Source organism: Miniopterus schreibersii, assembly GCF_964146895.1.
Source record: "Miniopterus schreibersii genome assembly, chromosome: 2".
NCBI lineage: Eukaryota > Metazoa > Chordata > Mammalia > Chiroptera > Miniopteridae > Miniopterus > Miniopterus schreibersii.
The window spans coordinates 67,100,984-67,173,072 of record NC_138102.1 but is presented as its reverse complement, the minus strand read 5'-3'; positions in this window follow the sequence as shown (position 1 = coordinate 67,173,072).

Sequence of the window (72,089 nt, the reverse complement as noted above, 5' to 3'; positions counted from 1 at the left end):
TGAATGTGACCAAAAATTTATTTTCTTTATCCTGTTGATCTGAAGGATCACACTGATCATTTTTTTTAATGTGTAACCAGACTTGCATGCCTGAAATAAATCCCACTTTGTCATAGTATATAATTCAGTTTAAACACTGTTGAAATCAGTTCCTAATATTTTGTTGAGGTATGTTTTTGTTTGTTCTTGCATCTGTGGTCATAAGAGATACTGGTTTGTAGATTTGTTTCTTGTGATGTCTTTATCTTGTTTTGATCTTAGGGTAGCTAATGCTGGGCTCATAGAATTTTTAGGAATTATTTTCTCTATTTCTATTTTCTGGAAAAGATTATACAAAACGGGTATCATTTGTATGCCTTTTGAACAAAACAAGAATTTATGTTTCTCTCTGAATATATTGTTTTCTATGGCAATGCTCACCACCTAGAGTCCTTGCCAGATGATCTAGATTGCATTAAAGAAATATCTTGGAATTATTTTATTCATCATTTACATTTTAAGTACATTTATCGACTCCTTAAAAATGTAAACATCTACATATTTTTAAATTCCATTACCAGACGCTTTTCTTAAACATTAGTATATCCTCAATGAGTAGCTCAGTACAGAGTCAACACTCAGTACCTAGTCATTGCCTCATGAGGGAACACACACACAAAAATAGACATCTGGTAAAATGTCTCAAGAACTGAAAGTAGAGTAGATCACTTAGTATAAAAGGAATAACTGTATGACTCTTCAATGCTTAATGAAAGCAGTGGGAGATCACCACTTGCAGACAGATGAGGCTTGGTGAAACATTTTATACCAATTTGCCTGCTGCAAATGAACAGGCTGAAAGAATTGTGGAACTGAATTTTCACCATATGCTGTGGCAACTAAACAGCTATACACATTTTTTTAAATGTCCCATTATCTGAACTAGGTCATTGAGAATGATAGGTGGACATTGGCATATTAACACTATAAGAAGAACACAATTCTCAAATTGTTGAAATCCTCACTGTCATACAAATAGATAATGAGCATGTGTCAACGTCACATTTAACTTAATGAGAGAACCAGCAGAATGGCAGGGCTCATTAAAATTAGATATGAAGAGCTAGGAGTTATACAGTCAGTGTGGAAAGAAATGTTGAAATATGATTGCTCGTTTCAAGAACTGTGAATAGGCTAAGAATTTTTTCCGACGTGCAAGCTAACATCTTAGCTTTGCTACAGTTTCATGGATGCTTGTGGAACACATGACAGTCCTTGGTCAAAAACAGAGGACAGTTAATTACTCACAGAAATATCAGTAATCAGAATATAGTGTTTTTTTGTACCAGTTGCATGAGCTCTAATACCAACTGATAAAATTTGGATATGTCAAGAAAAACTTGGCATTAGGCAGGTTTAACAGGCAGGGACAACTTTGTTTAAAACTAATGCAAAAGGATGGAAAAAGTCATTTCTAAGCACCATCCCCCTCTGGAAACCAGAGGATTATTTTTCTCTGCAATTTTCCTTGAGGAGCCAAAAGAAACTCTCTGCTCAATCCCCAGACAAAAAGTCAGGAAAGACAGCAAGCTATTGCATGGGGGAGAAAGACTGAACTCAACTGCACTGAAAGAAAAGAGGGCTGGCTGGTGAGTACATGGTGAGTTAGTGGAAAAGTGCTATAAGGTGTTAGCTGGAAGGTGATCAATGTGATCTAACCACCTGTTTGTTAATTGGTGCTTATCTAAATCAGGCTCTTACTCTCTCACAGAGCCTTTCTTAATCATTTCATTTAGAAGGGGTAGCTCTCAGGTCCTTGGGAAAGAAATTCCTAAGTTGTGAAATTGTCAAGAGGCTAGGAGAAAACACAGGTTTCAAAGGAGCAGAGAAAGAATTTATAATGACAAGTTTTCTAAAGTAAATGCTCCTAGACAGGGACCTATAGGCAGGGAGAATCCTGTCTATATGTATATACTCAAGCTGAGGGGCACCTTAAAGCAGCCTTAGTGAGATGACACCTTCACACAGCAAGTTCCATGACAGGAGAAGAATTCTGAGCTTAGAGATTCCCATTCTTCTGATAATGGGCAGTCATGTGTGCTCTTTGCTCTAAGAGAGGGAGATACTATCACTATCTTTCAAAGCTGTTAGTATACTTTCCCTTTCACTGTAGTCCAGAGGGGGAATGTCTCTTCCATCTCTGTTTACTCTACAAATCCTCAGAAAAGGTGATCTGGTATAAAGGGTGTGTTCCTCTCAGACTGTGTAGAAATGGGAAAGACCAGATACATAATTTTTCTCCAAAGTTAATTTAGTTATAAACCTAAAAAACGTGTTATGGGTAACAAAGCTTAATATCTTCGTTATCTTCTACATTAAACAGAAAAAAAAAATTAAGAAAACTTTTAAAGCCTCCTTAAATTAACCTCTGTCTCTCAGTAGTTTAAAACACATGTCCTATAAAAAATAAGTATTGAAAAAAAAGTTTCCTGAGAATCACATGACCCCTTGCTGGGCTTAGTAGAAAATATGGCAGTGTGACAAAAGGTCACACACTCATACATTTGTGGTTTTTTTCCCCATATTTGGTTCATTCTCAACAACAAAACCTGTGATCTTAAGTAGTAACTAAAGATTATTTCTAATCACAAATAAAGTTAGTTTGTTGTGTTTTTGTGCTAAGATTGTTTAAAATATTTCTGCCTTATTTATGGTTTTTTTACCCCATTTTTTTAATTTATTTTTTTAATTTTTCAATTACTTTTACATTCAATATTATTTTGTATTATTTTAAGATATACAGCACAGTGGTTAGAAAGTGATGTACTTAACAGAGTGGTTCCCCCATTGCTTCAAGTACCCATTTGACCCCACACTTAGTTATCTCGATAGTATTGACTATATTTGTGGAGGTTTCTCAGAAAATTTAAAATAAAATTGCCTTATGACCCAGGGATTCCACTTCTGGGAATAGATCCAAAGAAACCTGAAACACTAATTAAAAAAATGTATATGCATCTCCATGTTCATTACCACGTTATTTATAATAGCCAAGATATGGAAGCAACCCAAGTGCCCATCCATAGATCGAACAGATAAAATAGCTGTGGTACATTTACAGAATGGAACATTACTCAGCTGTAAAAAAAGAAGGAAATCTTACCTTTTGCAACAAAATGGATGGAACTAAAGGTTATTTTGCTAAGTGAAAAAAGTGAGAGAAAGATAAAAAGCTCATTTTTATAGGTAATGAAATTTAGATACATGTTTAATTAATAACATGCATATAAAATAAAAATTACAAACAATATTGTGCAACAACTGATACTAATTCAGCAGTGGCTACTTAAGGTAGTCTGGGAATTTATGACAATATTGTTTATATTCTATTTGAACTAATCCACTTACATAGATGCAACAAGCTGTGTTCATTAACATGCCTTGCTGTATATTTGATAAGTATAAAGTCATAGAATATTAAGATTACAAATTTAACTTCTGTCTTGTGGGGCTTTACAAAGCAGAGATTAATGTATTTTTTACCTGCTCTAAGGCTGGTTCTCCACAAGCAACAGAGCATGATCATGGAAATGAGAATATATTTTTTTAAACATATGTAAATAACTATATTATCATGCACATAATGGGACTGAGTAAAAGCTCTGTGTATATTATTGGCCATTGTTCTGAGGAGTTGGCAGATAAAGCCAGTAAATTAACAATAGATTCTAAAGAGTCATTTCTTTATGTTCCCTAAATGTTTTCTTATCTTATAATCTATATTATGATTTTCTGCAGACATATTTCATGCATTCTAAGAGATTTGTTAAAACTGATGTCATCCAAAGAGGGTTTCATTACAGTTTTCACATTGTCTGATACAGCTGAATGATAGATAAGAAATATATATACCTTTTCCCAAATGCCCATGAGAAAATATAGTATTAAAAACAATGTCTCACCTTTTTTGGGGTCTTTGCTTCCAAGATGAGAAGAAAGGAAAGAACAATAGTCATGCCGAAAAAGGGCCTCGGCCTCCCTAAGGAAAGGCCATTACAAAGTTTGTTATTTGAAACGTAATAAAGGTCACAGCCATTAGTGACACTCCAAACTGAGTGTCATTGATACCTTCCCAGTAGAAATGAGGCCCTTTTATGGAGTCACATGGAAAGCATTCCAGGGACCCAGGTATGGGAGGTGGTGATGTAGTGGTAAGGTTTACTGAAGCTGGAGCAAACACAAAAGACTGTCCCAGATTCAGCAGCACGGTCTCCTTTCTGTTCAGCCATGGAAAAAGTCCTACCTTGTTTTCATCAAGCCCTGTACAAAGTACAAAGTCCCAAGTTCAGTCCAGTTTAGTCCATGTCTGTCCCCATTCTGCTAGTCTGATCCTGGCTGGGCCATATGGTGCTGATAGGGCCACATGGGGGTTATGGGGAGAGAGCATGTGAATGAATGGGGAGAGCATATGCTACTGAGAGAGAGACAAAGAGAGAAAAAAACAAACGGACCCAGAGAAACCCAGAGAGAGAGCCAGCGAGTAAGAGAAGGAGAGCTTTTTGTTAAGCTTGGATGGTATTATGCAGGGCTTGGCAAAGACTAGGAGCTCTTTCAAAATAACCAATCAACTTCTCAATTTTTCACAGGCTGACTGTTGGGCCCTTCTCCTAACCAATCCATTTCATTTCCTAGATCTTTTAGGGTTTTATGTCCCTTATCCAATCCGATATTTTTCCCAGGCTAGACACCCCCCCTTATGATTGCCATCTCAGTTCCTACTGTGCCCAGAGTGGATGCACCTCCCACTGAACCGTCTTTGCTTCTACTGAGCATGTGCATAGTGAAGATGCAGCTTCCCAGTGAAGCAGGCCCAATATTGCATTCAGCTTCCCAGTTGATTATGATCCATGTCTGACTTATTTTGCTCCCTTTATTAATATCTAACACCACCAGGTGTGTTATTAATAAGCTAACACCACCAGCTGTGTGTGAACCTACATTAATATATGAGTTGTGTCAGTCACAACAAGGTATTTAGGAAATAACTCTCCTCACCCCTGTTTAGATCTTCTGGTGCTACCCCATAACTTCTGCTAAACCCCTTGTAAGGAGTTGAGTCCTTAAAGACAAGAAAAACTAGTCTCTGAGAAAAAATAAAAGGGAAATATACTTTATACTAAATACATACATCAAATTTCAAAATACATGATCACAAATAAGTTTCCCTAATCAATTCCATTTATTCCTATGTAATTAATTCAAATCCACTGGATTTTGTATCTGATTCTGATTCTGGTTTCCCAAAGTTATCTGTTTTTAGAAAGGAGCCCTGTAGGTCTTGACTCACTCCCTGCTACATAGTATGGTTATTTTTTTTAATGGCAATATTAGATCATACCAGATATCTATTTTTTCACGATATTAATAATCAAACGTACTTGCTGAAGTTCTTTTTCAATAAAATGGTCTTTTGATATTCCACCCTTACCTGAAACTCTAAGACTAAAGGTGAGGTGACACAGGTGAGAGGGCAGCAGAAACAAACTATTTATGAAAAAATATAAAGAAATGACTGATTTTGTTTAATTTTTTTCAGATAAACCATTAATGTCGACTTAGAGAAGAATATACTCCATGTTGACATATAAATAACTTTCTAAAAATTACTTGGTAAAATGATACAGTGTGGTCCTTACCAAATCCCCTGGGCCTGTTTGAAATATCTGAAATATATTCTTATTAATATCATTTTTTGTATAAAATAGATTCATCTTATTATATATAATGAGTTCTGGGGTAATTTTTGATAAAATTTATCCCATTATGGATTAAATAGACAGTGTGGTTAAGTACGAGTTAGGGAGTATACACAATCCTTGCTAATTTTCCTCTTGCTTCTGAGTGCCAAGCCAGGGTTTACAAGTTGAAGCAACACGTCTTTTGTTTTATAGAAATGTGGGAGAACAAAATACCATGTTTGGTGTTAAAACCACCTCCACAGTTTTATTTTTCTGAATGTTGGGTAAAGCAAAGGAAAAATAGAAAAAGGTTGAGGTGGACCGCAGGTGAATGAATGGTTTGGCGGGGAAGTCTCATTAAAGGTAACATCAGCTCCTACAGATATGAGAAACATGCATTCCTAACTTTAAAAAAATAATTTAAAAACATGATAAATATCAACTTAAAGTCAATAGGGTTATGAAATAAAATATAATGAAAAAAGAAACTTCTACTCTTTGGGCAAATTATACAAAAGTTAAATAATAACTTTTTAAAAATTTTGGTAAAATATACATATCATAAAATTTACCATCTTAACTATTTTGAAGTGCATAGTTCAGTAATGTTAAATATATTCATATAATTGTGAAACAGATCTCCAGAACTTTTTCATCTTGCAAATCTGAAACTCTATACCAAATAACAGCTTCTCATTCCCAGCTACCCATAATCCTTGACAACTGGCATTCTACTTTCTGTGTTAATTTTACTAGTCTAGGTACCTCATGTTAGTGGAATTATACAGTATTTATCTTTTGGTGAATGACTTATTTCACTTTGCCTAATGTCTGTGAGGTCATCCAAGTTGCATTGTGCACCATAGTTTCCTTCCTTTTAAGAATGAACAATATTGCACTGTATGAAGTATACTGTGTTTATTCATTCATCTGTTAAGACACTTGGGTTGATTTCAACTTTAGGCAATAGTAAATAATGCTACTATGGCCATGAGTGTACAAATATTTCTTCACGACCCTGCTTTCAACCTTTTTGGGTGTACATCTAGATGTGAAATTGCAAGATCATATAGTAGTTTTATTTTTAATGTCTTTGAGTAACCACCATATTGTTTTCCATAGCAGCCACACCTTTACATCCCCAACAAAGTGCATAAGGGTTCCATTCTCTTCACATCCCCACAAACACTTTTGTCATTTTCTACATTCCAAAGGTATCTTATCCTAGGTGAAAAAAGACAACAGACAGGCTCAGTTAAGGTAAAGATTGACCTTTGTCAGGGAAGATACCTGGCTAGGACATGACTACCCACCATGACTCACTTTTAATTAGGAACTTTTAATTTCAGACCATTCTGTGTAGTTACTTTCAGTCTCTAAGCCCACCATGGAGGCCTCCCCAGGGGTTTAGTACGTGACCTCTTTTTTGTCCACAAGAGTAGTGATAGACCAAAATAGAGGTTATGAAAAGGAGGATTAACATATAAATGTAATAAAACAGTAAGAAATTTGCAAAGGAAAAAACACACACAACATTATATGTTGAAGGAGCATAGTTTATTTTTTTTTATTTACCTTTTTAAATATATCTTTATTGATTTCAGAGAGAGGAAAGGAGAGGGAGAGAGAGATAGAAACATCAATGATGAGAGAGTCATTAATCAGCTGCCTCCTGCACACACCAACTGGGGATCGAGCCCACAACCCGGGCATTTGCCCTGAACGGGAATCGAACCCCGATCACCTGAATCCTGGGTTGACGCTCAACTGCTGAGCCACGCCCAGCCAGGTGAAGGAGCATAGTTTAAATTTCCAGGTTTAATTGTGGATAACGATAAACTTAAGTTTAGATGAGTTTGTTTTGGAAATTGGTCATGGCAAAAAACTGGCCCATTATTTTTGTTAGATTTCTGAATTTTTATCCTGAAAAATTGCCCATGCTGATAAAAATTATATGCTAAGCTATATATCATGTAAACATAACATCTGTCCATATTTTTAAACAAAAGTTATAATTATTTATGATTGGTCTTTTGGCACTTTTAGCATTGTGTCCCATTATTTATAATACAAATGGTCCATGACTATAAAAAAATAATACTTATAATATGTTAAAATATTCATCGTTATATTTTTCATGTAGAGAAAGTTCAAAGTGTTAATCTGTTTCTGTCTTTAAGAACAAGAATTAGTATGCTAACTATATGGTAAATTTAGTGGACACAGGAGTAAATAAACTTATTCAAGAAATAATGATTCATGAAATAACTTGGTAAAAATTTGCAAATCATAATAAAGCATCTCTTATGCTAAAGTGATGCAAACAAGAGTGAAGTGAAATATTTTTCTTAGATTCACAAAAAGATTTGCTCACAATGGTATGCAATATAGTTCAAATAAACGCATATTTTATAGTCAAAGATGCACATTGTGTTACCATTAAAAATCTTTTAGTTAATCTGGACTCCTCCTAATCAGAATACATGAAATAATATCTCATTTTCTACTCAGCGAAGCAGATCTTGAATATAGAAATTAAATTTTAAAGTGTGACTAATGCACTAGAGTCCCAACTCTGCCTGTGTCTCAGACACAATTTTCATCCATGTGCTTGAAATTTTTATAGCTTGAAATTTTAAATGGATTATTGTTATTTGCAGAAACATTTGTTTTTGTTTACTGGAAAGTATTTTAAAATAAGAATAATTAATGATCCTTTTCTGATTATTTCTTACTTAGAAATCATTTCTTGGTGGGCAGTGTTGTAAGGAATTCTTACATGATATGCAGTTAATATGAATTCTTTGAGCAGAGAAAAAATTCTGCATCATTTTTCAAATGCAAAAGACAAAGACAATCTTAGGGGAAAATTTGTTGTTGTTTTTGTTGGCCACATGTTTTTTCTCTAGTTCTTAGAAATGTCACTTAACTTTTAGTGTTCAGTGGCACCCCTTCTCTGGAACTCACTGAGCCTGGCAGCCTTGGCAGGAATCCTTGACAGCTTGTCAGGCCCAAGGCAAATGCACGTAATCATTCCTCAAGCAATTAATAATTAATTATTACTCATTAATCTTAAATGAATGGTAACTGGGAATAATCCAGTCTTTAAAATAAAAGAAAAAACACAAAGACATTGTTATTTCAAAAAGAACTTTTTTAGTTCAAGATTTTTACAAGTCAAACTAATCCTGGGGCTAATTGTGAAAATCAGTGAGGTAAAGAAGCACACAGGCATGCTTGAAGCCAGCCACACACGGTCCCAGCACCTCTCAACTCTTCCTCTTCCTCCTGAGGTTTAAATCACAAGACAACCTATCCTCCTTGGTACAACACACACACACACACACACGCACGCACGCACGCACACGCACACATGACCACCACCACCACCACCACCACAGCAGTTTTATTTCCTAGAAAGGCAAGTTTTCTCTTAAGAGGCTGAAAGAAGTGGCTTTCTGGAACACTGACACCTGAATGCTATTATCTACCTATCCTGTCAGAGATGGTTTTTTGTTGTTATTGTTTTCTGAACAGTAGACAGAGTTTCTAGTAAAATGAAGAAGAAAAGTCTGATGAAATAATTTTAATAAATGTGAATCATTAGATGTTATTTGTATTCAGTTTTGTTCCTTAGGTATTCACAGTGTCACCAGTTGTAATGACAATGTGTTGAATACTTACTTGATAGGGAAAAGCAAAAACACTTTTTTTTTTTTTTTTTTTACATTTGTAGAAATGTTGAAAAGAAGGGGGGAGGGAGGTCCTTCAAAACTATTGAAACTAATCATAGTCCCCAGTGCTGGGGGAGATAATGCTTCTTCTGCTCATGTAGAAATCATTTCAGAATTCTAAATGCAGGAGGAAAATAAACCCTTTACAATCAGTTTCTGTATATAACAAAAGAGGCTTGCAAATATAAATATTCATCGTTACCCATATCTTCTCTATCATAATATATGTTATTTTGTAAGGCATGGTTCTCTCCAGTGATGTTGCACCGAATGAAAGGGTTAAATCTTGTAAGTTCCACTTTATCTTCCCCCTATTACCTACTTCTCCAATCTTAGCCCATTAGGTTTTGCATTGCAATGTTGATTCTTCCATTTTTGCCCAAATTCTGTTTTGTTAATTTCCATCTTCCAAAACCCACTCTTTTCAATTCTCTCTAAAATCTTATTATCTCTTTAAAATATGAGTTGAAATGATTTTTTTGTTTGTTTTGTTTTGTTTCTGCTCAGGGGAATTTAAACATGGAAATGCCTTTTTATGGCTTTAATATATAATAAAATAAATATAAAATATATTATTTTACCCTATATGACATATTACCTTTAACTTTTCCTCAAGAAGGTCATTTTATTTTAATGCATATGTGTGTGTTTTTCCTTTGGGAAACCCTGTGTGGTATAGAGGAAAATAATCGATTTAGAGGCCAGTGAGTTTGTTGCTGGTGGCTTTTCTATTGTGATCCCAGAACATACTTTCTATATTAGTGAATGAAAACCATGTAACTTAAACATCAAATCAATAGTGGGATGGCAATACTTCTTATTAAGCATGATTAATAAAACTGCAAATATATATTAAAACACTTTGAAGACTGAGAAGCACAACAGAAATTATCATTGTACCTTTATCACAGCCTTTATCACACATCATTTCCCAATACATTGTTCTCACACTCACCTTCTAAATTTCCATCAAGTTAGATAAATAAAATAAATAAAAAGTATCTCTAAAGTCCAAGCAAAAAAATCAAGGATCTAAACAAGGGAGACACTTGACTCACTTTAAAAAAGTGCCTATTTTTCTCAAAAACAGCAGAAGCATACAGACAACATTTCAAATACTGATTGTACTTTTTATTACTATTGAGCCTAAGTAAGTTTTTCAAATGTTTATTAACACTAAGTTTATTATTTGGTTAATTTGGTGTTTAATCAAATTAGATATGGCACATTCATACTATAGACTAGTATGTGGCCATTCTAATCTTATTCTAAGTTTATATATATATTGGTTAAGGAAAATACTAACAAATAATTTTGTGATTAAAAGTAGACTGAGAAACAATATTTTCAATATAAATATGTTGTAAATTTTATCTATATATTTATGCATTAAAAATTCACTCAGCATAGTAAGAATAAGTAATTTCATGTCTTAATTTTGCATCTGTACTTATATATTTTGCACAATGCATGGTTATTATAATCACAAATATTATTAATATTATTAAGTATCGATATTATTCTTATTTTTTATATCTTTATTGATTTCAGAGAGAGGAAAAGAGAGGGAGAAAGGGAGATAGAAACATCAATGATGAGAGAGTCATCGATTGAGCCCACAACCCAGGCATGTGCCCTGACTGGGAATTGAACCCCAATTGCCTGGATCCCAGGTCGACGCTCAACCACTGAGCCACGCCCAGCCGGGCAAGTATCAATATTATTAATATTTAAATTGGCATTAATATTTTAAATAGGCATACATATAAAAATGTACATGAAAGTATTTAGAGCAAACTATCAATAGAAATTACAAATTTATGTCTGATTTCATTTTTTATAAAGACAAATTTTTCAGTTTTAGCTCTGATATATAATATTTAATTTTTTTTAAAAATTAGTAAGATTTAAAATAGACTTTATTGGTTAATAAATGTAAATAACTAGGAGACTATGTAAATCTCTTGTTAAGAACTGAAAGCTTTGAAATGAGACTGAGAATTGAAATGCAGAGTTCTAATTCAGCATTTTTCAAACTTTTTCATCTCATGGCACACTAAATTACTAAGATTCTGCAACACAACAAAAATATATTTTTTGCCAATGTGACAAAAAATAGGTATACTTTTGATTCATTTACATGGGACAGCTATTGTGTTGGCTGTTATTTTATTATTTGGCAACCTAAGGGAAAAGAGGTCATTGCCCCTGATTAAATAGTTAGGTATTGCATATTTTAAAAATTCTTGCAGCACACTAGTTGAAAATCCCTATTCTAATCTATCTATATTTGCATATACAGTGTACATATAAAAATCAATGAAGTATGAAAATAGCAAGCAAGTCACTTGAGAACAATTAAAGAAATTTTGTAAATGAAGGCATTTAAGGAAACGGTTCTAATTTTATTGGAGGTTTATTTTTTTACATGTGCATTATTCTTAATTCTAAACATTGTTGATTGATTAAATTATCTTTACCCCCATTATATGTTCTTGCCTCCTTTGTCAAATATTAATTGATCATAGAGGCATGGGTTTATTTCTGGGCCCTCTGTTCAGTTCCATTGATCTCTGTGTCTGTTTTTATGCCAGGACCATGCTACTTTGATTACTATGGCCTTGTAGCATAGTTTGACATCAGTTAGTGTGATTCTTCCAACACAGTTCTTCTTTCTCAAGATTGCTGTGGCTATTAGTGGTCTTTTGTGGCTTCATATAATATTTGTTCTAGTTCTGTAAAATAATCCATTGGTACCTGGATAGAAATTTGTTGAATCTATAGATTGCTTTGGGTAGTATGGACATTTCAATGATGTTAATTCTTCCAACCCATGAACAGGGTTTATGCTCCCACTTATTTGTATCTTCTTCAATTTCTTTCATCAGTGTCATAATTTTCTGAGTACAGCTGCTTTACATCCTCAGTTAAATTTATTACTAGATATTTTTTATGTAATTGCAAATGGTATAGTTTCCCTTTCTGCTAGTTCATTATTGGATATTTATTTTGTACCCTGCTACTTGATTGGATTTGTTTGTCATTTCTAGTAGTTTTTTGATGGAATATTTAGGATTCTCAATATACAGTCTCATGTCATCTGCAAATAATGACAGTTTTATTTCCTCCTTTCCAATTTGGATGACTTTTATGTTTTCTTCTTGTCTGATGGAGGTGGCTAGGATTTCCAGTACTATGTTGAATAAGAGTGGTGAAAGTGGGCACCGTCTTGTTCCTGTTCTTAGGGGAAATGGTTTTAGTTTTTGCCCATTGACTATGATGTTGGCAGTGGGTTTGTCACATATAGTCTTTACTATGTTGAGTATGTTCCCTCTATTCCCATTTTGCTCACATTCTCAGACTCTATCACATGAATATAATGAAAATAGATTGCTTTGTGTGTTTTTTTTAATTGTCTCTGAGGTCATCATATTAAATCCTTATATAATCTTTGTGATCTAGGCAGGACAGGTGCGTTAGCTCACTTCTTTTGATGAGAAAATGTATAGGGATTATTTGGTTGAGGTATGAAAGCTTAACCCATATCATTCATAGTAAATTACAAATTATTACAAGTTTACATTATTATTCTTTAACATCCTGTAACTTGTGTATATTACTTGTGCCACTGTCCACAAAGATTTGCATTTTATTATTCACTTAATTAACATGAAAATTAAGCATGGAGATCACATTATAAAATAAATTAAATACTATTACAACATTAAACCTTAAATGAATACTGAAATTTAGAGGTTTGCTATTAATATTAGAAATAAAGCACACTAGTCACATTGTTAGATAAAGTATATACTAAAAGCACATTAAATCTCTTAATGCAAATTGGACTGGACTGAAATTGACATTGTAAATACTATAAACAAAATAATATTTTACTTTCTTATTCATGTGTTTCATTACACGTACTTGTAAATCATAATTACAAATCTACTTTTTTATGGAATTGACCCACTGAAAAAATTAATAATAATGGTATTCAGAGAATCAAAATCATTGCATCTTTGGAGATTAGAAAATAATAAAGTTGATTTCTTTCTCAGCTGACATATCACTTTTTAGAAAATGGTGAATATGTTTAAGAAAATTATATTATAAAATATTTCATAATATTATATCTTCTATTTACAACTTTGTTAAACAAAATGTTTTTTTTTATTTTATTAAAAAATAAAATCAAGATAGTAGAATGCTTTAAAACAATACTGTAAAATACATAAAGACAGAAAAATTAAAGAAATGTGATATATTACAAAATAATTTAATTCTTAAATGCACTGGGAAAATGTAAACATAATTTTACTGATTTTATTATATACATGTATTTTTCTTCAATTTATATGGGCAAAGCTGTTAAAATTATTTCTATGAAACATAATTCTGTTAAATTTTCATTTTTTCTTTTAATTTGATAATATTTTTTGTGTAAATTTATTAAAATGTGAGATAAACTATGTATTTCCATTTTCACTGGAAAACTTTTTTTAAAAAAATGAAAGGGAGGCCCTGTGCGGATTGGTACTGGGGACATGGGGAGAGCTCAGGGAGCCTAGCTGCCCCGCGTTTGTGCACCAGGCCTGCAGGATGCAAACCCACGCCAGGGGCAGGGCCGACTAGACCCCCGCAGCCCTGGCCGTGGGACCCTCCCCACCTCCCCTGCGTGCAGCCCTGCGCAAGGCGCCGGCCCAACCTCGCCTCCTATTATTCTTAGCAACGTAGGTGTGACGGTTCCCTGCCGAAGGTGCTGCACCTACAGAGGCGCACATCTGCTCAGGGCTTGACACTGGGTGGCGCCCGAAGGGGCTGCGCGCACAAGCACTTCTTACAGTCACTTCACTGAAGAAAGTTTCCCCGGGCCTGAACTCATGGTTTCGGATCACTCAAGCTGAACAAGACCAGCTGGCTCCTCATTCCCTGACACTTAGAATGAAGACAAACAGGGGCAGGGGAGGAAGCAGGCGTGTCTTCCCGGAGGTGGCTTCCATTCTTCTCCCCAGCCTCTCCTGCGGCTCGTGGGGGCGGGTGGGAAAGGCTCTGGGTCGGCGTCCTGCTGCGGGAGAGCTTCAAACTGCTGGGCTGGGTGGAGCAAAGATTAATAAATTGAAAGTGGCTGCTCTTGAATGAAAAAACTGCTTCATTTAAAAAAAATGTATACTTCCCCCATGTTTAGAAAGGTATTAAACAAAATTGATGGACACTTTAAAAATGAGTGAATCATACCTGGCCGGTGTGGCTGAGTTGCTTGGGCTTCGTCCTGCGCAAGGAAATGTTGGGGTTAGGCGCCTGGTCAGGCCGCACACTGGGGCTGCGGCTGGATGTGGGCAGGGGACCTGCAGGAGGCAGCTGACTGATGTCTGGATCTCAGCTCTCACATGATGTTTCTCTCTCCCTCTCCCTCTTCCTTCCTCATTCTCTCTAAAAAATCAATGAAAAATCTAAATAAAAATAAAATAAAATAAAACATAAAATAAAATAAAATAAAAAGTGAATCAATATGTCCTTCAAAGGGGAACATTGAATTGTTTAAAACATTTTTCCGTTGTGAATCATATCACTAAAATAATTGCAGTAATTTTACTTTACATTTTAACTTTTAATTTAGAAATAATTGTAGTCCCACAAGAACTTGCAAAAATAGTGAGAGAGGCCATATACCCTTCACATACATTCCACCAAAGCTAGCAACTTCCCTAATTAGAGTACAATACCAAAACCAGGACATTCATATTGATACAGTGCAATTAACTGGAGCATAGACATTTCTCAGATCTCACCAGTTTTTATACGCACTCACTCTGTTTGTGTGTTTGTCAGTATTTGTGTGCTGTGTAGGATCTATGAAACTAAAGTATGCAGGTGATTACATTTCATGGAACAATAGCTTAAGATAATAAAATAATCTAAGAATCATTATTGTAAACTACAATTTGAAATTCATTTTTTTTCATCTTTATTGTTGATAATATTACAGATGTCCCCCCTTTCAAACCTCAGAGAAATATTTTAATGAAGAATAATAATTATGTTAAAAATACTTTTTGTTTATTTGGTGTGATAAAGAAGTATTATTTATTGTTTGAATAATCTGCAAATAATTACCTTTAATAAGATTGCTACTCTATTATATCAAGAAGTAAAGCACTCACTGATCAGTGTGTCTAAGTGGTTAGAATGCACCCTGGTACCACAGGGTCATAGGTACCTCGGTTGCAAGTTCAATCCCAGGCCCCGGTTGGGGTGCGTGTGGGAGGCAACCAATTGGTGTGTCTCTCTCACATCGATGTTTCTCTCTCACTTTCTCTCTTTCTCTCTCTCCCTCCTTTCCACTCTCTCTAAAACTCAAAGGAAAAAATAACTTCCAGTGAGGATTAAAAAAAAAAAAAAAAAGTAAATAAAAATAAGTAAGGTGCTAATTTTTGTTGCCATAAACAGTATGGTTGATGATTAAAGTTGAAACAACCTATAAACAATATAAAAGAGAATTTTCTAACAAAAATATGTTTTTAAAATTCTGTATATTTTGTCACCCTTCCCCAAATCTGTTGGCCAGAAAGAGAATATCAAATTATAGATTTCATTTGGTAATATTTTGTTTGAGGGAAATCTATTAAGACTTGCTGTATAAATTTGGTAGTATAAAAATTTATGGATGCGAAAAATTTAAAGTAGGGTAGCTGAATGGAGAATGAGCATAAAGTACCAGAGATTTTAAATTATCCTAAAGTACCAGAAATTTTTAAACTTGAAACCTATATAATCTTATTAAACAATGTTACCCCAATAAATTTAAATAAATAAATAAATAAACAAACAAATAAATAAATATAAATAAATTACTAAACTAACCAAAGTTGTATCCTTTTGAATGAAATATTTGTACTTTTCTAACTATGATATTTGATTGTTTTGTTTTTAGAGCAAAAAACAGGAAGGTTAAATATCTTTGTGTTTGTATAATTTATTTATATACCCAATGCTATCTCTAGAGTCAATTCAATTTGAAAAACCAAGCAATAACTTTTTGGTATTTCTGTAAGTAAAAATGTATTTGATTTTCACCTTCAGGTTTATGTTGAGATCTTTCCAGTCTTAAATCTGCTATTTAAAGCAAATTCCTCTGAAAGCTTCTTAAAAGAATGCATTATTCCCTGACATCTTGAATCTTTATATGATTCAAGTTTCTTCATTAAAGTTTGTCTGCAGCTTTTATATTGTGGATAAATATAATATTATTGGCTTACATTTCTCTTCTTTAAATGTCTATAAAATGATTCTAATATCTCCTGGCATAAAATAATGTCAAAAATTATGAAAATGATTTGATTTTCTTATTGTTATATTTAACTTGATATGTTTGCCTGCAGGCCAAAGAAAAATAATTTTTTTTTGGTAAACAATAATTTTATCATCACATTTCTCATTGTTGGCCTTCTGTGTCACTTTTCTACAGTAAAGGGATACTTTTTCAATATGTAGTATTCAGTAAGCTTTTTGTTTGGTTTTTATTTTTAAATTTTATTTATTATTTATTTATTTATTTATTTTTATTTTAGAGAGAGGACTGGAAAGAGAGAGAAGAACATTGATACGAGAAACATTGGTTTGTTCTCTCCCACACGCAACCCAACCGGGGATCAAACCCACAACCTGGGTGTGTGCCCCGACAAAAGTTGAACCCACCATGATTTGGTGTACAGAATGATGCCCCAACCAACTGAGCCCCTAGGGCTTATTTATTTTTAAATTAAATTTATTGAAGTGATATTGGTTGATAAAATTATATAGGTTTCAAGTGTATAATTCTGATACAACATCTGTATCATTGTGCCTGCCACTCAAAGTCAAATCTTCAGTCGACATATATTTGACCCCCTTTACTCATTGCTACCCCCACCTTCCTCTGATAGCGTCATGCTGTTGTCTGTGTTTATGAGTTTTTGTTTAACTTTCTTATTTGTTCCCTTATTGCTCTCAGTTTTATATCCCACATGAGTGAAATCATATGTTTCTTAACTTTTTCTGTCTGACTTATTTCACTTAGTGTGATAGTCTCAAGATCCATCCATGTTGTCCCAAATGGCAGTATTTTGTCTTTTTTATGGCTGAGTAGTATTCCATTGTGTACATGTCCCACATCTTCTTTATTCAGTTCTTTATCAAAGAACACCTTAGTTGTCTACATGTCTTAGCCGCTGTGAATAATGCTGCAATGAACATAAGGGTGCATATATCTTTGCAAATAAATAGTTTCAAATTTTTATGTAGATACCCAGAAGAGGATTTGCTGGGTCATAGGGTAACTTGATTCTTAATTTTTTGAGGAACCTTTATACTGTTTTCCATAGTGGCTCTACCAGTTTATGTTCCCACAGCACTGAATCAGTGTTTCTTTTTCTCCACAACCACTCCAACACTTGATATTACTTGTCTTGTTGATAATAGCCTTTCTAGCAAGTGTCAGGTAGTATCTCATTGTAGTTTTGATTTGCGTTTCCCTAACAGCTAGTGTAGATGAGCATATTTTCATTTATCTGTTGGCCATTTGTATGTCTTCTTTGGAAAAGTGTTTAAGTCCTCTGCCCATTTTTTTATTGAATTGTTTTATTGGGTGTTTACTTGTATGAATTATTTAAATATTTTGGATATTAACCCCTTCTCAGAGGTATAATTTGCAAATACTTTCTCCCATTTTATTGGTTCCCTTTTTGTTTTGTTGATGGTTTCTTTGCCGTGCAAAAGCTTTTTAGTTTGATATAGTTTCAAAGTATTTTCTCTTTTTATATATTTTTTGCAATAGATAAGGATAGTTGGAGCAGCAATGAGAGAGGGTAGGGTAAATGAGGACCAGACTGTGGGGAAAATATGAGGATTGAAAGACATTTTATTGTATGTTTGTAAGATAATATAAAAGAGTTACCAGGAAAGGCAAAGTTGAAGACACAGGAGACAGACATAATAATTATCCATTTATAGATAAATTTGTAGAAAGGGTCAATTCTTGGAAATAGTTGAAACTTAGTGGCCAGGATATACTGTCTTCTAATGGAATGATAATGAAGAAGAATGGATGGATAACTTGAGAATGGTGAAGATTATGAATAACTAATTAATCAATTGAGAGAACAATCAGGTGAAGGCAATGTAGAATCATTTTCTGGCGGCAATAAGAACTCTGTTTTAGTTGAAGATACTTTGTCTTAGAAGTAGCCTGCATGATCAAAGATTAGCTAAAGTATCACTCAAAGGCTTAGGTGTAATATCAGAGAAAACATCACAGGTCTGATACATATATAGGATGAAATATATGGTCATAAGAGTCAGGAGTATAATAAGTAACTTCATTTAAAATTTATTTTAAGATACTTTTTTTTTCATAGGTGCCATTGCTCAAAATTTTTGAAAAAGTATACTCATTATCTATTTGACTTAGGTTTACTTTATCAGCAGATTTCTCTATTGGAAAATGACTTAAATAGACACATACATATTAATACTACATTTTATTTCCTGAAGAAGAAAGGAAATTGTCTAAGTCATTTTTCATATGCCTTTATATAGCCCTGTAGGCTAATTATCAAATGAATCTATCACAATGACTTCATCACATCTTTAATTTTGTATTATTTTATAGGTTAGACACAAATACAGATTATATTATATAGTTATAATTCCAGTATATTTATCTGTAGATATACTAATGTACTATTTTATGGAATTAGCACAATAAACCTCCCTTAATAAGTATAGAAATGCTTTAAGATAGTAATTTCTCATTTAATACATAATTAACCAATAAATATGACAGAAGAACATTTTATTTGAGTCCCAATAATTAGTGATTTTATATTTATATGACTTGATAAATGAGATAGATTCTTTTACTGCTGGTGATAATTTCATTCTACAGTTTGGGCAAGTTCAGAATTTTATAGCTCCTTCAGAGTCACTAAATCCTAGTTTATCACTTTAAACATTAATCTGGACACGAGGGTCGGATAATCTATTGGGGGAGGTGAGCTACTTTCAAGAGAAATGAATGATATTTGGTTAATAAATCTAGGAAAAAGATGAATTTACTAGGGTTTCCTTCACTCTATGTCTTCATTCCCCATTGGGAAAAGAAAATCTGTGCTCAACTGAAGATAGATGATTTTCTATATATCACAGCAGTATTTTTCATTTCAGCCCATTTTCTAAGCAGAGAGTCTGACATAGATAGGAATGGTCTTGACTTCTTATGTAAAAATGCCCTCTGAGTAGCACAGGTTACTTTCCACATTGAAAATTTTTGCAAATTTAAACATGTTATATTAAGCCAGGGTATAATACTGTTCAGTTGTTCAGCTAAAAATAGGGCAATGATTCATATGTATAGAATGTTATGTCTCTTCCTCTAGGTTACCTGTGTTTTTTCCTTGTGAAGTAGTTCACCATGTATGTCTATAATATAGTTTAGTGTTCAGAATAATTTTATTTGGGCTTATATTTTGCACCATCTCTTGGACTTTAACATCTTTAAGCCTCAATTTCTTCATTTATAATAAAGATATAATGACTATATCCACCATGTAGGCTCACAGTGAGTTTTAAATCTCATTCATAGTTACTACTCAGAAAACGTTAATAGTATTCTTAGAGATGCCAGTAAATAAATGACATTTTCTGTTTTAAAATTGTTTTCTTCTTCAATTCTATTCAATTTTGTTTCATTTTCATATACAGACTGAATCAAATGTGAACAGGTAACATCTTGAAGGGCAGTGATAAATGGCCATTTCTCTTTTTTATAAACTTGAATCAACACACATGTACTTTTTGCATACACTTCTATAGTTTACATAGTGCAGACTGTGAAATGGTTAAAAAGACTTCTTTCACAGCAGCTGTTTCCATCAGAAGGGGTCTATAATCAGATGGATCAGTCAATAGAAGTATTGTGAGAATGAGGGATTTAATGTGGAAATATGAACTTAAAGAAATGCAGGACAAAAATGGGAGACTTCTGTAATACTGTCAACAATAAAAAAAAGGGTGGGGGAAATAAAATGTAACTACAAAAAAAAAAAGTCATGGACATAGTCATAGCAACCATCAGGTGAATCTGGAGACTCAGAAAGACACTGCACACAGACCATCACGTTCTCTGTGCTGTTCCCTTTGAAACTCCGCCAGTCGGTCTGGTTAGAGCTGTAAGCCACATGGAACTCAGTGTAATAGGACTTCAGGTAGTGTTTGGCCCCTGTGAACAAGACATCCCTTTGCATGTCCACCTGCAATATATCAAAGCCATTGGACAGAACTGTCCTTGTCAACAAGTCACATACTACCTTAATTCATTGAGCAACCAGTTTTCATCAGAACTAAAGAGCCCCACACCTGAGGTCTTTGCAAACTAGTACAATGCAATCCATATTTGAGTACAAAGGACTCGAACTTGAGTCCCAGCATAGCCACTAACTGTGTGTGATGTTGCGAAGTTAGTTAACCCCTCTGTGTCTTAGTTTTAGTTTTTTCAACTGTCAAATGGGATATTACTAGAAACAACCTCACAGGGTTTATTTTAAGTATGGTATGTACTTAGAATAATGCCTAGCACCTAGTAATTGTTATTTCCCCTAACACCATTGCAAGAATAAGAACAATAAGAATAAATGATTAAATCAGTGTCACTTATTATTTTTAAAAATGTAGGAGGGGCTGAGAAGTGAAACCCTGGAAAGGAGAAGTCAGAGGTTCAGAGTAACAGTCACTATATCTGCCTGGAATATCACTAGTGGTGGATAAGCTGGAAATTTTAGGAAAAAAACAGAAAAAACCTGCATATATAGAAGCTGAATGGGAATCATGAAAAGGGAACTGGTGAATATCTGGAGCCTTTTAAAAAGCTTTAAGAACATAGCTTCCTCTGTGAAAACCATGGCCTCTAGGGGAACTGTCACTTTTATAACTCTAGGAAGCAGGAAAAATTATGTTATAGTTGTCCCTATTTATCATCACAACTATGTACCACAGCGTACCAAAAATAATGATTTCTGCTTCCGTTCTGCCTTACAAATATTGCTGGGCTCATTTCTTGGCCAAGTCTAAAAATCTGAAACAAATGGGGAGGGTATTAAGTAAAAGGATTTACCAGCCTCTGATAGAGATGGTAGTGCCAAGTTGGCAACTTGCTATCCATCACTTTTGTATAAGAGGAGGAATTATCTTTCTGACCATGTCAATCTGAAAAATTATTTAAAAAAAGGAAGATAATCTTTCCTAAAAACATGGTAAGTAAACATCTTTTCTTAAAAGTATAAAAACTAAAATACTCAAAAAGAGTGTTTTTTTCTAAAGCAATAGGTACCTATTAAAAAGAAAGAAATAAGCCTGGCCAGGTGTGGCTCAGCGGTTGAGCATTGACCTAGGATCCAGGCGCTCGGGGTTCGATTCCTGGTCAGGGCACATGCCCGGGTTGCAGGCTGCAGCTGATCAATGACTCTCTCATCATTGACGTTTCTATCTCTCTCTCCCCCTCTCCTTTCCTCTCTCTGAAATCAATAAAGACATATTAAAAATAAATGAAAGAAGAAGAAAGAAAGGAAGGAAGGAAGGAAGGAAGGAAGGAAGGAAGGAAGGAAGGAAGGAAGGAAGGAAGGAAGGAAGGAAGGAAGAAAGGAAGAAAGGAAGAAAGGAAGAAAGAAAGAAAGAAAGGAAGAAAGAAAGAAAGAAGAAAGAAAGAAAAGTAATTTGGTATACTGAGGATATTGATACAGGCAAACCTAATGTATGAGTAAAATGGCTGAAAAAAATATTTATTTTCTAATAATTACATAAGCAGAAACCGAATTATATGGATCATGGGTAAAACTACACAAACACATTTTCCTTCATCTTAAAATTTTAATTAAAAATAAGAATTTATTTAATAATTACTGCCCACTAGTATGAGATAATAAAGGCCTAGAAGCAGAACAAAACTAGCAGTAATTTGAAAGATATAACCATGCCATGAGTGCTGTGACTTGGTTGGTTGGAGTGTCTTCCCATATACACAAAGGTCATGGGTTCCATTCCCAGTCAAGGCACATACTCAGGTTGTGGGTTTGATCCCCTGTGGGAGTGAGTTTAGGAGACAAATGATCAATACTTCTCTCTCATATCGATGTTTTTCTCTATCTCTCTTTCTCTTTCCCTTCCTCTTTCTCAAAAGTCAATAAAGTTAAAAAAAAAAAAAAATATAACCATGACCAGATAAAGAGACACTATTCTTATGTCAAAAGATTTATTCATTCAAAAACTAAAAATTGCAAGTAATAGGTCCATGTGTTATTTTAGTTTTTAACATATGTGCATATATTAGTATAAAATATATTATGTATATAGATTTCCTTCTATGATATTACTTAACACATTCTCATATATATATATGAGATGTATATATATGTATGTATATATATATTTATCCACTGATCATACTCATACTATGCTAGGCTGAGCCCCCATCATCTATTTCCAGGATTATTGAAATATCCTCCTAACCTTTTTTTTTTTTTTTTTTTTTTTTACTTTTACCCTTGCCTTCCCACTACACCCTTAATTTCAGCCCATCAAGCAATCTGAATTACTTAGATCATGTTTTTACTCTACTCAAAATCCTGCCATGGGCCTGTCCCACCTCACTCACAGTAAAATAAACTATTTACAATGACCCTCTTTATCTTCTTCCACCCAACCAGTTGTCTCCCAGATGTAGCTTCTTAATAATCTCTCTCTCTCTCTCTCTCTCTCTCTCTCTCACACACACACACAAAACACCTTTTTAATTTTTTCTCCAACACTGCAGGCATGCTCATGCTTCAGGGCTTCTCACACGGAACCTTGTTTCTTCTCACAAGAAACTTATCCCTGATATTCACAGCCTGTTCACCCTTCTGTTCAGATCCTTGCTCATATGATCTAATCTGGGCCCCTAACAAAAATGACCAACAATCACCAAACACCTAAATTACACATAACTACCTGTTACTTCCCTGAATAATCTATGTCCTTCACACATTTCATCACCTAACATGCTGTTTCTTTGTGCTAATTTCATAGACCTCACTCTAGAAGAAACTCTTTGAATTCCTTAGCTTGCCTTCTTTTCTTTCTTTCCCTTTCTTTCTTTCTTTCTTTCTTTCTTTCTTTCTTTCTTTCTTTCTTTCTTTCTTTCTTTCTTTCTTCTTCTTTCTTCTTTCCTCCCTTCCTCCCTTCCTCCCTCCCTCCCTCCCTCCCTCCCTTCCTTCCTTCCTTCCTTCCTTCCTTCCTTCCTTCCTTCCTTCCTTCCTTCCTTCCTTCTTTCCTTCTTTCTTTCTTTCTCTTTCTTTCTTTCTTTCTTTCTTTCTTTCTTTCTTTCTTTCTTTCTTTCTTTCTTTCTTTCTTTCTTTCTTTCTTTCTTTCTTTCTTCTTTCTCCTTCCTTCCTTCCTTCCTTCCTTCCTTCCTTCCTTCCTTCCTTCCTTCCTTCCTTCCTTCCTTCCTTCCTTCCTTCCTTCCTTTTGTCATTGCTATATCCCCAATAGTTAGAAAAGTACTGGGAAAATAGGAGGCACTTAATGAGTATTTATTAAATAGACTAATGAATATCAACAAAAATATATAGTATTTGGAAATCTTGGTAAAATTTAGTATTATCATAACAAACTTTTAAATACTTCCACAATAAAACCTTTAAGTATGATTTTGATAACAGAATTGTCATCAAATTATGGACAGGATAAAATTTATAATGATGACTTCTACACCATCATATTAGTATTGAAACTCAGTGATTTCTAAAAAAAAATAACTGCCCAAACGAGCCATCTCAACACAAATCTGAAGTCAATCAGGTTGTGATAGTCACATATTACTACTGAATACTGACAGAGATAGACATTTCTTCCATATGAACATTTACCTAAAAATATTGTGTTTGTTTTAATAAAATGTTCAAATATATTTCTGTTAACATTATCCCAAGGTAAATGTGAATAAGCTTTTGAGTCAAAGTAAAATGAAAGAATTGAGCAGGAATGACTTTCTGACAGAAACAAGTGTTAAGTGTTAAAAGCAATGGAACTTTCTATCTGAAACACTTAGGTTTTATGTGAAAATTATAATAACCCTGTCTGCTAAATTAAAGAATAGAGAGTAGATAAAAGCCTTTAGATTACCTTAATATTAAACTATGAAATTGCTGCAGTATATGGTAGTGTTATGCTTTTTTAAGAGAGAGAGGAAGGGAAAGGGAGAAAGAGGTGGAAACATCAATGACAGGGAAACAACAATAGGCTGCTTTCTGCACACCCTTACTGGGGACTGACCCAAGCATGTGCCCTGACAGGGAATCAAACCGGTGACCTCTTGGTTCATGGATTGATGTTCAACCACTGAGCCACACCACTCAGGCTGGTAGTGTGTGTTTTTTTTAAGTTTTTGAGAAACATTTATACTGTCTTCCATAGGAGCTGTACCAATTTACATTCCCACCAACAGTGACAAGTGTTCCCATTTTTCCACTCCTCAACACTTGTTATTTCTTGTCTTTTATAATAGCCATTCTATCAGGTATGAGGTGATATCTCATTGTGATTTTGATTTGCATTTCCCTCAAGAATAGTGACATTGAGTATCTTTTCATGTATGTGTTGACCATCTATACATATTCTTTGGGGAAAAAAAACCACAAATGTCTATTCAGATTCTTTACCCACTCTTTAAAAATTTATATTGTTTGTGTTTTTTATTTGTTTCTTTGTTTTTTACTTTTGAGTTGTATGAGTTATCTATTTTTTATATTCACCCCTTATTAGATATATGATTTGCAAATATCTTCTCCCATTCGATATGTTGCCTTTTCATTTTGTTGAGGTTTCTTTATATAGATGCTTTAATTTGACATGGTTCCACTTGTTTACTTTTACTTTTGTTCACTTTGATTCTGGTGTCTATATATATACATATATACATATATATCACTAAGACCAATGTCAAGATGCTTGCTGCCTGTTTGTTTTAGGAAATTTATGGTTTCAGGTTTTATAATCAAGTATTTAATCCTTTTTGAGTTTACTTTTTTTTTTTGTAGAATAACATAGTGGTCTAGTTTCATTTTTTTGCATGTGGCTCTCCAGTTTTTCCAATACCATATATTCAAGAGATTATTGTTTCCTTGTTTTATATTCTTGGGTTTTTTGTGTAATAGATTAATTGACCATATACATGTGCATTTATTTCAGAGCTCTCTATTTTGTTCCATTGAATCAGGTAGAGCTGCTATGTCTCCTGGAATTGGTAGAGTGGCTTTGTGTAGTAGGTGTACTGTAGGGTCCAGTGGCTCAGGCTCCCCAGTCACCTGAGCTGGGCCTTCTAAGTGCTCTCCTGTGTGTGCTGTGTGTGCACTGTCCTGTTGTAGTTGAGTCTTGGTTGCTGTTGGCATCCCCGGGAGGAACTGGCCCCCAGGCCAATCAGCTGTGAGGACCAGCTGCAACTACAGCCAGAGGGCTGCTATGCTGGAGACATCCCTATGGAGCAGGATTTACTTCAGTGGGTCTTTGGTGTTCACTGAGTGAGTGTCACTCGTGGATGTGGTAGGGTTGTAATCCAGCATGGTAGAGTCTGACCACCAGGTGCACTGTCTCTGGGGCCTCCCGGGAGGTGCAAAGTCAGCCTGTGCCAGTGCCTTGCCCAGGGCCACCCAGCATGAGCTACACAGCAAACCGTAGTTGGCTGCTACTTGTGCTGGGCTTAGAGGTGTCCAGGGGAGGCCAAGCTATGAGCCAGTGCAGCTGCCACTAGTGCCAGGCCTGGGGCCGCTTATCAAGCTGTATGGGTTCCGCTGCTGCTTGTTTGAGAGATTTTAGGAAAGTCCTAAGCATGAGGCTGGAGAGGCCACTTGCACAGAAAAGCCCCTGGAAATGGCCTGGATGAGCTGCAGGTGGGGAGGGCGGGGCCTCCGGGAATCACGGGGCGGGGCCAAAGGTGTGAGTCAGGTGCTGGCGATTCGAATATGGCGCCTGCCTGCCGGCTGTGTGCGGGGAGAACTCGCCAAAGGAGCAATGGCCTCCGCCAGCCCTTCTGCCTGGGAGGAAGCCGCCTCTCCATCTCTCGCCCGGATCTCAGGCAGGTTAGTTCCTCCCCAAATGTCCCAGGTCCTTTCAGGCTGCTGCCCGGCGCTGGGCTCAGAGGGAGCGTCCGAGTGAGTCCGTGCCGGGCCCTTTGAGAGGAGCTGCTGGGGCTCCCGCAGCCTCCGCGACCCTCAGGGACAGTCCCCGCTGGTTTCACAGCCCAGAGTTGTGGGGACGTCTCTTCCCCGCCCTGGAGCCCTGGGCTGGGGGCCTGCTGTGGTGCTGGGACCCCTCACTCCTCCGGGAAACCTCTGCCACTGAGATTCCCTCCTGGGTTTCAAGCGCGGCATCGGGTGTGGGCCCGAGAAACGTCTCCAATTCAGCCCCGATCTGCCCGCGTCTCCGCCCCTCCTCCCGGTCTCGATGCTCCTTCAGCTCCCTGGCTGTGGGGCTTCTGTTAAGTTGGATTTCAGGAGGCTCTGAGTGACGGTTGTTCTGTATTTTAGTTGTAATGTTGATGTGGTTGCTGGAGGCGGCGGGTGCAGCTCTTACGTAGGACACCATCTTGTTTCTCCTAATCCATTTTGAATTTACTTTTGCGTATGGTGTAAGTTGGTGGTCTAGTTTCATTTTTTTGCATGTATCTGTCCAATTTTTCCAACACCATTTATTGAAAAAACTATCTTTACTCCATTGTATGTTCTTGCCTCCTTTGCCAAATATTAACTGACCATAATGAAGGGGGTCAATTCCTGGGTTCTCTGTTCTGTTGCACTGATCTATATGCCTGTTCTTCTGCCAGTACTAGGCTGTTTTGATTGCAGTGGCTTTGTGGTATTGTGATCCCTCCAACTTTGTTCTTTCTCAAGATTGCCGTGGCTATTCAGGGTGTTTTTTGGTTCCATGTAAATTTTTGAAGTGTTTTTTCTAGATCTGTGAAATAGGTTGTTGGTACTTTAATAGGGATTGCATTGAATTTATAGATTTCTTTGGGTAATATGAACATTTTAATGATGTTAATTCTTCCAATCCATGAATATGGTATATTTTTCCATTCGTTTATATCTTCCTCTATTTCTTTTTTCAGTGTCCTGTAGTTTTCTGAGTAAAGGTCTTTTACACCTTTGGTAAAGTTTATTCCTAGGTATCTTATTTTTTTAGTTGCAATGGTAAATGAGATTATTTTTTTAGTTTCTGTTTCTGACAGTTCATTATTGGTGTATATAAACACCATCGATTTCTGGGTGTTAATTTTGTATCCTGCTACCTTGCTGAATTCAGTTATTAAATCTAGTAGTTTTCTGGTGGAGTCTTTAGGATTCTCTATGTACAATATCATGTCATCTGCAAATAATGACAGTTTTGTTTCCTCCTTTCTAATTTGGATGGCTTTTATGTTTTCTTCTTGTCTGATTATTATGGTTAGGACTTCCAGTATTATGTTGAATAAGAGTGGTAAAAGTGGACATCCCTGTTTTGTTCCTGTTCTTAGGGGAAACTTCTAAGTGTTTTAGTTTTTTCCCATTGAGTATGATGTTGGCTGTAGGTTTGTCATATATGGCCTTTATTATGTTGAGGTATGATCCTTCTAGTCCCACTTTGTTGAGAGTTTTTATCCAAAATGGGTGTTGGATTTTATCGAATGCTTTTTCTGCATCTACTGATATGATCTTGTGATTTTTGTCTTTCAATTTGTTTATGTGATGTATCACCAGAAGGTTAGCAGGTGCTAAGGAGGAGGTAGTTATGTGTAGTATTTACTTCAAGGCTGTGAGGTTTTTTTTCAAGTGACAAAAGCGTTTTTGAAGTTGATATGGGTAATAGTTGTAAAACATTGTGAATGCCACTGAATTTTAAATATTTTAAATGGCTAATTTAATGTTCTGAAAATTTTATCTCAAAATTTAAAATGAATTTGTTGTATTTATATTGTAAAGTAATATTTAATTGGGGTTGGAAATTTAAAAAATATTGTAGATTTTATTTCTGGCTCTCCCACTCACAGATCTTATGACCTAGTAATGACCAAAGATTTTCAACATTTTATCAATTAAAACAGTTGTTATTTTATTTGGCAAACCATTTACTTTTGAAGGTCTGAATGTATAAAGAACTGGCACTATTCCATACCAGTCACACTATCATTATGGTCCTCTCAGGATCCCTGGTGCTCAGTTGCCATCACAAAGCCACAGACCACTGCAATGGGACAAGAGTTGGTACATCTTAGTTCTTTGGGACTTAGTTAATTGGTCTTTCTTTAGATAGCCTCTCTGAGGTTTATTGCATTAAAAGTTCATCCTATACCATATTACTTTACTTACTTGTAGAATCAAAAATAATAATAATAATAATAATAAATAAAATAAAGAAACAAATAATACAAAACAAAAACAGATTCATAGAAATAGAGATCAAACTGATGTTATTCCAGAGGAGAGGGTGTAGGGGGATGGTTGAAATGGGTGAAGGGGACTATAGTTAATAATATAGTTAATAATAATTTCACATAGTGATAGTTAATTTCTAGACTTAGTGTAACAATTACATTGTAAGATATAGACATGTTGAATCACTATATTGTACAACTGAAACTAATATAATATTGTATACCAACCTTACTTAAATAAAATAAAAGTTTAAAAAAGTTTACCCTGCCATACATCCCTACTACACACAGCGACTAATCCCATTACTCATTTTAATTAGCAGCTCTCTATGGGTTCAAGATACCCAGTGATTACTTCAAAGCTAATCTACATCAATAATTTATTAACAGACATAATTTAAGATGACATCTGGTGAACGGGGTTCTATTTGTGAAATTTGTCATCCACTAATTTCTCACTAAATTTAGATACTGATTATTTAAATATGACAAAGATGCTAAAATAGTAAATAGTATTGAGCATAACATTTTAAAGCATAAAAAGCATCTCAGTTTTTTGAAATTTAGAGCCAAAACTAACAATTAAAAAAAGTATAGTTTATATAATCTGTTTTATTTTGTATTTTGAGTAGGACTATAAAAACTAACTTGGTAGGATCTCAAGTGTTAAACAAACAAAAACTAGAAATTTAAATTTACCAAAGTATATTTGGAATATTGACAATAATAATGATATCAGGAAGAGTAGGTAAGGTTTCTGATTGATTTTTAACTGCATAAAGTAATTTCTCTGTTCAAATTAAGGGAAGCAACTATTCTAATATAGACTGATAATCTGTTGGACATTGGCTATATTACCTGTGTTAGGTGAACAGAGAAAAACAAAGTAATATGGCTAAAAAAGAAATTAAATATAATATAATTTAATTTGGGGAAATGTTGCTATCATCATTATAGTCAGAGGATTTTCATGAGTGGTGAGATTTGCTCTAGGCTGCTATCTAAAATTGATGTATCCAAATCCATAGTTGATCTTTTTAATTGGGACAGAGGTGGGAATGCAAACATAGGAACATTGGCTTTGGGTGGATATAATGTATTCCTAGGATCAAATGATCTGGGTGATCAAATTATCTAAATATTTGTTGTTTCAAAGATTTTAACTTAATACAACATTATGAGAGTTTTAAATCAGAGTGAATTAATAATTATGAAAAGATATATGTAACAGAGTATATAACTTTTATTACCTTTCAAAACAGTTTTCACAACCTGATATTACCTTATATATTTGTTTACCTGTTTATTGCCTGTCTCATATTCATGAAAGCAGAGAATTTGCATGTCTTATTCATTCCTTATTCATTCATAGTGCAGAAAGGTATTCATTAAATATTAGTAAAATAAATGAATATAAGAGTATATGAGGTTAGATGGTAAAGCATTTAGAGAAGGTAGTTATAAAAAGAAGTCCATTTTTCTTTGCTTCTTCCTTATAAAACAAATAAAGCATGCCCAGAAACCTCACCTTGTTTTTGCCCCAATCATTAACTCAAGGGCTGAGACTGTAGCTCATGATGGCCTAATTCTCTACTATTAGATACTGGCCAACTTCCAGCAAAAGGTGAAAAATCAGAGTTACCTCTGGTGGTGGTAATGAAGTCAAAATCAGAAAAAGTAGTTTGGATCTATGTTTTTAATCAAAAGGGTTAGCTTGAAATTCAAAATGAAAGAGGAGGATTGTGAGAGTTTGGAATGTTACCCAAATCAGTGAAGACTAAGATTTTTGGCTAGGACTACTTTTGCCCCTATATGGTAGACAGGATGCTAGGATATAGAGACTGATTAATGGATATTTCTCCTGACATTTTATTCTCTGCTCAGAACAATATTAAGTATTAATAAAATATTAACGATAATATTTAAACTGGTGAGATTAATTTTTACTTTTAAATATTCACAATTCTTCCTCTAACCTATTCTGGAAGATATTAGCATATTTTAGATTCACTAAGGGCAACTATGTTTAATAGAACAAATGTTAGAAGTAACTTTATTACATTCTTTTGGGAGACAGGTAATAAACCTTGATCACAGCCAGTCATAATACTTTTATTCTACTTGAAGCAGGTTCAAAGGACAGGCTTCTCCCTGCTCTCTAACAACATTTTGAAAGTAAGCAAGCAAGGAAGCAATGCATATTCTATTGGCTACAGTATCTGTAAGTTATGTTCTTGAGAAATGCACATATACCTGCTATTACTAATTGGCCGCAGTTCAGTATTTCAATTTTATCTTTTTTTAAATAAAAACATTTTTAGTAGGAGGTTCATATTGACAAATTTTAACACAGAATACCCAAGAAGAGGTGGGAAGGAACTAGAATAGGCAATAGAAAGAGAAAACACAGAGGGATGTAAAAAGGCTGAAAGTAAAGAAAATGGAATAACAATGTACTTTATGTGTCCAGAGAATACGCCAGAAAAAAAGAAAAGTAAAAGTGGAATGTCAGATCCATAATTGACTCATTGCTGCTTGCTATTCACTTTTCTATTTCTCCTTATTAATTATGATAGATCTCCATCTATTGTATTAAACACTCTATCAAATTAACTTCTGCTTCTGTAGGTGCACTAGACTTTCATTAACAGAGTAGAAGCCATTAAGTGAGAATTTCTTGGTTTTTCTTTCTCTCTACACCCTTATTTACAAACAAAATAACATACAGATGTCCTCTACTTCCAGTCATAAGAATGGTAAGCCTACTTTATTCAAAACACCACACTACTAAATAAATAAGCTCAGACTATAAACACATTAAAAAACCTCCCAATATCTTAAAATATATTTGTGATAGCTTTATTGGGTTTTATTTCTCTCATTCTTTTTCTCTACTTTCTTATTATGTGTTTATCTTTGATTTTACCCTAATTTTTAAAATCTCCTATATTTTTATTAATTCAAAGATAGAAAATCCAAAATGTACAGAAATATGTTATTTAAAAGTAAGAATTTATTAAAATTATATTAATAGTTATTATAATAAACCATTTGATATGTATTTCCTCTTTATGTGCATATGCAAACAAGAAATACATAATTGTTGCAATGTATTTTTGTACTTAATATATACTGGGCATTTTTTTTATATCAGTGAAAGTAGATGTAATTCATTTTTTTCTGTTATTACTCTTTTGAATATGTACAATTTTTAAAAATAATTAAAAAAACACCACATTACTAAATAAATAAGCTCTTACTTATCAAAAGCCCATAATTCTCTTTTGCAATCATATTTATCTAGCAGATATAGCCATTGTCATAAATGTATGCCATTAATATAAGACTTTTGCAGTAGAAATACATTTTTCCTTGATTGAAAACAATTATAAATAATAAAACAAGTGGGAAACAGGAAAGTAAGTAAATGACATTTTGTGATTTTTCACGCTATGTGAAATAAAATAATGTTAATTATTCTCAAGTTAGATTGAGATATGTTAAGGATACACATTGTGCTCTTGAGAGAAACCACTATTATATACAAATAGATATAATTATAAAGCTAATAGAAGAGATATAATGGATTCCTGAAAAAGTAGATCATCTCAATAGAAGTCAGGGGACAAGTGAAAAACAAATAACAAAATGAAAGCCTTAAAACCAACTTCAACAATAATCACATTACATGTAACTAGACTAAACACTACTTACGAAGAAGAGGTTGTCAGCCTGGAATTTTTTTAAAGACCCAATGGTATCCTGCTAATAATAAATGTGCTATTAATATAAAAGAGAGGCTGGTTGAAAGTAAGAAATTGGCCCAACACATACCATGGCTGAATTATGCACAAAAAGTCAGATGTCGCCCTGGCCAGCTTGGTTCAGTGGTTAGAGCACCAGCCTGTGGACTGAAGGGTCTGGGGTTCAATTCTGGTCAAGAGCACGTACCTTGGTTGCAAGCTCGATCCTTGCAGTCGGGGTGCATGTGGGAGGCAACCAATCCATGTGTCTCTCCCACATCAATGTTTCTCTCTCTGTCTCTCCTCCTTCCATTCTCTCTAAAAAATCAGTGGAACAAATATCCTTGTATGAGGAATAACAACCAAAACAAAACAAAAACAAACAAATAAAAAGGTCAGGTGTGGTTTTGTTAATGTTCCACCAAGTAGACATCAAGGCAAAGAGTATTACCAGTGATATAAAATGTGAATTAAAATTGGTAAAATTACTGATTCTTCAAAAACACACTGCAATCATAAATATGTATGTACCTAACAAAAGGGGTAGGCAAATTCAAAAATATGTAAAAGTTTATCACCCCTTTCTCAGAAAAATGTGAAACAATTTTAAAAAATAACAGGAGAGAAACAGCAAATCTAAACAACCTCATCTGAATTTACCTAATACTAATTATAGACTAAAACCTTCAATAAATGAAATGCATGCATTCTTTTCAAGTGTACTTGGACATTTTCTAAGGTAAGTCTTGACCAGAACAAACTTTCAATAATTTATCTCACAAGATCAAAATCCTTCAAATTTATTTATTTTAGCCATAATATAATTAAATTATAAATCAAGACATCTAGAAAGAAACAATCCTGAAAGAAAACCAGTGTCAAATAACTAATCACAAGAGAAAACAGAAAGAAAGCATTTTGAACTGAATGGTAATGAAACACAACATTTCAAAATGTGTGGTTGCTGCTAACGTAGTCTGCAGTGTGAAATTTATAGTCTCAGATTTCTAGCCTGAGTCATGAAGAATGGTTTGGTCTCCATGGTTTAACCAGATACAGTTGAAGAGAAGGTTGCTTCAGGCAGAAATGATGTCTGGGTACAGAGGTGTAATAGTAAGTATGAGAAGTTTAAACTGGTAATATTAGCCAGGTGGCAATACGAATGATTCTAGATTGTAATTTTTAAAAAAACAAAAAACTGTCTCTCAAGATCATTAGTAAGCCACCAAGTTCCCTTACATAAAGCTTTAGATGGTAAGAGATGCTGGTTAGAAAACCACTCAGGCTGCAATACAGAGAAGACTAGAACTGGAAAAATCTTAATGGTGGCTTTTATAACACTTGTGAAGAGAGGGAAACATTATAATATGGTAAAGAATTAGAATGTGATGGACATAAGCATTAGTTATTCCAACATGCACTTACAGAGGACATAAAATGAATAGACGTTATGCTTAGTGCCCAGAAGAAATGTAATGAGAAAGGTATGGTCTTTTGTCTTACAAAACCCCTAATCCAGTCAGAAGCACAGATAAACACACAATATTAAGAGAAACACTATAAGAGCAGTTTTACATTGCACATCAGACAAAAACTAATATGAGTTCATTTGTGGTTTCTGTAGTATATGTTGGGAAGGATAATTCAAGTGTACTGATCAAGTTACTGATTGAGTCTTAAAAATGATGGTGTCCTATTAACAGAGACAGGAATCTGCAAGAGTAAGAGTTGGCAGTAACTTTCTCTTGAAAAATCAGAGAGTAATTTCAGAAAGGTTAAAACAGAAATAAAGTGTCCCTATTATTTGCCATAAATTTCTATAAATGTGCTATGACTTTAGGATGAACTGATAATATGATCTATCCATATTAAAAATAGTTATAAGTACATGATATATTTTTTTTCATCACAAATTGTCTTTCTGGACTACCTTCAGTCTTCTTTAACATAATCTACTAGGGTGTCTATGCTATTCTAAAATCATTGTCATAAATTTTTGGCAAGTGTCCATCAACACATAACAAGGTTATGGTTAAGAACACTGTATAGAAAACTAACTTATTATTTGCTTACATCGATGAATATTTTTCAAATACTCTTTTATTTTAAAAATACAATGAAGTTTAGCATTGATCACAGGCTCACTTTTTATGGACACTTGAGTGAGAATTATTAATGTCTGAGTTTGTTGTTTTCATATACATGTTTTATTATACTTCCAGAATAAATTCATTCCCCCATGCTTTATGACAAAGAAATCAACGATGTTAGCATTCAATGTGTCTTAACTTCAAAGCAAACTCACAATGCATTTTTAGTACCTGATTATTCTATGAAATAAAAATGTCAACTAGGTATATTCTCAGTACTTGTCAGGTATATAGTCTCTTAATTATGACCTCCCAATGCTTTTCAAAAGCAATTCTGAGAGAAATAGTATTTACAAAAGATTACCTGAAACATTAAATCTAACCATTTTTTTTTTCTGATGCTCTAAAACCTATTGCTAGATTCATCTAAGTGATGTGAAACAAATAGTCTGATTTTTATTGACTGCTGGTTTAATCACTGTGGCTGAACTGTACTTTGAGGCAATGTCATACATATACATATACAGGATGTCCCCAAAAATGTATACACATGCTTGAATAATTATAAAGGAGATATTTATTAAAATACACTTCACCTTCAAAGTTGAGCTATTAGCTGTTAAAATATGTATACATTTTTGGGGACACCACACACACACACATATTCTTTTTTTTAATTGAATTTTCTTTTTCTTTTTTTTAGTGTTGACACTATTACAGATGTCCTCCACTTACCCACCTTTTGCCCACCTCCACCTAGCCCACGCTCCCCTCCCTCTGACCTTCAACACACTGTTGTCTGTGTCCATGGGCTATGCATATATGCTCTTTGGCGAATCTCTTCACCTTCTTTCATCCAGTCTCCCCCACCTCCCTCCCTTCTGACAGTTGTCAGTCTGTTCCATGTAGTCATGATTCTGCTTCTATTTTATCAGTTTATATTCATTAGATTCCACTTATGAGATCATGTGGTACTTGTCTTTCTCGGATTGGCTTATTTCACTTAGCATAATAATCTCCAGGTCCATCCATGCTGTCCCAAAGTGTAATATTCTCTTCTTTTTATGGCTGTATAGTATTCCATTGTGTACCACAGGTATGTTTTTATGCACTCATCTGCTGTTTTGGGACAAAATGTTCTGTAAATATCAACTAAATCCACTTGATCCAGTGTATCATTTAAGGTTGCTGTTGCCTTGTTGATTTTTTTGTCTGGAAGATCTATCCAGTGATGACAGTGGGGTGTTAAAGTGTTGTATTGCTTTGACTGTATTGCTGTCAATCTCTCCCTTAAAGTCTATCAAATATTTTTTTACATATTTTGGTGCTCCTATATTGGGTGCATATTTGTTTATAAGGGTTCTATCTTCTTGTTGCAGTGATCCCTTTAGTATTATGTAGTGACCCTCTTTGTCTTTTGTTATGGCCTTTGCTGTGAATTCTATTTTGTCTGATATAAGTATTGCTATGCTAGCTTTTAGAACAATCAAATAAATATTATGTTTTCTTATATTTTTATTTTAGAGGTTGAATACATATCACTTTTTGCTCACTTGTGTTTATCCCTCTAAAATGTATGTATACATAAACTACTTTAATTCAATAGAAGTATATTTTATTATATTGAATTAGATAAAGTTTTAAATATCCAAATTGTTTCTTTAATAATCAAATTCTATAACTATATGTTGGCAACATTAACAATAGCATCAATACATATATATATATATATATTTATATAACAGCTTTAGATTAGCATACTTTTTGCAAAGATAATACAGACTTCCTGTATACTCACATTGTTTTACTTATTTTTAACATCTTACTTTGGCATGGTACATTTGTCAAAGCTAGTAAAAACAATTGATAATGCTCATTAACTAAAGCTGATGCATTATTTAGATCCTTATGTCTTATCTGTTCCCATATCTCACTGAGGATACTTCATACATTTATTATTCATGTCTTCTTAGGATTCTCTTGGCTGTGACAATTTCTCTGACATCCCTTGCTTTTTGATGACCTTGACAGTTTTGAATAATGCTCTTCAAGTACTTTGTAGACTATCCTTCAGTTGGGACTTATATCATTTTTTCACATGACTTGACTGGAGTAACAAATTTGGGGGGAGATGGTCATACAGTATATTGTGATACTTACCACATCATATCAAGTGAAAATATTCCCAAAATAACTCAATGTAATATTTAAAGACTTAGCATAAGTAGTGTTTGTCAGGCTTCACCACTGGAAATTTACTTATTTTTATTCCTTTTCCATCTTATGCACTTTATAAGGAAGCCATTACGTATAGCTCACAACTAAGGAGTGGTAGGTTATGCTCCACTTTTAATCGTAGAAGTACCCTCATAAAATATTTGGAATTGTTATGAAAGGGGTACTTGTCTTTTTTCTCTAAGTTATTTATTTATATTAGTGTGTATGCATAAATATTTATATGATATGTTAAGTTATCATCCAATAGTACCTTATTGCTCAGGCCATTCAGATTTGGAATGGGGACTCTTTCAGTGTGCTTCTCTATTCCTTTGACATACTTCCATTAATGTAGGGAGTTTTATTTTTTCATTGTTTTATAAGTTTTGTATACATTTTGTAAGTTTTCTAAGAATGTATACATTGTTTTTTATACATTCAGGTACTACAAGTTGTTTCACACTCATTCTGTATATTTATAGCTATAGTCCTAGAATCATTCATTCTTTTTTATAAAAAATTGTATTTTAAAAAAAATGTCAAAGTGATTGACATGCTCAAGGCTATTAGGATGTTGTTGGCTCAAGGGCTCTCGCTGACAAAGCAAGGACATGAATGTGTATATACTAATCTGTGTTTAATCTCTGTGTATAATCATATATATTAATATTTCTAAATGTAACCATCTATATAAATATTAAGCTAAATATGGATTTATACAGAATCTTCTACACTGATCTTTTACCACAAGGATTGATCTAGTCTCTTCTGCTTATCTATGTGTAACATTGTATTCCAACAACAAAAACCCTGGTTCCCAGCGTGTTCCATTCATTTACTTTATGATTATATCTCTTGCACATGTATAGTAGTTTAAGGATTATTAACCTCTGTCCCCATGGTGATGTTAGGGCGAGGGGTTTTATCAATGAAAGTATTGTGCCTATGTATAATTCATTTTTCCTTTAACCTTACAGTCTCCACTCATTGTGAAATTTACCCAAGTTACTGCTTTATTTGGTAATTCTCTTAAGTGAAATAGTTTCATACATTTTTAATACACTGTACTTAGATTATTTTGTCACATCTACATTCTATCCTGAAACCTCTGGCTTCTTAAATTATATTTTTATTTGTTTGCATGTTTAGAATTTATTGTTTCAGCTGTAAAATTCTCTGAATTTTGACAAATATTTAATGCCTTGTATTTTCCATTTAGTACTATCCAGAATATTTCACTACACTAAAAGAAACAACAAAAACCATGTTTGTTTCATCTATCCATTATGCCTGACCCTGCACCAAACCCTTGGCAACCACTGATCTGTTTACTATCTCTATGGTTTATCATTTTCCATAATGTCATATAAGTATACTCATCACATTATGCAGACTTTTAGACTGACTTCTTTCACATAAAGATATACATTTAAGATTTATACACATATTGTTGTTACTTGAAACATGTTTTTTATTGCTGAATAATAGTCTAGTATATGCATACACAAAATTTGTTTATTCATTCACCTATTGAAAAATAATTGCTTTTAGTTTGGTTGATTCTGAATAAAACTTCTATAAATATTTACGTGCAGGTTTTTAAGTGGACATAAGTTTTAAAACCTATGAGTTGCTAAGAGTAAAATTACTGGATTATGTGGGAAGATTATGTTTAGTTTTGAAAAAAAAAAAAAGATGAATTATCTTGCAAAGTGGCTGTACCTTTTTGTGTTACCATATATAAAGAATAATAATTCTCATTGCACTAGATTTTCACAACTAGTTTGTATTATCAGGTTTGGGTTTTGACCATAGTAAGGGATGCGTAGTAATACGGCATTTTAATTTGAAGTCTATTAATAATGTTGAACTGTTTTTCATATACTGTCTATATATCTTCTTGGTGAGGTATCAGTTCAGATTTCTTGCCCATTTTTAAAGTAAATTGTTTGTTTTCTTATGGTTGAGCTTTAAGTGTTCTTTGTAAATTTTGGATTATTGTCCTCTATCATATGTACATTTTTCTATATTTTTGCCAGGTTGAAAGTTTTCTTTTTATTCTCTTAATAGTGTATTTCACAGAAGATTTTAATTTTAATAAAGTATAATTATAATTTTTCATTTATGAATAATGTTATCGTTATTATCAATATATCAACAAATTGAAGCATTTATAGATTTTGCTCTATGTTTTCTTCTTACAGCTTTTTTAGTTTTGTTTTGTCATTACTTCTAAATATATTTTGAGTTCATTTTTGTGTAAGGTATAAGGGCTACATCTAGAGTCCCTTTTTGGTATGTAAATTGTCCATTTTCCAAGCATGTTTTCTTGAAAAGATTATCCTTTCTCCATTGAATTGCCTTTGTTCTTTTGCCAAAAATCAGTTTATTATATTTCTCTCGCTTATTTCTAACCTCTCCATTCTGTTTATTTGATCAACATGTCTGATCTTTAGCCAGTACTAGTCTTTCTTGATTAATATAGCCCTAGAGTAAGTTTTGAAACAGGTAGCATCAGCCCTTCAATATTGTGCTTCTTCAGTGTCATTTTGGTTATTCTGGTTTTCTGTTGAATAGAAGTGATAAGAGACAACATCTTTACCTTTTGCTAGATCTTAGTAGAAAAGTGCCCATTTTCTCACCATTAAGCAGGAAGATAGCTATAATTGTTTTTGTATAAATGTTTTTTAGAAAATTGAAGATATTCCCCTATATGCCTAGCTTGCTGAAAGTTTTTATTAGAAATGGTGTATTTTATCAAGTGCTTTTTCTGAATCAATTCATAAGATCATATGAGTTTTCCTCTTTGATTTTTGATGTGATGGATGACAATGATTGTTTTTGCAAAGTTGAACCAGTCTTGCAACCTGGAACACACCCTACCTGTTCGGGATGTATAGTTATTTCTATACCTTCTTGGATTTGGTTGGTGATTTTTTATACTTACATTCATGAGAGATATTGTTTTATAATTTCCCTATAACTTCTATAATGACTTTTTGTTTTTGGCATTGTTAAATGAAAACACACACACAACTGTCAATAATTATTTGGCAGCCTATTTGTAGAAATCTTAGGGGTTATTAGAATCATGGGAAGGGTGCTTTGTAGTAAAAGTGAGTTTCCTTTCAGGCTAGGTTTTGCTATTCACTATCTGATTTTAGATACTTGTCTAATATCTCTGTCATATTTTAATAGCAGTAATAAAATGTGTCTTAATATTTTCCTATTGGGATGTATAGTTATTTCTATACCTTCTTGGATTTGGTTGGTGATTTTTTATACTTACATTCATGAGAGATATTGTTTTATAATTTCCTTATAACTTCTATAATGACTTTTTAAAAAAACAACACCCTTCCCCGGCCGGGCCTGGCTCAGTGGTTGAGCGGCGACCTAGGATCCAGGTGATCGGGGTTTGATTCCCCGTCAAGGCACATGCCCAGGTTGCGGGCTCGATCCTCAGTCCAGGGCGTGTAGGAGGCAGTTGATCAATGACTCTCTCATCATTGGTGTTTCTATCTCTCTCTCTCCCTCGTCTTTCCTCTCTCTGAAATCAATAAAGATATATTTTTTTAAATAAATAATAAATAAATAATAAAATATAAAATAAAATAAAAAATAAAATAATAAAATTAAAAAAATAAATAAATAAAATAAAATAAAATAAAAAAATAAAATAAAATAACATCCTTAATGCTAAAAGGAAAACACACTAAAATATGTTGTCTGGGATAAATGGTTGTAGGCAAAATTGTGATGACCGAGGCTCATGCACTGAATTAGAGTTAAGGAACTATAGAATACATTCTTTTCATAATGTAGCTGAGAACTCAGTATTGACAACAGAATTTGTTGTTTATTTACAAGGATACTAAGGTGTTAAGAAAAAATGAAAGTATAGTTAATTACAATTTAGTATTTAAAAAACATTTAATGCTGAAATTGAAAAACAAATTTGACAATTAAGTAGATTACAATAAATTATTATAATTATAATATAAATACAGAGCGATGCAAACATTAGTTTACAGTTGTTCATATGGAAAATAATATAATAATTAATAAATAACAATACAAGTGTAAACTGTGTATTGCATACTTGTAACTGTAAACTTTCATTTGCCCCACCCTGTGCATTCATTTAGAAAGATGGAATAAAATTATAACCTTTTGAATTATTACTAGTTACCACTATGATAGTAGTACAAGTCAGCATGTGTTGTGTGTGTATATATGCATGTGTAACACAAACCTTACTCACTGGAGCTACCTTTCTCAGTTCTCAGCATTGTTACATATCTAGATAGTTTTTTATACACAGCCAATTTCTTCTTCCTGGGTGGTTAGAGACTTCATTCTCAACATACATTTGGTCCTTGGTTTCTCTGATGAATCTCCCAAAAGTTATATCAATTACTTGAAAACACTGTGGTCACTTTTTAATGTGGCCATCTGTCCACTTAAAACTTGAAACTGATGAGAAACCTATTTCACAAAAGCTGGCGCACAGCTGCCAGATGGCACCAACTTGTGATCACCATGACTCAATCTATATTTAAACAATAGAACGATAGTAAAGATTGGCTTGTTGACATGTATAAATTTCACTTCAGAGTGAAGTGTGAGGATTATAGGCTTCTGGTCAGAGGTCAATAGTTGAAGCTAAATTTTGAGTTAGTTAAACATGTGCCAATGAAGCATGATTATCTCTTTGTGCCCCAGACACTAATTTTAAAACTGTAAAAACTTCCTCTTCAGCAGTTACACATTCTTGATTTTTAATGTATATAATATTTACCTTATAATTTAGATGTTACATATTTTAAGTTGTCTTCTATATAGAACAAAGACTACAAAGCATAAAGATTATGTAAATACTACAAAAACAATAAAATACTGTATATTCTTTATATAAAATATATAATAGATAAGAAACTTTGGGGAAAGTATGGTAGACATTTTTGTTCTATTACATAACAGAGGAAATGGGGTTTCAGAGAACTTAATGGACTTATCCTAAAATATTCATTTACTAAAGTAGGTGATAGACTAGGGACATTAAACCAGCTATCACTCAACTCTCACTATACTTTTAAATAAACCACCAGTCTTAATAGAAAAATGAAACCCCTAATGATAATAATAAGCTGGTTTGTTCACTTTATTGGAAATAAATTATTTCCTAACTTGATGATGATGATGATGATGATGATGATGATTTGTGCTTACTGAGTTATTAAGTTGAAGACTATATTTATTATTTTTAAGTTAATGTTTAAAACAGTCCCTTGATACAAAAACTGTTATTAACGTCTATAATTTTCCATGGATTATGAACAGATAATTAAATAAAATGCTATTTGTTGCTATTGAACAACTTACATGTCTTTGTGTTGAAGCCTTTGTTTTATTTAACTTGAGTATAAGTTTCATTGGTTAATGGTTGATGTCAACTCTAGAGTAAGCCTGATTCCCCTGACAGCTGTTTTTTAAAGCTACTCATCAAGAAAAGCAATCACTGAGAAAGTCCATGACCTAAATGAAAGTAAAAAATAAGGGGATGGCAGATTTAACATTTCCTAGGTCATGGGTTTCCTTCCATTCAGTCATGAGCACAAAGTATGCAAGTACATTGTTTATTTACTGTGGGTTCTTCTCTGACTGATGAAGAAATGTCTCCCATATTAATTTTCTTCTAGAAATTGTAGGTTGATCATAGCTCCTTTTACTAATAATAAATAGGCCGAAGCCTCACCTTATTGTATTATTTGGGAAACAATGAAACACTTGTTTCATTTTATTGTTTGAAAAACAGAAAAGACTGCTCTTATGATATTAACCAAAATAATGATAACTTGAGCAAATGATAATGACATTGTAGTTGTTTCTCAGTGTTTCAGTTAGTGGAAGGACAACTCTAATCTTGTCTTATCACACTTCTGCAGACACAAACAAATAAATATCCAGTCACCATTACCAAATTCTCTAATTAGGTATTTCTCCAATATGTCTCCTAAATCACACTTAATCCACAGCATTTGCACTACATAATATGACATAATTGTGCTTTTTTTAATAGAGTGTATTTGTCTTCTAACCAGTACAGCCTGCTATTTATTTTTCTATGTCCAACCAGTTAACAGAGTTTCTTGACAATATTGTTGAATCAGTTATATCAAAATCATGTTATTGACTGTTTACCATAGTCCAGATGTGGGGCCAAGCAGGGGGGATGTATGTACATATTCAAAACTCAGAAATGTGGTGTCTATTAAGACAGAAATATTGACAGATAATTTGATCAATACCCTATTTACATTGAGAACTACAAGGGCAGTGATTTAAAGAAGCAGCATTTAGGCAAAATTCTCAAGAAATGGTGAAGCCTGAAATTAGTCATGAAAGATAAATAAGGGGAGAAGAATATTTGAGGGGATTTGAAGCAGGAAAAATGCATAAGCAAAAGCATAGAGGTATAGCATAGCATGTTTTATTCCAGGATCTGCAAGTATTGTGTTGTAGGGATGGGCAATATCTTAAATTGTATATTAAACTTTAAGGATTCTCTAAACAATTGGAAAACCAATGAAGAGCCTTTAGCAGAGGGCATAAAGTCAAACATTTTGACTACACATATGGAGGACATATTAAAGGAGAGAAAAACTAAAGTTAGAAAAAAAAGTTTGATTTTTTTCTAACAACTTTTGAACAAGATAAATGGTTGTTTGAAAGCTTGGTGAAGGGGGGATATATTTTATAAATGTTTAGAAGATTATAAAACACCAAAATATTTATAAGATTATATAAAATATGAATGTTCTTTCTATTGTTTAGAAAAACCTTTGTGCATTCTGGGTTTAATGACTTTTACTACAATATCCCTTCAGTATTCTCTTTTCTAGTGCAGCCCTGAACTTAACTATGCCTTAAATTCCTCTGCTTTTATGCCTATTGTCCCTAAGTGTTAAGGTCTTTTTTGAGATCTCCTGTCTCAAAATGTCTGGGGAATTGGATATTTTCCTCTTCCCCTCTTTGAAATAACCCAAACAATGAAAAATAGTAAAAATTTTCAAACTTCTACTTTTTAAAACTGACAGAGCTGTGTAATCCTGAAGGGCAATTTATGAGGATGGGCATCCTCAGTGTGTGGGAAGCAGAGTGTGGAGCAGCAACAGCAAATCTCAAATAAAGCACAAAGATCAAAGTGTTTCAAAATAAAACAACAACAAAATCCACACACACATGTCTCTATAATACATTTTTTCCGGTTTTGAAGTTTAGAATGACCTTTATAGATTGTGGATACAAGTCCTTTATCGGATTTATAGGTTGTGGATCTTTTCTCTCTGTGTGTAGCCTCTTTTCATTCTCTTAGCAGTGTCTTTCAAACACAGAAGCTTTAAATTTAATAATGTTCAATTTATGAATATTTTGCCTTTATGGTCTATTCCTTTGTTACCATACATAAGATTTTTAACATCATTTAAGGTTACACAGATTTTATCCTATGGGATCCCTAGAAGTCAGATAGTTTTAAGGGTTACATTTAGGTCTATATGATCCATTAGATTTAACTTTTTGAATTTGTTGTCTTGTGTGGGCAGGGCAGTTTCCCAAAATAAGGCTGCCAAATAATTATTGTCTATGGTCAGATCTGAAAAATCAGATATAGGATTTTGTTGTGGAGTCAGACTCTTCATTGGTAAGAAAATCAGTTTCTATATGTCTGAAAAGCTTTTATTTCATATTTATTTTTAAAAGATATTTCATTGGATACAGAATTTTAAGTTCAATATTTTTTTCAGCACTGTTATTGCTCCACTGTTTTCTCATCTGCATAATTTCCCATGAGAAAGATGCTGTCATCTTCTTGTTTCTCTGTATATAATATATGTTTTTCCCTGGCTACTTTTAAGGTTTCTTCTTCATCATTAGTTGTTTTAAACAATTTAATTACAATGTACTTGGGGGTTTTTTAATTATATTTTCTGTGATTTGGTTTTATTGACCTCCTTGGGTCTCAAGGTTTATAGTTTTCTATGAATCTGAAAAATGTTCAACTATCATTTCTTCAAATATTTAATCTATGTAAATATATATCTTGTCTTTCTCTTTGGAAATGCCAATTTAATGCAAATAGAACCACTTGGAGATGTGCTATAGGTCATTAAGGACCCACTCATTCTGCCGTTCCTCTTTTTATTCTCTTTGTGTTTCATATTGCATACTTCTATTGCAATTTATTTTTATTGACTAATGTTTTCTCCTGTAATGGATAACGTAGTATTTTTCTCAGTTAATAAAAATTGTATCTCATATAGTAATAGTTTTAATTTCTAGTATCAGTATGGTAATTTTTTAAGTTCCATATCCCTATTTAATTTTTAGAATGTGTAGAATACAGTTATAATAATTGCTTGAATTTCTGCTGCTAATTCTAATGTATGTCTGTTCTGGTTTGGTCTGAATTGATTTTTTTCCCTCTTCATTATGTTTTATATTTTTTGGTTTCTTTATATGCTGATAATTTTTTATTGTATGCAAATTATTATGGATTTTACATTTTTGGATACTGGCTATTTTTATATTTTTACCAATATCCTTGAAGTCCAGGGAAATGGTTAATTTCTTGGGAATAGTATTTCTTCACTTCACTGAATATTTGATGAGCAGGGTCTGAGTAGTGGTTAGCCCAGGACAGGGTTTCTTAATCTTAACACTATTGACCTTTTGAGCCAGATAAAATTTTCTTGTGGTAGGGTGGTGATCAGGGACAGGGGGTTGTTTTGTTTTATGAGATAATGTAGGACCCCTAGCCTCTACCTACTAGATGCTCATAGAATAACTCTCAATTGTGACAACCAAAAAAATCTCCAGAAATTTCAAAATGTCTTTTGGAGGAAAATAGTCTCTGCTTGAATATAATTCTACAGTCCAGCAGTCCCACTGCTGTGACAACACTCTTGGAATCATCTACCAGTGCCCTATGGATTATGATTTTTCCTTCTCTGGGTGCTAGGAACAGGCACTCTTCTCAGCTTTGAGTGAACATCAGGTACTGTTTCTTCTAATCTTTTTAAAGTTTTCTCCCTGACTTTCGGTAGTTTTTTGTTGTTGTTGATTTTTGTCGTTGTTATTGCTCTTTTTGTCTTTCACATATATTTGCTCATCAGTGCCCTGTTGAATTCCTAAGAGATACATAATCCAGAGTTGTCTCCCTCTCTCTGAAACTTTGTCTTGCACTCTGTCTTATACATTCAAATACTCTTGGGCTTCTCAGACTCTCAGTTCCATCTATTCAATGGAAGGAACATGCTGAGCTTTACCTGTCTTTCCCTTCCTATAAATCCAGTCTGGAAATGCTCTTTCTGCAGTAAGCTGAGGCATAGGTAGGGCTCAACATTTTATTTTCTGTCTCTCAGGGACCATTGTGTTTTGTGCGATGCCCAGTGTTTCATATACTGTGGACCCACCTTATCCTCAGTTTTGTTTTCCGCATTTTTAGTAACCCATGATCTGGCCAGGTTTGAAAATATTAAATGGAAAATTCCAAAAATCAACAATTTTTAAGTTTTAAATTACACATTTTAAGTAGCATGATGAAATCTCCTGCAGCCTTGCTTAGTCCCACCCTGACATGAACTATCCCTTTGTGTCACATATCCACGCTGTAGATGCTACCCACACTTGGTAGTCATCTCGGTTTTCAGATTGGTTGTCATGGTATTGCAGTCCTTGTGTTCAAATAAACCTTATTTTATTTAATAATGGCCCTAAAGTTCAAGAGTAGTAATGTTGATAGTTCAGACATGTCAAAGAGAAGCTATATAGTATTCCCTTAAAAGTTGAACACAATATAATAAGATATTTTGAGAGAGGGAGAGATCATATTTACATAACTTTTATTATGGTATATTACTATAATTGTTCTATTGTTTTATTACTTACTGTTGTAAGTAATTGTTTTATTACTTACTGTTGTTAATCCCTTACTGTATCAAATTTATAAATTAGGTATGTATATATAGGGAAAAAACACATAGTATATCTAAAGCTTGGTACTCTGAGCAGTTTCAGGCAATTATTGGAAGTCTTGCAATGTATCAACTGTAGATAAGTAGGGACTACTGTATGTTTTCTTTTATTTTTGTTTCAGGAAAGTGGTGAATCTGGTGCACTGTATGAAAATGGAAGTCCCACTTAATTTTGTTTTAAAAACAAAAAATAAAAATGTGTCCAGAGAATAATATGTAATGTAGAAAATAGTATTTCCCAGCATTTATGTACTGTGTCATTGGGATGTGGAATAAAATTCTAGAACTCCTAATTATGTTCATTCTTTCAAATGAAGTTTGAGAAAATTTCAACAAATACTGACATTTACTATGCAACTCTAATGCACACTCACTGGGTGCATATGTGTTATTGCCATGCTTTACTTCTATCATTAAAGAAATGGCAAAATCTACAAGGAATAGAAATGATCTTACTCTTTGTTGTTGTTTTTTGAAAGACATTTTAGAATATAATCTATATAATCAATATGGTTGCTTTTATAAAAATAAAAAAATAAAAGAGGTTATATTATCAGTAATATTCTAAATAGTGAGCCTGAAAAGTTTTTCTGTCACTGAGTTCACTGGAAATCTCATACTGAACTTACACTGAAGTTTTATAGAAAGATATTTCTTAATATGCTGACATCTTTAGTCATAATAACTCTCAGTAGATGCAGCCTAGCAGATTTTTTAAATGATGAACAATATGTACTTTTAAGCTAAGTGAGACTTAATAAAAAGAGTTGAGCTGCTTCAAAACAAATACACTGTTGTATAGATAGAGCATGTTGAAAATGAGTATGTTAAAATACTCTCCTGTTTCCAGAAATGCCTTTTTTTCATTCACACCTGTGTGAGTATCCTTTTTTGCTCTGATGACAATTAAAACCAACTATAAAAATAAATAGAAGTTAAAATTAGACTATGATTTGTTCTATCACAAAGAGTTAAATTAACAATTACAGAAATAATGTATTATATTATGTTGTTCAAATAAAATCACAATAATTAATTGAAAGTAAAATAATAGTTGTAAAATAATAATTATAAAGTATTCTCTTCAATCTCATCTTTACCTTTTTTATAAGTCCTATTTAGAATACACTTAAGGGATTTATACAGGAACATCAGTCATTTATAAATACATGTTTGCTTAAGATCATTTCAAGGTACCCACCTACTCTTTTCTCTAACTCTAAGGATATGAGATAAATATAATGTAGATCACTGCTCTATGAGAGTTACTTTTTTTTTGTTTCATAAAAGGAGCAAAACTGCTTTGATAATTAAGTGTCCTTGTTTTTATGGTTGTTACATATATAATAGCAAATTTTTAATCAACTCCAAATTCAAAAATACTATTCTTTTTAAAAATAGCATTTTGAATTTCTATTTAAAAAGAATTAAGGCATATTTATTCTATACGTCTAATCTTTTTGTATAGCTATTGTCTATGTTCACTTTAGGTGATATAGTTTTGTTAAGCGATATTTATCTGTAGAGAGCGAGATCTGATGATCAGCCTACCTAACATCTAATATCTATGTACCCTAACAAATGAAATATTTCATTTTTGAATTGTTCCTGAACATTCACTGTATTTATCAGTGCCAAATTATACATATAAAAAACATATCTAAGATTTCAAAGGAACATGAGCATATACTTGAATCACTTAAATGTATGCAGTTTCTGTTTCTTTTATTTTGTTTTATGGATCTTGTCTATTATTTTGAAGTTAGCACAGACTTTTAATGGCTTTCCTCAGAACTCTCTTATGTAGAAGAGAAGCCTATTGTGTTTTCAATAACAACAAATATTAGAATGAACTGACCTGTACTTTTTGTGCTTTATAAATTAGGAGCATAAAAACAAAAGTGTCCATTTCAAGAAAGGCTATAAGACTTCATTATGGGATCTGCAAATGCTACTGCAAGCAATGACCTACTGCCAAGAAATGCATACCTAACTAGAAAGAACCCATGCTTTTTCTGGTCAAATTTAAATAGAATCTTACATGGATTTAGCTCCTTATTATATGAAATCAGCTATGTACGGTTCAAAACATGTTCCTGAAATCCAAATTCATTTAGTAAATGTTGCAAAAGCAGTATTTTGTTGTAATTTAATGTCTACAGATCATTTTACATACTCTTACATTAAATTTTAAAGGCAGATATAATCCTGTTTAGCTTTTTATTTTTGTTATTAAGAATACTGAAACTTAAAGCCATTAAGCCAAACTCCTCAGGTAAGCAAGATCTCATAGCTAGTGTGAGGAAAAACAATGCCTCTTATTCAGGTCTCATATCCAACTTATCTCTCTTTTCACCACTGCATTACACAGTTTTCAAAACAAAACAACATATAGCAAACCTGAGATATCACTATCATGCAAATCACATAAAGATAAAAGTGCTTGGTATCAAAACCAAGTAATTCAGAGTCAGTTCTTAGTATTCTGTTTTTGTTTCTCTTTCTTTTAATTTCAATATAATTATGCTAGCCATTAAGTAATTTTCTTTTGCTATTATATTCCATTAATAATAAGTCACATAGGTTGAAATGACCTTGAAATTAACACAAGCATGTAGGGAAAAGACCAGTTATGTCTGATCTATTTTGAAGCATGTTTGTTAACTGATGAAGACTTAATAGATACACCACCTCTAACTAAACTACATTAAAGACAATTTCTCCTATCAGAATAAGGCTAAGAATAAAACAAGAGGACAAGCTTGTAGATTGATTAAATGTATAGTGTAATAGGATAATGCCTCCCTACTTTGTGCCACTCTATATTATATAATACAAATACATACATATTGTATAAATTCTGCATTGGGTTGCATTTATATAAATGTATAACTGCATAATTTGTATAATATTTTCCTAGAATTTAAGAAAGATCCTTTATTTTTTAAACGTATCTTTATTGTTGATAGTATTACAGATGTCCCCCTTTTTCCCCCCCATTGACCCCTTCCACCCCACATACCTCCCCCTAGCCCTTCACCACACTATTATCTGTGTCCATGGGTTATGTATATATGCATATAAATTCTTTAGTTAATCCCTCCCCACCAACCCATCCACCCTCACTTTCCTTAATGGCAAGATAAATCTCTATGTATATTGAGACATAAATATCTAATATTTTTTAAGTTCAGAAAGAAATATGAAATGATACGTACTTTTTATCTTAGCCAAATTAGCTTCTCTTTACCTTTCTCCTTCCTCTCTGGCTTCTCCTCAAGCAGTGTTTGCTAAGTAAATTTCATCTTTCATTCTTCTGTTTGTTGAACCATAAGGCCCAGTCATCTTCTCTATCAGGCTTCATTTCCTAGGCCCACTCACCCCAGCCAATAACATCAAATCTTATTTAGACAAAAATTACTCTCCCTATATTATCTCTCTGCTACCAGCTTTCTCCATGACCTCAAGATTCATATAATCTTAACAGGGCAAAAATCTAACTCTCAATCCCCCTCCAAAACCTGATCCATAAACAATGTTTCCAAATTTAGTTCTACCTTCATTAATTCAGATACTCAGAACCCTGTACTTGAAGTCATCTTTAACTCTTCACTTCCTCTCATTTTTCATATTCCATTCCACACTAATTCTATCTGTTCCACCTATAATATAAACCCTTCCTCACCTCAGGTTTTACCTCTTTTATTCATATACTGGTTTGAGCCACCATCGTCTTTCACTTGCACCACTAAAATAAACTAACCACTTGACCATAGTCAGTATTTTAAAATATATAACAAATTACTTCACATATTCACTTAAAAGTTTTCAAAGGCTTTCCATTATAGTTAGGATAATAATTCAGGCCACACTTATAAGCTCATCCCAAACACTATTCCTGCTCTGAATTCCTGGGTTTATATTTATTTTCTTCATCTGGAATGTTTTTCTAATGAAATTTATGTTGCTTCCCCCCTTTGTTCTTTAGTTACTAAAGGTTTCCCACCTAAGAAAGTCCATAGGTGAACACTCTATAATATACAAGTTTGAATCATATGAGATAGCCAATATTCTTCTGTTTTTGATTTAATGTCTGTTCAACCTATGGTAATCTCCACTCTCCATCTCTTAGTCTTCCCCCCATATGTTTTTATTGAAGTTGCAGCACCTAATAATTACCTGACCTCATAGTGATTTTTTACTTGTTTATCTGTCCACTCTCTGTTCTTTCCCACTAGATAAGCTGCACAAGAACAAGACTTTGTTTTATTCCCTTTGAAGAATGTCTAGTGTAAGAAGAAATCAATGAATATTCAATATAGGAATAAATTCCCAATTTATAGATTGAAATAATAATCAACTTACTTATCTCATAGAGCAAAAATTGAAAGTTCTGTGATAAAATCAGCGATTTACATAATCGTAGATTTTATGCTTTATTCTAATTTTCATGTTTTATGTGTGTTTCTTATTTTAGTTTTTACTGTTTCATATATTAGTGTTTGAACATAAAGTTAATTTTTATTCTGTGAAATGTATGGAGAAACATAGGAACTGTAGCTATGAACTCTTACAAGTTTCCAGAGTTTCTTAATAAATTATACTGTGTGTGAAGCACACTGTGCTGGGACCTGGAGGGGAAAAAACACACAAAACATATACCTTTCATCCAGAAAAAGCATCTCCTTAGCATTCCAAAAACTGTATGATAGTAGTAATCTACAGTTCTCAACCAGGAAAAAAGCAGAGAGTGCCAAGGGTCATTTGTCCAATATTTCAGAAACCTCTAAGTAAGCCAGTAATACACATTTCTTCTTTTTTATTTTATTTCCTACTCTATTTCTCTATTTGCAATTTGTTTTTCATATTTATTTTTCTTGTTTTATTTCTATAGCTATAGCATTAGGATTTAAAATTAAAAGTTAAAGTAGTCATGTAAATTATAAATGAAGTTTCACGTTAATAAGTTAAAAATATAATGATTTGCTCTTTTAAATATACATATATTCTCCAATTACACTCCTTAATTAATTTCTTTTTAATTAAATTATAACAGAGAGTTTATTTTTTGTTATTAAATTAAAGAAACAAAAACCAAAAGAGGTCTAAAGAATAACTTGCTTTGAATTACTTAGTTTAGATTGCATATATCACTTTAAAAAGGCGATACCTACAACACAAAATTAAGAATACTAAGAGAAGTATTTTAAATGTTCTTAATGTTAATAGAGTTATCAAACAATGTAATATTAATATTTCATAGCCTTTTTAATAGGTTGTTCTTATATTTTTGAAATCTTTCTTGATTATGATCAGATTATAAAAGCACAACTTGAATATTTTTGAAAATAAATTACCATCAGTCTTGAGAAATTCAATTATTATATATCAGCACTTTTTTTTTTTTTTAAACAAGTAAGCTTCTTTCTTAAGAAGCCTGTGGTAAAAAAGAGAAACCAACATTCAAATGTAGTGACAAAGGTTATGAGTTCAGTTCCCATTCAGGGCACATGCTTACATTGCAGTTTCGATCCCCATTCAGGACACATAAGGTAGGCAACCAATTGATGTTTCTCACATATCAGTGTTTCTCTCCCTTCCTTTCTTGCTAAAACCAATAAAAACATATCCTCACATTGTTACTGGGGAGATGAGGAGACCTCGGTTCTTGTCTTCTTGAAGGAAAGATTTCAATCAAGAGACAAAGTGTAGAAAGAAAGCAAGAATTTATTTACAGCAGCAAAAATATATTTAGTACAGTGAAACAAGGAAAGGCAAAGAAGAACCAATGGAAAAGCCTAGGCTGTGCTGCCTTGGTCCACTAGGAAGTCAGAGAAAAGCGAAAAAAAAGGGGCCTTGGAGACAGGTTCAACAGGTTAGCCCAGGAAGAGCTCCTGCTGCCCATTGCTCCCCTGGTTGCAAGTCTCATGGAGTCCCTTAGAGGTTAGGGGATACATGACCTCTTATCTTATACTATACATACAATCCCACTCAAAATGGATTAAAGACTTGAAGGCAAGACCTGAACCATAAAACTACTAGGAGATAATAAAGTGAGTGAGGTCCTTAACATCAGTTTCCCCAGTGATTTTTTTGGATTTGATGCCTAAAGAAAAGGTGATAAAATAAAAAATGAACATGTGGGACCTAATCAAACACTAAAGTTTCTGCATAGCAATAGAAACCATCAACAAAATTAAAAAACAAACTATTGAATGAGAGGAAATATTTGCAAATCATATATCTCATAAGGGGTTAATATCCAAACAATATATGAAAAAACCCTCATATGTCTCAACAGAAAAAATAAAACAGCCCAGCCAGTGTAGCTCAGCAGTTGACCATCGACCTATGATCCAGGAGATCCTGGTTCGATTCCCCATCAGGGAGCATGCCCAGGTTGTGAGCTTGATCCCCAGTGGGGGGCATGCAGGAGACAGCCGATCAATGACTCTCTCATCATTGATGTTTCTATCTCTCCCTCTCCCTCTCCTTTCCTTTCTTTGTAATCAATAAATATATATTTTTTAAAAATGCAAGAGATAACAAATGTTAGCCAGGATGTGGAGAAAAGGCAACCTTTGTGCACTGTTACTAGGAATGTAAATTGGGATAGCCAGTATAAAACATAGCATGGAGGTTCCTCAAAAAATTAAAAATAGAATTACCATATGATATAGAAATCTCACGTCTTGGCATATGTCAAAAGAAAATGAAAACGGGATATTGAAGAGATATTGGTACTTCCATGCTCATAGGCATTATTCACAATAGCCAAGATATGGAACAACCTAAGTGTTCATCATAGGGTGAATGGATAAAGATGATTAGAGGGAGATATATAACAGTATTATTCAGACATAGGAAAGAAGGAGATCCTGCCATTTGCCACAAAGTGAATGGACATTGGGGCTACTATGCTAAGTGAAATAAGTTAGAGCAAGACAAACATCATAAGATTTCACTTGCATATGGACTCTAAAAAATGTGCAAAACTCAAAACATGATAGAAAAGGGGTTAACAGGTGATGCAAGGTGAGAGAAATATGGAGAGGTAAAAAAATACAGTATAGCCCTGGCTGGGTGGCTCCGTAGGTTGGAGCGTAGTCACTTACACCAAAAGATTGTGCGTTCAATTTACATGCATATATGCACAACCCAAGGACATGGACAATGGTGGAGAGAGGGACTGGAGAGGGGGATGGGACAGGCTGGAACGAGTCATTGGGGAGAAAAAGGGACATCTGTAATATTTTAAACAAAAATAAAATTTAAAAAAAAAAAAAAAGATTGTGAGTTCGATTCCCAGTCAGGGCAAATACCTAGGTTGAGGTTTAGATTCCCCATAGAGGCACGTACAGGAGGTAACTGATCAATGCTTGTCTCTCACATCTCTCTCTCTCCCTTTTTTTCTCTCTCTCTCTTTCTCCTCTCTCTCTGAAATCAATAAACACATCCTCAGGTGAGAAAAAAAAATACAGTACACACACACATGCATGCATACTTATACACCGAAAGCTAGCAAGCAAGCATCGTGCTTAATTTTAAAATACTAAAATTGCTTTCATTAAATTAGGAACAACACAAATTTAACATTATCCACAAGACTTGCACATTGGGTATAGATTACAAGGCAACACACTTAAAGAACAGTGTGGTGATTGTGGTGGGGGAAGGCATAGAGAGATAAATGATGGTGGAAAAAATTAAATTTAATTAAAAAAATAAATATTTTATTTTTTTAATACTTTTTTTTATTTTTATAATTTTTTAAAAAATATATCTTTATTGATTTCAGAGAGAGGAAAGGAGAGGGAGGGAGAGAGATAGAAACATCAATGATGAGAGAGTTATTGATCGAGCCCGCAACCCGGGCATGTGTCCTGACAGGGAATCAAACCCCGATCGCCTGGATCCTAGGTCGATGCTCAACCGCTGAGCCATGCCCGGCCGGGCTACTTTTATAATTTTTAGTCCTCACCTGAGTATATTTTTTCCATTGTTTTTCAGAGAGAATGGAAGGGAGAGAGAGAACTAGAGAGAAACATCAATATGAGAGAGACACATGGATTGGTTGTCTCCCACAGGCACCCCAACAGACTGGGGATTGAGCCTGCAACCATAGTACGGGCCCTTGGCAGAATTTGAACCTGGGACCCTTCGGTCCACAGGCCAACTCTCTAACCACTGAGCAAAACTGGCCAGGGAAATAAATATTTTATAAAAAGAAAAAGAAATATACATATACCAATTAGCTGGATAAAAAAGTTATTGTAATTTTCATATGGTATAATGAACAATTATGCTATGTAGTTACTGGGAGTGGGGCACAGTGTATTAACTTTATTAAGTTGCTAACCCTTCTCCCCTAGTGAACGTTTATGAACACATATTTTTTCATTAGTAAAGAAGAAAAAGTTGCTAAAATGTGCAGCTCGATCTTCACAGCAGGGAGCTGTGTAAGCGCCTTTAGACCCTACATGCCATGCTGTGAGATCCCATGGAGTCTACAAGTGAAAGCCTGGAAGGGCAGAATTTGCTGGAGACAAACCTGCATGATCTTGGTAGATTTCTCTGGAGATACTGTGATCTGAAATCCGACTATAAGGGAAAACAAAGGTAGAATGAAGACAAAAGGAAATAGCGTAATCCTCAATTCAAATTCTATATTTTTAAAAGGAGAATGTGCATAATACTAAAGAAACTTTTTAAACATGAATACACCTGTAAATTTTTAAGAGAAGAAATAAAAGAGATAGTTTTGCCAGTTTAAACACTATTTCACATTCAGTTATGATCACAATATCTCAGTACCTGTGAAGATGGATGCCTTTTTTTGAAATCATCATAACTGTAATGATCTCTTTCCGGGCTCAATAACAATAACAGCAAATAAAAAAGGGAAACAGCACAGCATACCACTAGCCCCAATGCTGAATAAGTAATTAAATGAGTAGAAGGAAACAAAACAAAACAAAACAAACAGACAAAAACTCTGTACAACTTATGTAAGGAATTCATAGCAGTTTAAAAAATTGTTATTAAGCTACAAAACAGTTTGCATAATGTAATAAATCTTGAGAAAAGGAAATGCAGTAATCCTTATATATGTCTATCCTTCCTTGACAATGTCACAAATATGATGAGGGGTACTTAATCTAAAATATAATTATATATTTCTCAGTAACATTTATTTATCTCTGATTTATTCATATCTGAATACATACATTTTCATATTCACAATAATAATTTTTCCCTACTGTCTCAAAAAAGTAAGTGTTGAAATTAATTTTTTCATATCCTGTATTTATGTTGGCAATTTTCTTTTTAGTGTTTTACTCAATCACCTTAGTGTTCTCTTGCACCACGACTGAAGTTGTTTAGGATAAATTCTTATGATTTACATTTGATCAGATCACTTCACTAAGTATTTCTTTAGAAACTCCATTAACTAGGACCCTGGGCACAATTTAATTACATTTTTTTAGAAATATTACTATACGTACAAAAAAGTATAATTTCAGTAACTGAGACCAAACTTCTTAAAGAGGGATATGTTGTTTAGGAAGGCAACTATGATAAAATTTTTTAAAGTGGTAGTAACAGGTGAGATCCTAAAGTCAATAATGAAGTCTTTCCCAATGCCCTTTTCTTTTAAGAGTTCTGATTTGTCCACTCTTAGATTAGGGGGAAAATTAGGAAGAGGGAAAAAAAGAAAAGAGGAGTGAAATAGTTTTGCCCTATGGGATGAAGGGGTAATAAAAAACTTTTTTATACATTCTCATGCCTAGAATTCTTCATTCTAACTGCAGTGGCCTCTGTTACAATGTCTCTAATGCTTCCATAATAGTTAATTAACATAATGGACTTTAGAACTAGGTCCATTATGTTAATTAACTATATATAGTAAATTCATTTATATATATATATGAAATCATATTGAAATAGAAATCTTCATTTTTATTTTCTTGAGAGTTTTTATCATAAATAATTATTGACTATATTAAAGGATTTATCCGCCTTTATGAAAATAATCACATAATTTTTCTCTTGGATTTATTAACATGCTATATGATATTAATGGATTTCTTAATATTGAAGCAACATTGCATTCCCAGGATAAATTCAACTTGTTTTTCCCCCTGGGGGAGTGGTGTTACTAAGTTATTTGTAGGAAATTGTGTTTCCTGATTCTCCGCAATAATTCTCTGGATTTTACTTTCCTATTCTTCATAATTGTAATATTGAAATATTTTATAAGATTTCTATGTCTCAGATTTTTTGCGGTTTTGACATTCCCAGTCACCATTGAGGGTGTGATTTTTACATAGCAATTTAATATCTGTGAAGTTATTTCCTATCATCATTTTTAGGCTAGCCAGAATTTTCATAGTATTATTATTTTGCATGCCAAACTTATTTGTCTATTTTATTTATTATTGTCCATACTCCCAACACACACAATATTATGCAAGATTCAGCAGGCACTAATTTTATAACTTTTTATTTAATCCCCCCCTGAGAATATGTTTTTTGTTTATTTTTTTAAGTTAATTTTAGAGAAAGTAAGGGAAAAAGAGAGAGAGAAACATCCATGTGAGATTGAAATATCGATTGGTTGCCTCCCATATGCACCTAGACCTGGGATTCAACCCTCAACTTAGGTATGTACCCTGATTGGGAATCAAACCCATAACCCTTTGGTGTATGGGACAACACTCCAACCAACTGAGCCACCCAGCTAGGGTGGCACTAATTTTAATTTGTTTTGTTCACTAATGTATCCCTGGTGCCTAGAAGAGCTAGCATTAAGCAAGTTTATTGGCCCTGTCGTGAGAATTGAGTGTTTTGGTCTATTTAATGCACCTTTTTCTTTTGGGGACCCATTTCTCTCAGTGGAAAGGTGCAACCCTAGTCCATCACCTGCAATTAGGTACTCACACACACAAAAGAAACCCCCAAAACCAAACAATAAACGAACCTTCCATAAAATATTATCTAGAGCTAATTAAAAGGATGGGTTGTCTTTCTTTTGGATTACTAGTTGCTTGGAGGGGAAGCAGTCCTAGGACTTGTCCACAGCAATCCCCTAAACTTCACGAGAGAGCCTGTCCACCGTAGAATGGAAAATGGGTAAGCCAAGATAAATATAGAAGTTGGAAGAGAAGGAGACAAAAAGGGATGAAGCTATAGAAAGAAAATATTGCGTATCCTTGAGCACGAGGCAACAGGTAAGTATAAAGTAAGGTGAATCTAAGTGCTTTGATTTAATTTCTTTTTTTAAAAATTTTATGTTTTAATTACAGTTTACATTCAATATTATTTTGTATTAGATTCAGGTGTATAGCATCATGGTTAGACAATCATACACTCTATAAAATGATCCCCTGATATTTCCGGGGAAGGCTGGAAGTTGAATCAATCACCAATGACCTGTCATTTAACTAATTATGCCTATATAATGAAGCTTCCATAAAAGTCCAAAAAGATGGGGTTTGGGGGGTTTCTAAGTTGTTGCACACATAGAGACTTGGGGAGAGAGAATGGAAGCTCCACTCCCTTTCTCCATACCTTGCTCTATACATCTCTTCAATCTGGTTGTTTCTGAGCTTCATAATAAACTGGTAATCTAGTAAGAGAAATAATTCTCTGAGTTCTGTGAGTCACATTAGCAACTGATGAAACCCAAGGAGGGAATCATGTAAGCCTCCAGTCTATAACCAGCTGTAAAGAAGCACAGGCGACGAGATGGCCTTGCAACTGGCATCTGAAGTAGGGGGAGGGTAGTCTTGTGGGACTGAGCCCTTAACTTGGGGAATTTGAATCTGAGTAGATTCACAATTGAGTTGAATTGCAGAATGCCCAGCTGGTGTCTAAGAATTACTTGGTGGCGCTGGGAAATCCCCCCATACCCACATTGTAATTGGGTGTAGGTCCCAAAATACTTCGCAATAATCTGTTAACAGAAAAAAAAGTTAAATGAGCATGGATAAAACAAATTTTACCTTAATGAAACAAAAATACTTTAAAAATAATATTATCATAATAGAGATTTTTTTTGTATTAATAATCATGTAGCATAGAAAATATTCAGACTATTTATGTTGAATTTGGCCAAAAATGTTGAGGTCATATAAAAATTGAATATTTAATACTAAATTAAGTTAAAAAATAAATCTCTTTAGAGGAAAATAGAGCACTGCTAATACCCTGACTACTACTAAACACATTAGCAATTGACGAGCTGCTGGAAAATAAGAAGTAAATGGGCCTTTATTAAATAATGAATTACAAAGATTCATTCCATTTTAAGTAAGATTTTAGGTTTTTCAGTGTTTTTAAAACAAAGTGGGAACACTCTTCAGAAATAAATTTTACAATATTTCACATATCCAGGAATTATGTCATTTTTCTACTTTTTTATTGAAGACTTGATTGAAGTAATATATACTATGAATATTGAGTGAATTCTGCCAGACCGTTGATAAGAAACCCAATTCTAATGTGTCATGATTGAATTACACAGCTGCCTCCTAAGAAAGCAATGTAATGGTAAAATGGAAATAAAGACAAGATCTGGCCAAGAGAAAAAATTGGACAATTTTCCCATGTTGAAAGATGATTTTCTGTGCATTATCTACATTTCTGTATGTCTTGTGAGTAGGGTCTCCGACTATCTTTGTTGTAAACTGTCCTTTCAAATATGTTTGTATAGCTAACAATCTTGGAAGAGAGAAATAGTATCTGCCTTTAGAGAAAAGGTCAGATTTGTTTACTGTTCAGAATAATAAAGATAGTGTCAGCCTCCAGGTGAAAAGTTAGGGATACTTGCTGCTTATTGTCTATTGTAAAAGATTCAGCTTATGCTCAGGGTCCCTCTCCTATAATGTACCCAGGCATTATAGGAGATATATACAGGCATAACCTTTTCTTCTTCATGTTGCCTTGTGGGAATTTGGGCTCCAGGAACTGGTAGAAACATTAACACTTTCTACTGTTATTGCCATAGGTTAGTGGTAAAGTCCTTTGTTTTTACTCAGCTGTGTTGTGTACATTATGAGTATTCATGAAACTGTAGAAGGCTAATTTCACAGTGCCTGAAAGCCAAAGCTGTCTTTAATTACAAAATTTGGTAGCACTAAGGAAAAAGTAGCCAAAGAAAAGGACAAATAGTGATGATTGTACTGCATTCCTGAGATCAAGCTACCTTATAACAGCATAAAATCACCCCATAAAGGGAATATTTTAGTGAATTAGAGATGAAACCCACCCTTATAAGTAGGCAGAAAATGAAATCAATATAACTTTTCAACAATTCTTGATCACGAGGTGACTAGCAAGAATTCAAAAGTGTCTATATTTTGAAGACCATATCTAGGAAAAGAGAAAACAATAGTTTGTTAGTCTGCGTTCTCTACAAAATTTTTGACTCACACAGTAAATTTTATGTTGCGTGCTCTTAATCAGTTTAGACTTCTATACCACAGTGCTTTAGACTGGGTGGCTTATAAACAACAGAAATTTATTTCTTTTAGTTCTGGAGGACTGAGGTCAGGTTGCCAACATGGTCAAGTACTGGTGAGGAGTCTCTTTCAGATTATAGACAATCAGCTTCTTACATACTCACATGGATAGCTCCCTGGCCTCTTCTCATTAGGGCTTCACCCTGGTGACCTAATTACCTCCCAAAGGCCCCACCTCCTAATGTCATCACATTAGGAATTAAATTTCAACATATAAATTTTGGAAGAACACAGACATTCAGTCCACTTTTGCAATATTTGTCTGTCCTGCACAAAAGAATTCACTATTTGGCTTAACTTAGAGAACTCACAAATCTGAATGTGAAACCTCCATAACAAATCAGCAATATGCCCAAAAATAAATGTGAGATTAGTAGGAGGGATAAACTGGAAAAAAAAAAAAAAGCAAATAACCTAATGACTGTTGTAATGATATTAGAAATTCAAGGTGAACTAATTATTCTTTCTGATTTTATAGGTTGTCTTTGAAGACATACAAGATGCTATTGACTATACAGAAGACCACTTACATAAACTACATGAATCAAATTGTGCAATTGAGAGAGACTGACAAAAAACTTTACCTAAACAGTCATAAGAAAATAATGTATGAACTACAGGCAGAACTTTTAATGGATGCACCCCTACCATTTATGAAATATTGCCCAACAAATATGAGATTCTGACCAAATATATTAGACACAGATTAGAAGAATATAAGGATAATGAGAAGAGAGTCTGGGTAAAGGGTCCAGAATTAAAATGTGAGTGGGGAAAGCAGTGGCATATCAAAATGGGGCAATTGGCGGGTCTACAATGGTGGAGACAATAGAGGATGCTTGTAGAAAACTTAAAAATTAAATCAATCAGTACAATTTACTAATTTGTTTTTAATCAGCACTTTGCGCTGGGAATTTTAGATAATGTTTTCCTTTTTTGAACCACTGAAAGAAAGAAAATCTGAAATATTCCCAGATTTTTAGTCTTTTTTTCTACCTATCTCACTCAGTTAACCAATATATAACCAATATGAGAATGTGTTATATTCGTCCCTCAAAGATGAAGAACATTGCATTCTTCCGGAAGTGCTCAGCCTGAGATATTTTCATCAGGCAGGGACGAAGTACCTCAGCATCCCCAGGATCATTTAAGATTCCAAAAAATAATGTATTCTACTCTTCCAAAAAGTCGAAGAATGATTGGGGAACTTAAGAATATTGCTATATCCATCTAATTCTCACAAGCCATTGAATAAATACAATTTCACCAGCTGTTACAGCTATCATTGTTTCTTAGCAAAATCTAATGTTATCTTGTGGAATGATGATAGACTAGTAAGAGAATAGAAGTGGAAATATTGATTTCTTTTTAATGCATCACTAATTTAATTAGTATGAGAGGTGTCAAAGATTTACCAACTTTAATTACTTGGGAAGAGTCACTTAATAAGAATCTGTGGCACTGGACTGTTCTGTTTCTATGGGGAAATTTCACTTAGTTATAGCATTCTCTCCTCAGAGAGTAAATTAAAGAGTTTTCTTATATTTTTAAATTTTATTGTGGACTCATATAGCTCTCCAGATCTGCCTAGAAGGTCCCTTATTTCATACAAGTAGATGTGTATTTAAATATACTTAATTTTTAAAATTTCTCTATTTGCTCCTCTTGGTCCCTCTTTTCTTTCTGTATTTCACAATCCACAAAAATTTTCCAACACTGTTTTAGCCCTAAGGCACTGTATAGCCTCCTGACCTAGAATCTCTTTGGTTTATGAGTTCTGCCTACTGGATAATGCTTTTCCTTTTCCTCATATGCCTCTGCTTGAAAATGACTCAACACATTCCTGAACTAAAATTTTTATTGATATATATATCAATATATATTCAATCTTGTGATCTTAGAGGCCCTGTAAAACCCAGCATGTACTCTAACATATGAAACTACCCAAAAGTATGCTTTTTGATGCTTATAAATTTTTCATGCTTTCAGTACTGGAAGCAGAAACAATCTCTCTCTTGTATATACTCTACTGTAACATTGGGACAAAACTGCTTTTTTCCCCTTTCTCTCCCTTTTTTCTTTTAGCATCTAGCTGAGTCTTTAACAATTGTAAAGTTGGCCTTATTGTTTCTCTTCTCTACTTCTCAATCATATTTTTATTATTTTTCTCTTTTTAGGGAGTTTTTCCCTCTCATTTCACCTATTTTAAGGATGTTCAGACATTGATTTTTGTAAGCTCTTACCAAAGTGTTAAATTACCAGATAAATTCTAAAGGCCTTAAACTAATGAGTTAAAAAATTTCACCCTTGTTCTACCTCATAATGGTATCTAATTCTTCTCAGTATTCAACCAATTTTCGATCTTCCTGGCTCTTTAAATTCTGCTATTTCTATTTACTTTGCTTTAAAGTCTTGATTTATACCTTTTTCTAGCATGTTTTCTCATACCATATGCCAGGCTTGCTTTTCCTTCTGTAGTAACTTAGTTGTAATAAAATTTTCCAACAAGAGAGACATCTATATGGAGAATTCATGCTTGAATACGTTCCTTGCTCACAGTGCCTATTACAGCTTGGGTCAGAGGCATGTAAATGAGATTGACCATCTGATTACTAGATAGTCAATCCCAAGTTGCTACTGCCCTTCAGCTCTCTTGCTTCTCTGGGGGGATTTTATTTCACAAGGAAGGAAGGAAGCCCTTTCCTTTTTTAGCATTGATTTTCCTTACTCCAGTCTTCATCCCCTCCAAAAAGGGCATTGATACCACACTGCTAGTAGCTCTTCAGTGCTGGTTTGGCACTGCTAATAAACATTTCTGTGCATTTTCCAGTGTCCAAGAATAAATTATTGTTTATTTTTTAGATTTTTCTAGATTAACCTAATTTCACCAAAATTATCCAGCTCATTAACACTATAACCACTTTGTCATCTGCCTACTACCATCAGACCCTTGAATAATTGTTTTAATTGTTAGTGGTCACATATAAAGCACCACTAAATACAACATGGTCAAAAATCTTTAACTGGGCTTTACGTTTACAATGTGAATATTTTTTTCTGTCTCATACACAAGCCTTGGAGGTTTTTGCTTTAAATCCCCTCAATTCTTTCCTTTTCCTCAAAGCAGTTTCAGTTTTATGAAGTCACTCATTAGCAACCAAGAAATGAATATGTAAATATATATTGTCCCTATCTTGTATAATTTCATTTTTCAGTTCTCTGGGATATAGTCTTGGTCATCCAGATACCACTGATAAGATGTGTCCCTAGCTTTCCCGTATTTTCTTCCTTAATTATTAGCAGAGTTTGGTGTCTTAATAAATCAATATGTTTCCAAGCTAGAATTGTTGTATCAACTAAAATTTTGTTGGTATGTGTTTGTCATCTGAAGCTTTGGGAAGTTTGCCTTTAAAAAAACGTATATTTTTGTGTATATGTGTATATATGTGTGTGACAGCCTTACAGATGTCCCCCATTCGCCCCTACCTTGGCCACCTCCACCCAGCTCCTGCTCTACCCAAGCCCTTCACCACACGACTGTCTGTGTCCATGGGCTTTGCATAACGAGTATTATGCTAAGTGAAATAAGCCAGTTAGAGAAAGACAAGTACCACATGATCTCACTCATATGTGGAATCTAAGGAACAGAACAGATTGACGAGCAAGATTGATTACAGACACAGAAGCATGGAACACCAACAGATTTCAGAGGGAAGGCAGGAAGGAGGGCGGGAAGAGATTAACCAAAGAACTTACAAGCATATATGCACAGCCCACAGACACGGACAATGGACAAGTGGGAGCCTGGGGAGGGGTGGGAGATGAGTGGAAGGGGCTAAGGGGGAGAAATGAGGGACAGCTGTACTACTCTCAACAATAAAAATAAATTAAAACAACAACAATACTGAAATAAGTATAACCACGACAGTTTTGAAATCTCTACTGTATTTTCAGACGCCTGTTTTGTTTTTTTTGTTTTGTTTTTTTGAAATTGACAGGAACTGTAATCATTATTTCCCTTTGATTGGTGTCCAATCAATTTTATTTTCTAAGTATTAATTTCATGTTTATGATACTTTGTTTATATAACTAAGTTTGGAGAAATGAAGCCATTAAACACAGTAGTAAGAACATCAAGGCACAATGATGGGAAGGGGAAGGTAAATATGCAAGATCTGAAGGATGAACAGTGTTGACTCTTACAAGCCTGCTTTTTACAGAAGCAATAACCCCTTAGACAGGGTGGGCCTATGTAGGAGAAAGGGGCCTCTATAAAGCTTTCAGCATTCATCTAATGCATACATTTGGATGGTCTGTGATTGTTATGGACTTGTATAGCTAACTTTGTTGGGACAATTTATATTTCCTCACAATTAACTATATTCACTGAAGATATATTTGGACATGTTGCTTCTTGTTTCTCTAACAAACCTATTTTTACTCAGATTTAAACCTATTTTTACCCAGAGAGCATTTAAAAGATAATGTTCTCTCCATTCCCAATTAAATTAAAATTTGAATGATTAAGTGAAAACAATTTTAAACAATAAGAAATGTATATATAAGAAGCAAAATGATGTCAGAAGGTTAATTATATTCCTTATATCTCAGTATATTATCACCTAAAACATTAAGACAAGAGGATTACTGAATCATTTCAGTCAGCTCTCTGAAACTATAAGCCTCTTGCTCATTCTGATGTTCTTAGGCACCATCAGTTTCTGGTCTAGTAATAGTATCTAAAGCAGTTTTCCTCTTTTTTGTTGTCTTCTTAAGAGTAATGATATTTGGGAGTATTTTACTTTCCCTATTATATATATTTTCACAACCTTTCAGATCTCATTTCCCCCTTTATATCCAAGGAGCATCTCCTCTAAGATATAATTCATTATCTCAAGGGAAGCTTAATATCTTTTCTTCTTTTTTATATCTTTATCGATTTCAGAGAGAGGAAGGGAGAGGGAGAGAGAGATGGAAACATCAATTATGAAAGTGTAATTGATTGGCTGCCTCCTTCATGACCCCCTTTGAGGATTGAGTCCGGAACCTGGCCATGTGCCCTGACCAGGGATTGAACTTCGATCTCCTGGATCATAGGTCAATGCTCAACCGCTGAGCCATGCTTGGCCAGGCTATGTCTTTTCTTCTAGCTTAATTATTCTCCCCTTTTAAATTTTATCTTTGTTCTGTTGTTGCACATGTTATCAACTTATTCCATATCTTCCTCTGATTCCTGGATAACCTGATCCCTAAAGACAGGTTATTCCAAAAAGAGATTTTAAACTACCAAATACAGAAAAAAGTAGGGAGCACCCCATTTGCTCTGTTTCTTTAGGCCTAGCACAAATAACTTGAAGTCAAAGGTCATAAACTTATACTCTTTACCTCACATGGGATTTCCTTGCTTTTTAAAATTTAGATATGGATAAAAAAACAAAACAGTAAGAACAGAAAATTAATTAATTTTTCTTTTGTGTCCAAATGCACTATATACAGAAACATTTTCTTTCCCCAATAGTGGAATTGTTATCACTTGCAAGGAAAGCAGCACTTATGTTTTGAGGTCCCAGGAAGCTCCATAAAGCTGGTGTATGCTGAGTTGCTTTGCACTTGCCTTAGGCATGAGGAGCCCACATTCCTATGTTTAAGCCTAGGTGGCTCAGACATTTGCTGAAAAATGTTTCCACAAACTGCAATCTCAAGCTAAGATCAAAATACCATTGGCCTAAGGCTTAAGGCCTCAGCTATACAGCAGCAAAAACTACTCAGTTATACCAGCTTCAATCACAGTAACGTGCTATCATACCTCCTGCCCTGATAAAAGATTTTATGTCTCCACAATTCCACTCATTGCCTCTCTCTCTCATCATCCTCAGCCTAAGTAAACAGAAATGAGATCTAATTTTATCTAATAAAAAATATGCCTCATGCCCTGGCTGGTGTGGTTCAGTTGGTTAGAGAATCCCCCTGTGCAGCAAAAAGTTGCAGGTTCCACCCAGTCAGGGAGTGTATATATATAGAGACAGCCAATTGGCATTTCTCTCTCGCATAGATGTTTCTCTCTCTCTTTCTCCCTTCCTCTCTCTCTAAAAAAATTAATGAAAAACATCCTCAGATGAGGAATATATATATACATATATATATATATATTTATATGCATGCCTCCTTTTCCTGGCCATGATCTGAACAACTGAGATATTTGGAGCATAAAATTTGATCAGATAAAGACCAAAGTGGCACTTTATTAACAAAAGCTAGGTTTGGAAATGTGCCTTTAAGTCTAGTAGCTAAGGGGCTTGCTAATATTATTGTCCAGAATTAATCTGATTTATCTTCTCAGGCCAGAAAATGATGAGGAAATTTATGACTTCTCTCATAAGGGTCTGCAGAATTTGAATAGGCAGCCCAGAGTGTGGACTTGTAGATAACAATTCCTCAAGCACATAACAATTCCTCAAGGATGCTTGTTCATTTTTCTCCCAGAGTCACTCAGAACATTTTTTACTACCTTTTTTTTTCCCCCCTACTAGGAGTGAGTGAGGTATCTGGGAGAGGCCAGAAGTTTAACTTTGATAGAAGTCTGCACAACAGAAATAGAGACCACAGTATAACACCCTACTGTGGGAGGTGTCAATGTCTTGGAAGTCTTTGTTTCCTTCCAAAGATGACTGCTATTGATATCTGTCTCACATCTGCCTTGATTAGCAACACAGAATTTTATTCTATTATACTGAAATGCCATACCTGTGCAAAACCTCTTTCTTTATAATTCTTTTGGAACATTAGAAAATTATCTGTGATATTTTTTGTTTGTTTCAAAAAAGCAATGGCACATTCAGCAGCAATTCTATATTTGTTATAAATTCAATAAAAGTTATATATGTGCCCTGCAGAGAATTTTCTTAGCTTGATGATTGCAAACTAATCTATGTGTATGAGACTGGACTATGCCGTTTTATTGTTATAAGTTAAAATTTTGAAAGCCCAGAAAAGTGACTATAGCAATAAGGTGAGGCAGATTTATATCAAAAATGTTTTCATGATTTCAAAAACAAATAAGGAAGGAGTTGTTGACATAGAAAATGATTTTGTTTGAATTATTTTTAGGAGGTAGACTTCATGCCATCAATTAAGCAGGAACCAGCTATTTCATTTTCTTAATTTCATAATCAATATATAACTAGGGAAAGAAAAAAGAGAAGTGAGATGATGTGACAGTAAAAGTTGTAATAGAATAGATAGAACAGAATGCATATAATGGTTAAAGAAAACAAAATGGGGTAGACTGTGAAAGAGAGGAAAAAAGAATCTACTGGAAAAGAAACTCTTGGGAGAAAAAAGATGAGAATAAACAGTATCTTCAATATTAATATTCTATTATAAGAAAATGATAATTTGATTTATTTTCCATGGCTTTAGATGTCACAACTAATTGGAAAGCTTTAACTGCTTTAAAACCTTATCCTAACTCCATTAAATTTATGAAGACATTTTCAAAATTTTCATTATGTGTATGCAAATTGGAATTATGAATAATAGAGGTATTGATATGTGGCATTGGACTGTATATTTGTTAAATTAATTTGTAAAAAATATTATAAATTAGTTTCTTGCAAAAATTTACTTGTATTAAAGTTTAATAATATTTTTGATCAGCATTTTACTTAAGACCCCGGACCTTTCATGATCTTTTCCTTTCTCAAACTTACTCTACTCGCTAGACTTGTTCATTCTTTCTGTGTCCCAGACTCCTCTTCTAAAGAGAATATAGTTCCTTCTTAGAGCAACAAGGCTTACTCCCACTCTTTTTCTGCAAGCCTAATTTTTTTCTTCTCTGCTAGTCCACAAAAACTATGAAGATAATTAACATCTCACTCTTGTTTTCCTTTTATCATCCCTGTAACTAAAATAAGCTATTAATGAATGATATTTTTCTGATTGAATTATATGGAAATTAAACATGCTCTTCTATGAATGTTCATAATTAATGGTATACTTTAACATTTTATCTTTCAATATGTATAAGCAATATGTGCCTTTTCATAGAATTATGTACTTTTCATTTTAATTGGCCATATTATTATAGTAAAATGTTATTCAGTGGCTTTAAGTATTCTTTCTTCTTATAAAATGTTGGAACATGACATTTATCCTTTCATATCCATTTGTTATTAAATATTTACTAGCATGTCTTATGTTCTAGGCTTAATAGTACACTCTCCAGTCACTACTTGCAATAGTATGAGATAATTAAGTTTAGAAGGGGCTATTAAGGTTATAATTACCTATAATTATATATAAAAGACAAATGTATTCTTTAATCCTAATTATTGGTTCACCTTGAAGATTAGATTTCCATTACCATGTCTTCTAATCACTAAAATAGTTTTATTTTTAGATTATATTCATATAAATTTAGATCAACTAAATATTCATTGAAATCAATTTTTTTATTTATGTTTAGATTTATTTATTTTGAATACCCTAAATTTTTGACCTGACATTAACAATAAAATTATACATAACATTATGAATTAAACAAATTTTACTAATGGATGTAAAAATCAATAAGTCCTTACTATTTTGAGACTGGAAACATGGAATGTTTTAAAAATTATAATTATTATAGTATTAAACTGAAATTTTATAAGATAATTTAATGCACTAAGTGAATAAGAAACAAACTTTTTTTTAGAAAATATTAGCATCAAGTCAGTCTTATAATAAAGGGGACTTAATATAATCAATGCCAGTCAGGTGTTCCAAAAGCATTGCTTAGGTGCAGGTATATTATTTCAATGTTAGAATAAATAAAAGGAACTGAATGTGTGAACAAAAAGCATACTTCAGATTGGGTGGGCAAAGGTCTCCAAGAAGATAAATTTTATACTTAGATCTAAAAGACAAAAAATGTTGGCTATGGGAAGAGTATTCCAAGAAGAGAAAAATAAATTTGGCTTGCATGAGGATTGGAGTGTGAGGGAGAAGGTTAGTTTGGGAGTAGTACTGTGGAAGCCAGTTTATGCAGCATTGTAATCAGGATAAAGGATATTAATTTATTCTAAATGTAAAGAGAAACACTTGGAAGATTTTAAGTAGGTTGACATGATTTCTGTCATTTCTTTGGAGCCTGGAATTTTGAAGATAAAAATGGACTTGGGGATGTCAAAGAGGAGGCTTTTTTTGTTGGTTTTGTTTGTTTTCATTTTTATGTAATAAGCCATTTGAGAAATAATAGTGTTATAACTAAAGAAAGATACTAATATAAATTACTTGTATTATTTACTATAAAAACAATTGTAAATATGCCTCACCATAATAGAAATTACACAATATGCAATAGATGGATGGTGGATGATGGATGGATGGATGGATGGATGGGTGGGTGAATGGGTAGGTGGAGATAGAAAGAGGTAGAAGGAGAGAGAGAAATATGTAATACATATTCATACTCTAGGAAAAGAGTTTTTCTGCAAAAGTCTGAGTAGTAAAAAATTTAGGTTTATGGGGCCACATGATCTCTTTGCACCTAATCAACTCTGCCTTTGTAGTGTGAAAATAGCCTTAGACTATACGTAAATGAATGAGTGTGGCTGTGTTCCAATAAAAATGTATTTATAAAACAGCTGAAAGGCAGATTTATCTGAAGCATGCCAATTTATACTACAGAATATAAAATATATAATTTATAATTTAATGAATAAGAATAAATTAAATTTAGTTTATAAAATATACAATTAAAAATTGAACTGCCATTTGACTCAGTGATCCCACTTCTAGGAATATATTCTAAGAAATCTGAAACACCAATCACAAAGAACTTATGCATCCCTATGTTACAATAGTTAAGATCTGGAAATAGCCCAAGTGCCCACCAGTAGATGAGTGAATAAAAAATCCGTGGTACATTTACACCCTGGAATACTATGCAGCTGTAAAAAAGAAGGATCTCTTACCCTTTGAAACAGCATGGATGGAACTGGAGACTATTATGCTAAGTGAAATAAGCCAGTCAGAGAAAGACAAGTACCACATGATCTCACTCATATGTGGAGTATAATAAACAAAATAAACTGATGAACAAAATAGATCCAGAGACACAGAAGCATGGAACAGACTGAGGGATCTCAGAGGGAAGGCGGGGGTGGGAGAGTGAGTAGGGAGAAATTAATCAAAGAACTTAGATGCTTATATGCATAACCTATGGACACAGACATTGGTAAGGGGAAAGCCTGGGGGTGGGGTGGATGCAGGGTGGAGGGGATCAATGGGGAAAAAACAGGGACATCTGTAATATTTTGAACAATAAAGATAAATTAAAAAAATACACAATTATAAAATATATAATAAATACATTGTGATATGTAATGTGTTATATAGTGTATGCCATATGAATTATACAATTGAATAATGTATAACATATATGTGGTATATAATGCTTATCATGTGATAAATATGAGCTACAATGATAGAATTTATAGTCTAAAAAGTCCATAACAGATAAAGATACTACTCTTGTGAAGTCCAGATTCTTTTGCTGGTACACAAACAAAACCTAATGAAACAAAAATCAATTAAGGAAATAACTTAAGAATTCGTCAAATACATGATTTTTATTATTTTCTTTAATTGAAATTAATTTGTGTTATCACTAAAATTATTTGGAATACTTTATGCTTTTATTTATAAATAAACAAGTTAATTAAATAAACAAATAATCTCAAAGAGAATGAAGTAGAATCACTGTGCTTAGTTGGGACGTGTTCACCTTGGCCTCTCTGAACAAATGGCTTTTTGGATAACTGGCTGGTAGGAAAGACATAGCCCTTTTCAGTTTGGGGAGCAGTTTGTCCTAGGGTCCTAAGGCCGTTATGACTTTAAAGGCACAGAAAGAACACACAGCAGCTGTAGCAAAGTGATCAAGGTAGAAGAGTGAGGGACGAGGCTGGGGAAATAGACAGAGTCTAGACCACGGAGTTCCTTAAATGGCATAGAAAGAATTTGAACTTTATACAGGAATTAGAAGATTTCTTTCTAAAGTATTTTAATATAACCACAAAATTACTCTGTCTTGCTGTCGAATGGTTATCACCATTAAGATATAGATCCCTTCCATCACTCCTCCAAATTTACCTTTGACTCATGCCAAGCTCCTGGAAACTTCTAATACCTTTCTGGTGACTATAGTTTTGCCTTTCTCAAAACATCCTATAAATAGAATTATACAGTATGCATCTTTTATATCTGGATTATTTTATTTATGTATGTTTCCACTCATATATCTTTTCAGAAAATAAGCATTTTCTAATAATTATTTTCTCTGTGTCTGGAGAAAATTTATTTATTTTAAAATATTTTTAATGCCACTAAACGTTTGCTATCAATATATCTAAGGCCAAATAATAGGTATATCTAGACCTAACTTCAAATAATAAATACAGATAGATAGGATGTCTTTAAGCATCCTGGCTGCTCACTTGGTCACTGACATTTTTTATTCCGATCTAAATCTAAAGCAAATTGCTGTACACAGACCTTAGTTTCTAATAATTAA